This window comes from Sorex fumeus, unplaced genomic scaffold (assembly GCF_029834395.1).
Source record: "Sorex fumeus unplaced genomic scaffold, SorFum_2.1 ptg000019l, whole genome shotgun sequence".
NCBI classification, from domain to species: Eukaryota; Metazoa; Chordata; class Mammalia; order Eulipotyphla; family Soricidae; genus Sorex; species Sorex fumeus.
The window spans coordinates 36,338,513-36,410,601 of NW_026606076.1; the positions used below are offsets into that span (position 1 = coordinate 36,338,513).

Here is a 72,089-nt window from a genome sequence, read left to right on the forward strand (position 1 = left end):
AGGACTGTGGGAAGACCTTTACTTTGTACTCAGAACTTACTAAGCACAGGAAAATGCACACTGAAAAGAATCATTATATATATACATATATATATATATATATATATATATATATATAGACTGTTGGAAGGCATTCACTTACCTCTCACTCGTTATTACATATAAGAACATTCATACTGGAAAGAAACATTATGTATGTAAGCAAGCAGGAAGGCCTACATTATGTCCTCAAGCCTTATTGATCACAGAAAAATTCATATGGCAGACAGCTTACATATGGAAGGTCTGTGGGAAGACCTTCATTCAAAATTGATGTCTTACTAAACAGAAAATTTCATACCAGAGAGAAACCCCATACATGTTAAAAAGGCTTTTGCTCTACATTCAAGCCATAGTATGCATAGGAAAATTCATAGTGGAGAGAAGTCTGACATATGTCAGGAATGTGCGAAGGCCTTCACTCAACCCTCAACTCTTAAGATCCATAGGAAAAAACAAACTGGAGGGAAAGCTCATGTTTGTCAATGTAGAAAGGCCTATGTGTGCCTCTCTAGCCTTTGTAGTCTTTGTAAAATGCACATGGGATGAGTTGACCCCAAAGAACTGTCCCCAAGTTTAGAACAATCCCCCTAGGGAAGGCGAGTTTTATTTAGACCAGGAAGGTTAGGAGGGCGCTACAAAAGTGCAGCCCAGAAGCTAAGAATCCAGCATGACAAGCTTCCCGTGACATTATCCTATAAGAGAAAGGTACCCGGTGATTATCACCAGGGCTATAGTTATGCCAGTGTCCCGGCATTTAAACTTCACAGTGTGTTAACTTGTAAATAACAGTCTTGGTTATGGAATCCAGGAGGAATGTGACTAAATAAGTACCAAATATAAAAGGAAAAAGCTCTTGAAGCAACAAAAGCTTTTAAAAATTAATGAGACAATCCCTAAAACCAGATATAACAATGTTCACATGAATTTGTTTTCTCCACCTATTGATATTAATATTGCAAATTTGTTATCTCAAATTTTATTCTATTCTTTTTTTTTTTTTTTGGCCTTTTGGGTCACATCCGGCGATGCACAGAGGGTACTTCTGGCTATGCACTGAGGAATTATTCCTAGCGGTTCTTGGGGGACCATATGGGATGATGGAATTTGAACCTTCTTAGGCCGCACAGGATCCCCTGGGTGTCCCGAAAGGATCTCTCTGCACCTGGAGCTGGCCCTTTAAGGCTGCGGGTGGAAACGGAAGTGACATCACAGACAGGGCCTTCCAGGTGCCTGTGTTCTTGCTGACAGAGATGGTTCAGTCAGTCTCACTATTGTTACCTGGGTGAAGGATGGCCTGGAACTGTCTGGAAGCGGTTCTTGAAGGCAGATTTTGGGGCAGGAGAGGGGCAACTCTCCGTCTCTGCACTGTGAGCAATGTGTTAGCGTGGGGGACGCTTCTGCGCTGGTTTCTCACATGTTCCTCGACTTCTAGGGCTTCCTGAGGTGTGGCGGAGGCTTTAGGGGGGATGCGGAGCTTTGGGGGGCACGGTGGGGGCTGTACTGGGGCGCAGTGTTGCGGGTGTGAGTGTGTGGTCCCTGTAGGCCGATGAGGCCATAATGGCCTCCATCTCCATGATGGGGCAGCGGCGGGTGGGGGACGGAGCTGAGCTTTGGGGTGAGCACAGGGGTGCGGAACCTGCACAGGGCGGGGGTCTTGGCTGTCCCCACCCTCCTGGCAGTCCCATATTGTAACCTTTGGCCCTAATCTCGTAGCTGTAGAACCTCCAGATTTGAAGGGCAGAGCCGAAGCCCCCTTTGCCCCCCGATGGCAAGGGTCCCCTTGCTGTACATCACTTTCATTGCCGCCGTGTTGGTCTGTGACATTCGGGGGCAGTGGACCTGCAGGTGGCTGGGTTTGCCAGTGAACATGTTCTCTTGGGGCTCTTTTTGGTTTGGGGGTTGTTTTGTGGGGCGTTGGGGGGAGGGGGCATCCCCGGAGATGCTCAGGGCTTCCTCTGGCTCTGGGCTCAGGTATGATTCCTGCTGGTGTTGCTGCAGGACATAGGTACGGGGAGAATTTACGAACTCAAGGCAAGTGCCCTACAGACTTCATTGTCTGTCCAACCACAATATTTTTTTTTTCAGATCATGAGTGTCATCTCCCTCATGTCAAGTTGCAAAGCACCCTCCACTCTTCATCTCTTCCTGAGCGGGTGACCCGTGGCTATTGGGATAAATACTGAGAGTAAAGATTTTTGTTGTCATTTTTAAATTCCCCCCCCCCTTTTTTTGAAGGAAGATACTTGTTTATTTGTGTGGGGGGAGGGGGGACTTTGTACAGGACTCCTGGTACTTTTGGAAGAAATTTATGTAGGAAAGGTCAGAGCGAAAATACAGCAAATACTTGCCTTGCACACAGTAAACTCGGGTTCGGTCACCTGCATCCTAGTGATCCCCAAAGCTTCCAAGAGTGAAACCCTGAGTGCACTTAGGAATACCCCCTGAGCAATGGTTGTTCTGGATCAAAGAAAAACACACACACACACACACACACATACACACTTGCACACACTGGAAAACATGTGATTGCAAGAAAAAGAGAATAATAAGGATTCTGGGAAACTATGGAATTGCCAGAAAAAAGAGTTTTAAGAACCCACATTTTTACTATTTAAATGTTCCTCTCTAGTTTGACTTTGCACATGATTTTTGTTTGTTTGTTTTGCTTCCTTACAGTTTTCCTGTTGTTGCTGTAGTTTTGGCCACTCCCTGTAGTGCTCTGCCCTTACTTCTGACTCAGCTCAGGGATCACTGCAGCCAGGGCCCAGAGTGGCCAAGTATCGTACTTGGGTCAGCTGAGATTAAGACCACTCCGCCCCCAAAATAGAATATTTACAGTATAAGTAGTCTTGAGAAGTTCCAAATGACAGGCACAGTTCATATTATGGTCCTTAGTAAATAAATGTCTTGGATATTTGGATTTATTTTCTATAAACCTGGGTGATTGCATCGTTTTCAAATATATTCCTGCACAACAGGAACAAGCATAGGATGAGATTCATGCAGATGTGCTGATGCAGGATTAGAGTAAATCAGGACTCAGATGGGCCCAGGTCCAGCAGGACAGAGCATGGCTGTGCCTCAGGCTTATCTGGACCCAGAAGTGACCTTGTTCCCCTGGACAGAGTGCACAGGCGCATATCCTTGTCCACCCTGCAAGAGAGTGACTGAAAGTTTTTCTACCTTACGCCCCAGTGACTTTCCCCATGGCAGAGCCACATTCCAGGCAGTAGTTCCCAGGGGCAGCACTGCTACCTGCCTGCAGGGGGTGCTGGTACTCAGGAACTCTTGAGGCCCCTGGCTGGGTCTCTAGGGAATTTTTTTGTGCTCCATGGAGGAATCTGAGGATCATAGAAGGCTGCCGTTTCCACTGCTTTCACCCCTTCTTGATGACTTCCTCACGCAACTCAATGTCAGGTGCTTTGTACCAACCTGCCTGTTTGTCCTTGAATCAACCCACATGTGTTTTTCCTGATGGATTGTGTGTGAGAGCATTGTTTCAATGTTAAGACTGACCAGTGCAGGATCAGGGGTCTTCCCCTTATCCCCAGACCCCCACTGTATGAGCAAACACTTTAGCAGCTACCTCTCCACTCCTTTATCCAGTCCATCCCCCTTGCAGCACAGATTAACCTGTGTGGGCACAGAGGGTCTCTGCATCTGAACCATGGCCCTTTAAGGCTCCTGGCAGAAGCAGAAATGATGTCATAGACGGGCCCTTCAGAAATCCTTTCTGTTCTTGTCGTGGTTGCCTGGCTCTGGCCGCCATTGGTCTCCTGGGTAGAGGAGAAACTGGCGCCTGGCATGATGGGGAAACTGTGAGGCCAATTTTGTGGTAGAACGCAAGTGGCCTCAGGTGAGCACCCCGTGTCTTGGCACTGTGAGTGGTGGGGCTGCGCCAACTTGGGGGGTGCTTTCATGCTTGTTTTCCTCTGTTCAGGATGTCCAGGTAGTTCCTGAGGTGAGGTAAAGCGAAAGCTTTCAGGCGACTCAGAGGCCTTGGGCGGTGCAGTGGGGGCTGTGACAGGCGCAGGGGTCGCAGGTGTGAACAAGTGATCCTGGGGTTCCCCTTGGCCAAGATCTCCTCCAGCTCCTGGAAGGGTCAGAGTCCAGTGGGCCTGGGGCTGCGGGATTTGCAGAGGGCGGGGCTTAGCCCTCCCGAACCTCCAGCACAGGACTTTGCTTGGCCCTGTCTGGAGCCTTTGGCTCTGGCATCCTTAGTGTGGCACCTTCAGGTTCACTTAGAAGGGTGGGGCCCCCGCCCCACTGCAGCAGGGGACCCAGTCGTCCTCTGTCCTTTGTTTGACTGTCCTAATGCGGTGGGGCCACACAGTGTCTCAGTCCTTGCAGGTGGGTGGCCTTTGCAAATGAAACTTTTTCATTATTATCATTTTGGTTTGGCTCTTGTACCACATCTGGTGGTGGTCAGGGTTTACTTTCAGCTCTGCAGTCGGGAATTCCTGCTCGTGGTACAAGGGGACCATAAGGGATGCCAGGAATTGATTTAAGTTGGCTTCATGCAAGGCAAGTTCGTACCCACTTACTGTCTCTGGTCCCAGCTTTTGTATTTTTCCCTAGGTAAAGAATTTCTCCATCCTAAGGTCCAGTTGTAAAGCACCCCACACATGTAATTTCTCCCTGACCAGATGACCCCCAGCTATTGTGAGTACTGGGGGTAAAGTTTTGTTTTCCTTTTTTAAGAGAAATAGTTGATTGTCGGGGCGGGGGGTGTTGTTGGGGAAACTTTGTTCAGGGTCACTCTTGATGTGGTGGAAATAATTCACTTAGAAAGGGCCAGAGCAATAGTACAGCAAGTAGGGTACTTTCCTTGCAAGCAGCCAACCCAGGTCTCTCTATGTCTAGTAATCCATATAGTCCCTGAGCCCCACTAGGACTGAACCCTGATCCCAGAGCTGCAAATCCCTGAGCACTGCCAGTTGTGGTCTAAAATTGAAACGTGCATGCACACACACATACACACAGAGATAATATGAGAGCATTGAGAGAGAAGTGTAGTATTCACGAGAAAACATGAATTTCTGCAGAAAAGAAAAATACAGAAAAAGTGGCTTAAGCATCCACTTTAAATGTTTCACTCTAGAATTTGTCTTTACCCTACGTGTATTAGGTTTGATCAGTAAATTTCCACTTTTGCTCCCCCCAAAGATGGTTATAGTGCTCTTATGAGCACTCCTAATCTATCCTTAAATCATAAAGTCAAACCTTCTGGTGACTCTAGACTTTGTATCTGCAGTCACTTATTTGCATTTCTCTTTCCGCTGTAACCTGTATAATCTATAATCTATCACTATAGAGCAATGTTCTTTGCTTCAAAACAGAAAAACCTTTCATGATAAGCTCTTAATATTTATGAGTTAATTGACTCTAAAATATATATACTGCTGGCCATCAATCATAATTACTTTACTCAGGCTTCAGTTACTGTAGTCGCTAACCCCAGAAAGCTGGATCCCAGCCAGCTTTTAACCTTAGCTCCTGGACCCCAGAGAAGTAAGTTTTGGGATGTTTCTCTACTGTGTGTATTGATAATTTCAAATATTAATAAGAAGTAAACTTAATTATTTTAGTATGTATGAGCAGGGAAGGAGAAAAGCAACACAGATGCATATAGCCCATGAGCGAATTTCTCAGCAAAGTCTCCCGCAGAACGTCTCCTTGAGTTAATTCCCCCGCAAAGAATTATCTCCGTTGAAACGCTTGACCTCTGTAAATGGTAAATCACAATACGTGAAGTTCTGTACCTCAGAACTCCTCGGATGTTCTATAAGTATGCTATTCGGTTCTGAATTAAAGATTGACTATGCACTATCCATTGGCCATCAGTTGTTGTGGTCCCTGTGTCTGTATTTCTTTGCAGAGACAGAACATTGAACATGTTGCCATGTGACCTACCAACTCACTATTCTTCACATCTGGCGACCTGGTGTGTATGCCTCAGAATTGACACTTGCGTATTTTTTGTTGTTGTTCTCTTGTTTCATTATAGTTACCTTTTGAAGTTGCAGTATTTTTGGTAATCACCATTCATTGTCTGTGGCTTATTCCTGCCTCTGAAGTCAGGGATCATTTCCTACAAGGATCAGGGGCCCATATATATTCTAGTATATTGAACCTGGGTCAGCCAAGTGCAAGCTGAATGTCTTATCCACTGTATTACCACTCCAGGCCCCAAGATATAATATTCATGGTTTCAAAGTAGATTCACTCTAGAAATTCCTGTTGTTAGACACACATAACATCATGGGTCATAGTAAACACCCTAGTTATTTGGATAGTTTTGTGGTACAACACACTTTTTACATGGTTTTCAGAGAGATTCTTGCAAAATAGGAGCAAGTGCTGGATGAGGCTCATGTGCTGATTGGGGATTACAGTAAATCAAGACCAGGATGGGTCCAGGTCCAGAGGGTCAGAGCTGGGACTGCCTGGGGCCTACTCAAGCCCAGAAGTGACCTTGGTTCCTGAAAGAGAGCTCCCAGGCCCGTGTCCTATCCACTCTGCAAGAGGGTAGCTGAAGTTTTGTCCACCCCAAGTCCCTGTGACTGGCCCCACGGCAGAGCCAATAATGGCGCTGTGGTCACTGGGGCCTGCAGGGGCTGCAGCTACGTGAGAGCTCCTGGCCTCAGAGTTAGTCTCTGGCCTTTAGGACCTTCCTGTGTGTTTCCCTAGGTAGAATCCCTGGCTTGGGCAGCACCGGGGTTTCCTCCCCTGTAGGCCTCAACCACTCCTGTCCTGACAGCAGCTGGGTCACAAACCATTTCTCTCTCCCCCGAGAGACAGGAACATCTGTTAGTGTCTCGCCATGGATGTTTCTGTGAGCCAGTGTCCAAACATCCAGCTGGTCACTACCTTTCTGGCTCCAATGCAGGGACTTCTGGTCAGGTGGGGTCCGGGGCTGGTTGTGCTCCTCTCTGGTGCCCACGGCTCAGGTACTTGCATGGAGCCTCCTGTTGGTCCACAGGAAAAACAGGCAGGAAATGGTGAGATGGCCTCTGCCACACCATCTTCAGGCAGGAGAGTGAGAAGACAACGCAGTGCAGTGACATGTAGCACAAGCTTCCCAGGCTGATCGTCTCTGATTGTTTTAGGAAGGAGCCTGGGGATCCGGCTCCTGACCTGATTGATCAGCTCTGATTTAGGCCACTGTTTTATTTTTTGTTGATTTGAATAAAATAAAGGCCCTCCCGTTGATCATCGATTTGCTCGAGTGGGCCCAGTAACGTCTCTATTGGAGATTTTGTTGTTACTGTGTTTGGCATATCGAATACATAACGGGTGGCTTGCAAGGCTCTGCCGTGCGGGCGAGATACTCTCGGTAGCTTGCCGGGCTCTCCGAGAGGGGCGGAGGAATCAAACTCGAGTCGGCCATGTCGGCTGCGTGCAAGGCAAACGCCCTACCGCTGTGCTATTAGTGGTGCTCAAGGATCATTCCTTTCAAGACTTGGGTACCAACTGTATAGGGTGCCAGGGGTCCAACGCTGATTAGACTTATTTTTTTTGTTTGTTTTTGGAAGATGTTTAAGGGGAGGGGACATACCCAGTGATTCTAGGGTTATTTCTGATTCTGTATGAAGGATTTCCATCTCCCAGTTCTTGAGGAACTATAAGGGACGGCGTTATTACCAGCCCTTAATGCTGTCCCAGACCCACTGTTCTGTTACTCCATCCTGCTGCTTTGTTTTCTTTCATGTTTAGTTTTGTGCTTCACTCTAGATACTCAGGGCTTCCTCTTGGCTCTGTGCTCCAGATTCACCTCTGACAGGCATCAGGGGAATCCAGGTGTGCTACTTATGTATGTACCCTGATGGCTACAAATGTCTCAGACCCCAGGACATGTGTTTCTCCTATTTTGTCCTTCCTGCTCTGAGAGCCTCACCTGCTCAATCACACAGTCTCATGTTCAGATGATGCTGTGTGTGCAGTTCTGGGCATGCGCCTGTCCCAGGGATTTGGGGCAGAGAACCTTAGGATTGAATCACTTTTACCATCTTTGAGATGAATTCGGGGAATCCGTTATATTTGTTAGGACTGTGGGAACCCATTCAGTTACTCCTCCTTATTACACATAACTTACATGTGTAAATGATGCGGAAAGTCCTACATTATGCCCTCAAGCCTTATAATTATAGCAAAATTTGTCGTGGAGACAGGCTCTACATATATAAGAACTGTGGGAAGGCTTTCATTCAAGCTTGGTGTTTTACTAAACACAGAAAACAATCACACTGGAAAGAAACCATATAAATGTCTGACATGTGGGAACGTCTTCGCTCTACCCTGTAGCCTTACTATGCATTTTAAAAGTCATAGTAGAGGGCTATCGTGCAGCCAGCAGGTCAATCTGTACCTATGAGGTGAGTGCATCAGCAGCCTGATGGCACTGTCTTACTTTCAGATACCCCAAAATTGCTGCAGTGCCTTTGGCCAGACCCCAAAAACTTAGGGCAAAGTTTACCAAGAAAGTCACTTAATCACTTAACTTCCCGTTAGTCGTCGATTTGCTCGAGCGGGCGCCAGTAACGTCTCCATTTGTCCCTGTCGCGTGCTAGTGTAGGCCAATGGCATCTCTTCGCTCCGGGAACATGGAGGGCCTCAAACCGATCGTTCATGATCTTGACAAAGAAGTCTGACCATCTGGTAGGTGGGCGGCCACGTGGTCTCTTGACATCCCGTGGAATCCAATCAGTAACAGCTCTAGTCCAACGGTCTTCTTTAAATCTCATTACGTGACCAGCCCATCTGATTTTCGACACCTTGGCATATGAGACAGCGTCCCTGATCCTTGATCATCGACGGATGTCAGAACTCCGGATTCGTTCTCTCATTTGAGTGAAACGTGATATTCCAAGCATAGCTCTTTCTATTCTTCTTTGGGAGACCTGAATGGCGTTCTCATCTTGTTTGCGTAGGGCCCAGGTCTCTGAGGCATATGTTAATGCAGGAAGAACAGTGGGATCAAAGAGATGTGCCCGGAGCCGGAGGTTCTTCGTCCTCTTAGCTATTTCTTCGACGTTCTTGAAGGCGTTCCAAGCCGCTCTCTTCCTCCTGCGCAGCTCGGGTGCCAGGTCATTTCTCATGTTGACCTCTCGACCTAGGTACACATAGCTGTTGCATTCGGAGATGGTCGTTCCATTGAGAGCGAATGGGGCGTCAGGAACAAGGCTGTTTCTCATAAACATTGTCTTCGTAAGATTCAGCTGTAGTCCTACCTTTCCACACTCACGGTCAAAGTCGGCCAGCATTTGTGCCGCTTGGCTGATGTTTGGTGTTATTAAAACAATGTCATCAGCAAAGCGGAGGTGGTGTAGTTGCCGACCATCTATCTTCACTCCCATTCCTTCCCATTCCAGTCGTCGCATGATGTTCTCGAGGGTGGCACTGAAGAGTTTTGGTGAAATGGTATCACCCTGCCGCACCCCTCTCTTGACATCAACGATCACTTCTTTGTAGAATGGTGAGATCCTGGTAGTGAATCCGCAATAGAGCTCACGGAGGATCCTGATGTATTGGGCTTGAATGCCCTGATTGGCTAGGGCTTCAATGACCGCTTCCGACTCAACAGAATCAAAGGCCTTCTTTAAATCAATGAACGTTAAGCAGAGCGGCATCTTGAACTCCCGAGAAACCTCAATGAGCTTGGTTACCGTGTGGATATGGTTGATGGTGCTGAATCCTTTGCGGAACCCTGCTTGCTCGCATGGTTGTCCTTCATCTAGTGTTCTGCCAATCCTATTCAGGATGACTCGAGTGAACAGCTTGTAGATGACAGACAATAGGCAGATCGGGCGATAGTTGCCAATGTCATGGATGTCTCCCTTCTTGAACAGTAGTACGGTCCTGCTGGTTTTCCATTGGGACGGAACCTTGCATTCAGACAGGTAGCGAGTGAAGAGCCGAGCCAGTGTATTGATGAGTACTGACGGCAGGTTCTTCAGGTGTTCAGGTCTGACCTTGTCTGGGCCGGGTGCTGTTTGCTTCTTTACCAACGAAATGGCGTGTCGGATTTCGGAAGGGAGAACGTTGGGAACGACATACCCATCCTGTGGAATTTGGTATGTCGGCAAGTGGACATGGCTATCGAAGAGATTTGAGTAGAAGTCATAGATAAACTTCTCCATTGCCGTTCTGGAGGATGTGATGGATCCATCAGGACGTCGGAGGGCAGTCATCTTGGTCTTATAGTTGGCGAAGGACAGGCGGGCGTTACGAATACTTTTCCCGGCTTCTGCCGCATCTACCAGTACTTCTGCTCTTCTCTCTTTGAGGTCTTCCTTGATCGCATCTCTGCACTGCTTTGCAAGCTCGGACGTTAGCTTGTGGTTGCCTGAGGCATGCGCCAAACCACGCTGGTGAATTAGCTCAAGAGTTTTCGAAGATAGGCGACTTTTTGTGGCTATCTCTCTCTTGGCGTTCCTCGCACATTCATGGAGGTGCTGAACCAGTCGATCGTATTCCTCGTCAATGTTGTCAACAATGGCATCTTCCCATGTTGCCGCAATAGTACCAAAGAGTTCCCACTTGGTGGTCATTCTGGGAGTTCTCTTTTTGAACTTTGCAGCCCTTTCTCCCCGCTCTGTGAAGTAGAATTTTGCACGAAGGAGACGGTGGTCCGATCCCGTTCGAAATTTTGGGACAACAGCGACATCAGTCAGGCAAAACCGTCGATTGAATATGATGTGGTCTATTTCGTTGTGGAATCGTCCACCGGGAGACTCCCATGTCCATCGTTTAGATTCTGCCTTCTGGAACTGTGAGTTACCATGAATGGTCTTGGTCGACATGATGAACTCAGACAGTCTCTCACCCTGTTCGTTCCATTCTAGGCCATGGGTCCCGATGTGAAGTTCTTCAGCTGATCTTCTCGGTCCTATCTTGGCATTAAAATCACCCACAATGATCTTGTAGAAGGTGTGGTCTTCTTTATAGAACTTCTCTAGCTCCATGTAGAACTTCTCGATTTCTCTTTCATCATAATGAGATGTTGGTGCGTAGACAACGAAGATAGAAACTGCAGGCAGTGAGCTACATCTATTCAAATGTAAACGTCTGATTCGGGTTGTTAGGCATTCGAATGAATCAATGCTCTTGGCCAAGTTTGTGTTGACAAGGACACCGACGCCTCCAACACCTCTTTTATCGCATGTTCCGAGGAACAATTCTTCTCCAGTGTCGAAAACGGCATGGTGAGATTCGTGCCTTCTTGTCTCGGTCAGACCAATGATGTCGTACTTGATCATTCGCGCTTGTACCATCAGGTCCTCGATGGATGCATCTGATGCTAGCGTACGTGCATTGAAAGTACAGACGATCATTTTTGTCTTCCTTCGTTGTGGCAGCCTAGGTCGGCCTTGAGATTTTGTCGGCCTCTCCTTTCTCATCCTTCTCAGTGCTGCCATGTCGGTGAAGCCTTCAGGGTCAGGTGAATGAGACCAGTTGTAGTTACTGGTTTTGGCATATCGAATACACAGCGGATAGCTTGCCAGGCTCTTCCGTGCGGGCGGAATACTCTCGTTAGCTTGCCAGTCTTTCTGAGAGGTATAGAGGCTTTTGGGGTGACCTCTAATCACCCTTGTAGGTGTTACCATATTTGAACCCTATCAAATATGGTACGACAATTCCAGAAGATGGGTATTTAGTGTCTTATGATGTGTCGCGTGGCCGCTTGCGGCCGCATGGGTCCGGAAAGCGTCCTGGAGTGTGGCGACGGCTGGGTAGTGGAAGTAGTGTCCTTCTTTCATTGGAAGAACTGCCCTTACTTCCAATGAAAACAGGTGAGAGTTGTCTGACCGCTATTCACAACTCCAATGGGAGGGCGCGGGGGAGGGGGGTGAACCATCAAAAAAACATGATCCTTGCTCAGTTGAGAGTCCCTCTCAATGAGATCAAGGCGATGTACGTGGTATCAGGGACTGAACATGGGAACAGCTACTTGCAAGGCAAGCGCCTACCCACCTACCAAGAAAGTAAACGGCCAAAAGTTTGGTATGTGGGAGACACATGCACAAACCACCTCCAGCTCAGCTATATAATTGGAGACATGGCCTCTCTGATTCCTAATTGAACTACTTAATGGCCCTGATCCCAGAGCCTCAGAAACCAATCTCGGAACCCAAAGACTTTTGGCAGAAATGCATCCTGTTCCTGCAATTGGTTACTGGCGCTGGGCCACTCCAGGTGGGAATAGGTTTCATGCCTTGGCCTGTTCCCCTTGGCAGCCTGGTGACCACCATCCTCCAGAGGCCACTGGACAGTCAGGTTTGGGCCTGCAGTGATGAGACACACAGGGCTTCACCAGATGGGATTGGAACCGGCCCTTTCCTCCCCATCCAAGCGAGACCCCGAGTCGCCGCATACAAATGGCCTCTCCTGCTCCTGATCAAGCTTATTAACGGCCATGATCCCAGAGACTCAGAAACAAATCTCAAAACCTAGTGGCTTTTCGCAGAAATGCATCCGGATCCCATATAATGTGGCCACCGTCTCAGAGCTTATTGGAAAGCCAAGTATGTGCCGGTGGTGAAAGGGCAACTGTAGTCTCATGGGAAGGGGGTTGGTACCGGCTCATCCTTCACGCCCTACCGAGGTCACTAGTTGCCCCCCACGAGTGGCTCTCCTGCATAGCCATAACATCAGATGCACAGAAACCAATCTCGTAATCATCTGGCTCTTTGGAGAAATACATAATCGTGGCCCCATGGCATTATATGATACTCATAACCAGCTATAGAAAACAAAGTATTTCACAGTGCCTTTTCAACAATTCTGATTGTTGTGGGGGGAATTCTAAACAATAATGGTGCATCTTTTGTCGAAATAATGAATGTAATCAATGTGGAGAAGAGGTAAGTAGAACGAGGTCACTAGTTGCCCCCCACGAGTGGCTCTCCTGCATAGCCATAACATCAGATGCACAGAAACCAATCTCGTAATCATCTGGCTCTTTGGAGAAATACATAATCGTGGCCCCATGGCATTATATGATACTCATAACCAGCTATAGAATACAAAGTATTTCACAGTGTCTTTTCAACAATTCTGATTGTTGTGGGGGGGAATTCTAAACAATAATGGTGCATCTTTTGTCGAAATAATGAATGTAATCAATGTGGAGAAGAGGCAAGTAGAAATTCTTGCCTCACAGTCATTGGGAGGGTTGGGAGGGGGGTATATTGGGGTTCTTAGTGGTGAAAAATGAGTTCTGGTGAAGGGAAAGGTGTTTGATCATTGTATGACCGAGACAAACCTGAAAGCTTAGTAACTTTTCCCACAGTGATTCAATAAATAAATATAAGAAGAAAAATTATGAAAGAAAAAGTAAAAAAATAATAAAAGTCATAGTAGAGAGAAGTCTTAAATATGTAAGAAAAATGCAAGACCTTCACTCGACCCATGGTGCTTACTTGCCATATCAAAACATATACTGGAGAGAAATCTTATGTTTGTTAATGTGGGAAGGCCTTTGCATACGTCTCAAGCCTTGTAGACATCATAAAATGCACACTGGATGAGTGATCCCTAATAACTATTCCCACATTCAGAGGAGTGCCCCTAGAGAAGACAAGTTTTGTTTGGACCAGGAGTGTTAGGGGGCTGCAGGAGTGCAGCCAAGAAGGAAGTAATCCAGGTAGCAGGTTACAAGCTTCCAGTGACATCAGTACAATAAGGGAAAGGTTCTTGCTGATTATCACCCGGGCTTCGGCTTTAGCAGTGTCCCAGCATTTGGACTTCACGTGTATGTTAACTTGTAAATAATGGGTTTTGGTAATGAAAGTCAATAGGAAGCTGACTAAATAAAAATTAAAAATCAATATGTAAAAACCTATTGAAGCAACAAAAAGCTTCAAAGATTCTTCAAGTCTTAAAATCCTGCAATCAAATATAACAATGTTCACATAAATTTATTACTACATCGATTGATATTGCAAGTTTGTTTTCTTATCAATTTTAATCCTAAAACTTTATTAGCAGTTGGGGATTTTTCTCTTTAGTAAATTAAATACATACATATGTCACGACCCCTCACTTTGGACTACCAAGTTTCACCATTGTCTCAGTCTTTGCTCTGATTCTGGCTTGGCCCAGAGGCCCTGTTTTGAAGGGGTTTATGGCAGAGATCAACCATAATGTTGCCAAAAATTATTGTGAATCAAAAATCAGGCAATTCTTCATTCTTCCCACCTCGCTGTCTTATGCCTGAGGGAGCTGTGGTCAGGCCCTACACCATAGTATGGGGTGGAATGGCCTCATTCCTGTCCCCTTATGTCGGTCAGGACATGGTGATCTTCCCCTATGTGGCCATGAGCTTCACCCCAGAGGAATGGACGGGGACGAGAATGCTAAGTATGTGCAAGGAACAGGTGAACCCCAATTTTCTGGAGTATCTCCCCAGTTGTGGGCCTTATTTATTATGAGTCCAACTTATTTTTTTTTACCTTGTTTCATTTTGGGGTCCAGCTGGAAATGCACATGGTGACTTCAAGTTCTGCACTCAGGAATCACTACTAGTTTGATACTTGACATCCAATATGGAACCCAGGAATGGCTAGGAGTATTTCCTCAGCCCAGAGCCATGAATATACCCTATACATTGCTTTGTATGTGACTCAAAACAAACGAAAAAAATTTACTTCTCTTTCCACATTTAACTTGGGTGTTTTGCTTTTGCTCTTGGTATTGTTTCGGGGACACACTAGGAATTTTTATTTTCTTTCATATGTAACTTTTAAATTCCATTCATTTATTTTTTGGTTGTTGGGCCACACTCAGTGGTGTTCAGGGGTTACTCCTGGCTCTTCCCTCAGTATTTACTCGTGGCAGTACTCAGGGACCATATGGGATGCTGAGATTCGAACTCTGGTGGTTTGCATGCAAGCCGTGCCCGCTATTCTGTCATTACAGCCCCTAAGATCATTTATTTCTTAGAGTCTCACCCCCTCATCTTCTCTTTTTCTCAGTGCTTGGGGTGACTTCAAGTGATCTTCGGTGATCAGGTGTCGCCCAGCATCAAATCAGAGGTTCCTGCATGCAAAGCATGTTTCTGAATCCTTTGCATTGTCGCCCTGCCTTCATCGGAATCTTTTAGGTTTTTTAAAATTTGTTTTGGGCCAAACCAGCAGGACTCAGGGTTTGATCTTTGTCTCTGCACTCAGGGATCATGCCTGGCTGGTGGTGGACAGTATGGGGTTGTCGGGGATCATACCTGGTCTGACCATTGGCAAGACCATTGCCCCACCTCCTGTAATACCTGCTACCCTCCGTCTTTCCCTTTTTTTTTAGCTTAATATAAATTTGGGGGGATTTCCATCATTGTCCTTGTTGGATGCTTGGGTTTACTACTGACTCTACGCTCAGTGAGAGTGAACTCAGGACCCTCCAGTTGCTGGTGTCCTGGACACAGGGCCAAGCAGTCATTGTTCTTGTGGATAAAGGACACAGTAGAGTATCTTCTTGGAAAGCTGACTGTGAAGGCCAATTTTGTGGCAGGAGACAAGGCCTCCTGTGAGCACCCCACACTTCCCAGTCTCTGTACTATAAGAGGGTTACCTGCTCCAGCTTGGGGAGCGCTCTCACACATTTTTACACTTGTTCCCTGATATCCAGGTGGTTCCTGGGGAGCAGTGGAGGCTCTCGGGGGCACAGCTTTGAGGGGTATGATGGGGGCTGTACCAGGGTGCAGGGTGCGTGGGTGTGAGTGCATGACCTGGGGGGGGCCCTGCAGCCACAATCGCCTCCAGGTCAGCTATAGGCAGAGGCGTGTGGGAGCAGGGTTGAGCAGGGGGACTGCAGGTCTTGGGGTGAGGGACCTACATCAAAGCACTGAAAGCCCTTGTTTTCCACATTGCAGACTGAGGTTCCATCCTGCTAGCAACAACCTGGATTGATTTTTGAGTGCAGAGCCAGGAATTACCACTTAGCATCAGCTGTGTGGCCTCAAAAAAAATAAAATAGAAGATTTATTTTGATTGGGCTGGAGCGATTTATTTTGATTATTTTGATTGATTATTTTGATTGGGCACAGCAGGTAAGGCATTTGCCTTGCATGTGGCCTACCCGTGTTTGATTCCCAGCTTCCCATATGGTCCCCCGAGCAACTGCAAGATTAATTTCTGAGTGCAGAACCAGGAGGAGACCCTGAGCATCGCCAGGTGTGACCCAAAAAGAAAAAAAAAGAGTATGTAGGAATATGTTAAGGAGCAAAGCACCTTTCTCATTTCATCTCTCCCTTAGCAGGCTTCCCTCGCTGTTGTTTTGTGTAACACTGGTAAAGTAATATACTGGAAGGAAGATATTTGACTATTTGGTGAATAGGAGCTTTGCCTAGGGATCACTGCTGGTGTGCTTGAATTATTTAGAAAAGGCAGGGGACTGGAGCAATAGCACAACGGGTAGGGCGTTTGCCTTGCACGCGGGTGACCCGGGTTCGATTCCCAGCATCCCATATGGTCCCCTGAGCACTGCCACGAGCAATTCCTGAGTGCAGAACCAGGAGTAACCCCTATGCATCACCGGCTGTGACCCAAAAAGCAAAACAAAACAAAACAAATACACAATACTTTTAAAGTTACCTTTATAATACATTATTTACTCAATAATTCAAAACTCTCCCAAATAAAATTTTCTCAAGGACCTAACATTATATTTTGTATGCATCCAATTTTGTTTTCTTTAGTTTCATTTTTCAGCCACGCCATGATACTTCCGGGTGACTCTGGGTTCTGCACTCACTTATCAGTCTTGGTGTTTGCTTGGGGGATCATATGGGATCCGGGGATTGAATTGGACCAGATGCGTGCAAGGCAGCAAAAGTGAAGATTGTGTTGTTTGCGTACTTTCAGTAACTTGGCTGGTTATATCAGGGACACATGGGCTAGGACTCTCACCTTTTCATTGTCACTAATCTCTAAATTGATTCTATGGGGTTCAGGGTATTCTAGGGTGAAGCCAGCTGTAATCCCCTGGATGGTAGGAGGAGCCCTGAGGCCAGGGAGGAGAGGCGTGTATGCAGCTGAGTGTCTGAGGACCCTCCCAGGCTCGGCCCCGGGCATCGTGGGTGTGCCCTGAGTGTGTGTGAAACATGCTGCTGACCCCAGGGGGCCTCGGGCTCCTGGATGCAGGCATCTGTGCTCTACTCACACAACCCTTCGCTCCCCTGGGGTGATCCTGTGCTTTGCTTTCTTGGCTCATTCCAGTCTTATTCATTAGTCATGTGTTCATGAGATTCAGGGTCCTTTGTACCCCTTTCCCTTATCAGCCTGGCTGCACAGCCTGTATTGTTGGGGTGCCCTTTTCAGGAGCAGCAGAACCACCTTGCACCCCGCCCTCTCTGTCACTAAGCTTGTCTTTGACATCAGGTCATTTGCATGTTTTTTGAGTATACGAAGACATTTTGTTTTGTATCGGTTTGGGGTCTGATGTTGCCAAGGGGTTTATTCCTGGCGGTGCTCAGGGGTTGCTTTGGGCAGTGCTCAGAATCCTGCCCCTGTCAGCCTTATGCAAGGCAGGTGCCCTACCTGATATTCTCTGTCTGACCCACTATGAAATATTTTTTCGGTTTTATGTTAAAAAGTCATTGAGTGAGCCCATAATAAAGCTAGTTTGTGCTGAAGTCATAGTATAGTGGGGAGGGTGCTTGTCTTGCACAGGGTTTGAGTTGCAGTTCCCATAGGATCCTCAAATATCTCTGGTTCTACTAAAATAGAAAAGCCAAAAGGCTAGTGTGTGATTGCCAGGCTCCTCCCAGCAATAATCCCAAAGGATCATCCCTTTGCTCTGGGCCTGTTTGGACTGTGAGAACCACAGAGATGTCATCTACCTGCTCGGCCTGTTCACCCAAGAGTCATTTGACTAATTCTTACCTGACTTGCTGTGTTTTATTTAAGAACTCAAATCACAGCCTCAGGATTTGGCATAGCTGCAATCTGACTTGGGAATAGGGTCACTGAGTATGCGTGAGCTGGTAAGATTCACACATTCAAAAATGAATATCATTATACCCAGCGGGATATATCAGTGGAGCAAGCATGTGACTGGAAAGGTGGGGTTCCGGGCTCTCTCCCTGCCATTACATCTGTGGTCTCAGGACACTGCAAAGAGAAAATCCAGAGTCTTATTCTGGGAGTAAAAGTCACTTAGCCTTACTGGGTACTGAAACTGAAAAAAAAATTCTATTATTTTTCATATCAATAAAGTACTTTAATTTTTTCTTCTACTGAAAGCAAACACAAGTGGTAATTGTTTCAAAGAATTCGTTTGTCAGTTCATGCTGTGTTTACAAAAAATGAATATGAAGACCCCTCTCTCTCTCCTCTCTCTCTTCTCCCCTCCCCCCCCACCGCCGCCTGAATTTGATGGTCTCAGGCTGCTTTCCCCACCCTTGGCCAGCTGACGGCCATGGGTGGATGACGGAAGGAATGAGGGCCAGACGGGTTGGTATCAATTGCAGTTTCTTCCAATCTCCTCTCAGTTCTCCTCTGATTCTCCTCCCATGAATCTCCTTCATTTCTCTTGGATTTTCCCTCTCAGATTCTTTCTTGATTTTTTCCCTTGCCAACTCTTAAAGCATTAATTATCCCCCAAATCATGAGGGAGTTGGGGTAGCAATTACACATAGGCGAGGTCATACAATCAATGGATGTATGGTCCCTCTCTCAGAGGAAACTTCTTCTAGGACAAACTCTTTCAGTAAGAAGACCCACCTAAAGGTGAAATGCCATCTATGGGTGCGTTTTTCTTTCCCTTAGTTCAGGAACCATATAAACATTCATCTTAATTCTACTCCTTAATAAAATTAGTAGTCATTTTATATGGACACAGTAATAGATACATTAAGCTGGGGACATCTTACTATAGATCTCAGATTACAGTGCTCAGGCCAGATTAGTCTTTCTTAACCCTAGCATGGTACCAATCTAGTTGTTACTCTTTGGATCATGACAGAATTTGTCCATGATTATGCTCTTAACTCATATGGCATTTTGGTCTAGCCCATTTCGATGCCAGGGTACGTCACAGCTAGCCGTGAGTCCATCCAGTCCCTCATCATGACACTGCCTTTGGGGTGCTAGAGACTAAGGGCAACTGAGGCTTAGATTGAGAAAGCAGATGCCCAGGTATGAAGTATTATTTGGTGTCAATTAACTCCCAAGTTACAATGTCAGAGTATTTACTATCTTCCTATGTCTATACAACAAGGGTGTTGCTCTAAAATAATTATGCCAAGGACATAAGGAGAAGAGAAAAGCAGTTTTTCACTCAGATTTCTGAGGATTCAGACCTTACAACTTAACATAGTCTGATTAGGAGAAATATGTGACAGACCAGTTGGGAAAGCAAAGCACAGAGAGGGAGGTTACAGAGAAACATAGAAGAATGGGAGTGCCTCAGGAGCACTGTGGTAAGCCTAAGCTTCCTCTGGCAAGGGAGGAAGGACATACCAATGTTAAACCTAAAGTGTTTAGAGCTATATTCCAAGAAATAGAGGAATGGGAGTGCCTCAGGAGCATTGTATGGGTGTAATCCAATAAAACTTAAACTCCCTGTCACAAGGGAGAATGGACATACCAGTGTTAAACCTAAAATGTTTAGAGCTATATTTTCAACAGAACAGTGTAGTAGTTGGTCTGGAGCGATAGCACAGCGGGTAGGGCGTTTGCCTTGCACGTGGCCCTTGAGGCTGCTCCAAGTTCGATTCCTCCACCCCTCTCGGAGAGCCTGGCAAGCTACCGAGAGTATCTCACTCACACGGAAAAGCCTGGCAAGCTCCCCGTGGCATATTAGATATGCCAAAGACAGTAACAACAAGTATCACGATGGAAACACTATTGGGCCTGCTCGAGCAAATCGATGAACAATGGGAGGACAGTGTGGTAGTGGGAAGATAGGGGAAGTTGAAGATAGGGGAGGTTGTGCTGCGTCCAGCCTTCTACATCATCCCACAGCTGACTCTCGGGACCAGAGAGAAGATCGCCAGTACTAACAGGTCCTTTGAAGGCTTTCTGCGGACATCCCAGGGATTTGGGATGTTGGGCCCCCACCCCATCAAATCTCGAATGAACTCCAAAATTTGGAGTGTTTGTTCACACCAGGTTACAGGCTGTTCTGCCAGGCAAAGCAGCAGCCTCCCAACAGAAGCACAGTCTGTTGGTTAGAAAAAAGCACATTCTGACTCACCTGTCCATTTCATAAGCACCCACAAAATTAAATTCACCAGACCCACATCCTGGTACCCTGCAAATTTATCTAAGCATAGTGAGGCAAGCATGTTTACAGAAGCAAAGAAAAGCGAATACAGAAATAAATCAGCTATTGATGTTTACTACCTCACTTTGGGGGGACCCTAACCTATTTTTCCTATTTGTACTCTGTGACGATCTGGCACCCTAGTGGAATGGTTACAAGAAATTGAGAATGTTTTTGTAATAACTCCGCTAAAAAGTAAACTTGTAAACTAAATTAATTTCATATTCTTACGGTAACAAGCACCAAATCATCATAGCCAAACTGTTGGGATCGGGAGTTCCCTAGGCCTGGGAGCCGTGGAGAGACGAGATAGACACAATTCCTGCAGGAGTAAAAACGGGGTTTATTTAGACCAGCATGCTGGGGCTCCGCAGCATACCCCAAAAACGGGCAGTGGCTGAGAGCCCCGAACTTCTTCAAAGGGGATCTTATATAGGCCTTCACTGGCCATTACAGCAAAGCCCGCACATTTCATAGCCAATAGATTTGTAACAACATATACTTTCTTAACCAATCCATTTAAAAGTACCTCACTCCTTAGCCTATAGATTCAAAGATCAGCATTTACGTATATCGATTGTCAGCACAAGCAAGGTTATAGCTGGAATCATTAAGCCTTAGTCCCTTGACCATCCTCGTTTTGAGTTACCCAAGTCTGCAGGGTGCTTTAGTGAGACAATACATTCCAGGAAAGGGCAATTTCCCCCAACCACCAGCATCCTGAGTTATCCTTTACCCAAATCTGCAGGGTGCTTTACTGAGACAATACATTTCAGGGACAGTAAATCACTTTCCAAGTCCCCTCTCCCCCAGGTGCAAAGCAGCCAAGCAGTTTTACAGAAAGCAATGTTGCAAGTTAGCTAAAGTACACAAAAATTTGATGCCCTAATATGTATTCTTTCAAAACAACAGATCAATAGATCAACATGTCTGAAAAAGAGGCTTTCTCCTGTACTACTACTGTACAGATATTCTTTCCCACTGGTTCAAATTTTGAAGAATTATAGCTTAATAAATCATCAAGTACTAAAATATTAAAGATTATTTAGCTGCACAGGAGTTAAGGGACTTTCTATTCATTTGTCTGATCCATGTAGAATCACTGCTATGTAGACTTTGAGCACTGTTTGAAGAGTTGCTGCGCATAGCTCTCAAGGAATAACTGGAGAGCACCGTTTACTCTGAACACACACAACTACAGAAACAGGAATTTTTGCATACACAAATGTCTTCCCAGTCATCACCAATTCCTGAGTCCCCTTCTGGGCTACCCCTGACCACTTTCTAAGCCACGTGATTCACTTAGTTTCTGAATCTCTCCTATCATTGTGAAAATAAACAGTTGAAGCTACTCAAGACCTATACTTTCAGTGTGATATAAATAAACGTGGGGACTCAGAGAGGTCTGGGTGGCTGTTTGCAAAGAATGCGAATTTTATTTCCTTCGTCAAAACAAAGACTTCTGATTGATGTGCTATCTGTTCAGTCCGTCACTCTCCATCTATCCCAGACCTGGCAAATATCAGATGTCCCGATCACCTGATCCTATCCCAGAAACGGGGAAAAATGAACCTTTCTGACCAGGCAAGTATCTGGTCAGGAATATTTGAAGCCTGGCCCTTTAAGGCTCTGGGCGCTCTGCCTATGACGTCACAGAGTTGGGACCATCTTTCCCTGAGCGTCGTGGAAGTCTGCGGAAGTGCTGGCGGGCTGGCTTAGGTGCGGAGGGTGAGGAGCGGGTGAGGGGGTACCCAGGGGGCAGGGGGGTCCGGGAAGGTCGGTTTCCCGCTGGCCGCCCGAGTGGTCGCAATGAGCGCCTGAACTTCCGCGTTCTCCGCCTTGCGGGCGGCGGGTTCGCTCAGTGGCGGTGGCCCGGGGTGGCGGCCCCTCACCCGGGTCGCACAAAGAGCTGCTGCCGAAAGGTTTATCTTATTTATAAATTGATTTTTGGGGAAAAACGATCGTTTTTATTGAGTAGAAGTTACTTAGAAAGATGCGTAAGGGGGGAACGCGGCCGGCCGGGTTCGATCCTGGCACCTCACAGCGTCTGATCACGGCCTGGAGTGAGCCCAGTGCCGGGAGTAACCCCTGACCAAAGCCCCCCAGAGCTCCCCAAAAAGGTGGGTGCGTAGAGGAAGCACGTGTTCGAGGAGAAAAACGAATCTGAAGCGCTAAGGTCATTCTGAAACCTCCAGAAACAAGGACAATAACCGAACGAAGAAAAGTGGAAACAAAAGTTGTTTTAATTTTTTTTGTGCTTTAGCCCCTTACCCTGTGGCGCTCAGGACTCCCTCCCTGGGGATCCGAGGACCCTTTGGGGTGTCGGGATGTGGGGCCAGCGCCCTCCCTGCTGACCCGTTGCTCGGGCCCCTCACAAAGGAGAAAGAGTCAGAGCTAGAGGGAGATTTAGTCGCCCCCAGATATGATGGTGCGGGTCAGGGCACCTCAGCGTTATCTTAGTTTCGGGGTGACTCCCGGCACCTGGTCAGTCACAGGGGTGGGTGGATCATCCCAGCAGTGTCCCCAGGACATCCCGTTACTGGCCCCCTTTCATTCATTAGGCTGATTGTGGAGTAGTGCTAAAGCGTGGGATTCCCTCATCAAAGGGACCTGGGGGCGCATTCTTTTTTCTCGTGGGTTGGGTGTTGAGCCCCACCTGGCTGTGCTCAGGGGTCACTCCTGGGGTTGCTCAGAGTACCCCATATCTGGGTCAGCAGCATGAAGGAAAAAACACCCTACCCTCTGTCCTGTCGTTCTTGGGGGGTGTCAGGTCTGGATGGGGGGTGGGGCTGGGTACATTCTTCATATGCTTGGGGCTTAAAAGCATTTGGCAGAGTCTTTGATTTTCACTGGTCCTTGTGCATTCAGTGGGTTCTGGGAGTTCAGGGAGGTGGGGAGCTTCTCTTTCCTTTTTTTATTTATTTTGCATTTTGGGTCACACACAGCGAGGCATTATGGTTATTCCTGGTTCTAAATTCAGGAAGCACTCCTAGTGGTGCTAGGAACCAGAAGCGATGGCCAGAATTAAACCCACGTTGGCCACCTTCAAAAGAAATGCTCATTTGTCTATGCTGTCACTCAGGCCCCAAGGTGTGGAGCTTTAAGCCAACTCAGGTTGCAGTCTGGAGGGGTGCATCAGTGTGGTGCTACAGTGGGTCTTGCAACCAAATATGCAATCTTAGCAGGAAGTAGCTTGGGCACTTCCAGAGTGTGCCGTAACCCCTCTAATAATGCAATTTAGGATCACTATTGGCCACCACACCTTTATTCGTTTAAATGAAATAATTATTTAGTCAGTAGGAAATACAACTGCAAGACTCAGTTACTTCTCCTACCTTTGCACTCAGGGATCACTCCTGGCGGGGTTCAGGGCACCGTATGGGATGCCAGGATTCAAACTTGATGTGGCCGAGTGCAAGACAAGCACCTCACCTGCTATACTGTGTCTCCAAACTCTTTCCACAGAAATTTCTATTTTTTAGATTTTTAGGGTCACACTCAGCGATGCTCAGGGTTTACTCAGGCTTTACATTCAAGAATCACTCCTGGCAGTACTGGGAGACCATATGGGACTTTGGGAATCGAACCCAGGTTGGCCGCATGGAAGGCAAATTCCCTACCTGCTGTACCATCGTTCCGGCCCCAGAAATGTCTTCATTACTTATTTTATTGTACTTTTTTTGGCCACAGCAACAATGCTCAAGGGTTACTCTTGGTTCTGAGTTCATGCATCATTTTTAGCAGTGCTGGAGTGGGTGAGCCTATGTCCTGTTGCATATTGACCCCGGCTTAGCTGCTTGAAAGAAAAGCACCCTACCAACTTACTAGCTTTGCTAACCCTGTGTGATTATATTTCCTCAGAAAAAAAGAATTTCTGCCTCACCTGTCCAGATTCCAAGCACCTTCACTGTCCATCTCTCCAAGACCAGGAATGTGCCCTGCTGTTGAAGTGAGTACTTGCAGAAAGGGGTTTTCCAGGGACCAGCTGCAATAGGTTCTAAATGTCTCACTCTTAGGGGCTGGGGCAGTAGTACAGCCAGGAGGGCGTTTGTCTTTCTTGTGGTTACCAGAGTTATCCCTGCCACAACATCACTAAGTGATATTGTCTCCTGAGCATCACTATGTATGACTCCAACCCTCCCACTTCAAAATTTGTCTTGACACATGAGAAATTTTTATGCATCTTTTTGGAGTTGGAGTGTTTCTCCTGTCTTTCCCTCTCCCCCTCACCCGATCCATTTGCTACAAACTTGGAGATAGTCAGAGACTCTCCCCCTCTTGTGTCTGTGTGTCTGAGATGCAGGGGGAGCCATGCCTTGTCCCCCAAAGGTAAATCAGGTGCTCAGCCCTCTGAGCTCCTCTCCTTGGGTGTATCTCACTACTTGGGGAGCAGATGAGGTGAGATTTGGGGCCACACCTGGTAGTACTTGAGGTCTGTGTCCTGCTCTGTGCTCAGGGGACTAGTGGACACTGGATACAAGGGAAGGCCCTCTGGCCTTCCAGGTGGCTGGCATCTGCTTCAGTCTGGTGTGCTCTCTCCTGTTTATACCTTCATGGAAAGTTCTTACCTGTGAAATTTCTAGAGCCCTTTCAAAGGATGGCTGTTAGGGGAAAATGAAGGAGTTGGAGTTGGAGGCTCTTAGCGAAATTATGGACTTTAAAATCTCATTTGCGTTAAATTTAATTTTTCTTTTTTCTTTTTTCTTTTTGGGACACAGCGGTAATGCTCAGGTTTTATTTCTAGCTTGGCACTCAGGAATCACTCCTGGCAGTTCTTGGGGGACTGTATGTGATGCCAGGGATCGAACATATGCCCTGCCAACTGTACTATCACTCTGGATCCAAGTATAATATTTCATCTTCTTTTTCTTTTATTAAATCACATAACCATAGGAGTAAAATCATAGTCTGAAAACCTGGCCTGTAAGCTCTGAGCATTTCTGGATGTGGTCCCAAAACAAAAAAACCCAAAGGACTGAGCGTTCAGAATATATTACTAGATTTCACACTTCTTCTGTTGGCAGTTAACTCCTCATTGCCTTTATTTGGGCAGGAGGAGGATTGGCTATGCGGGATTTTGCCAAACACAGCAGTGCTCCGGGATCATTCCTTGGCAATTCAAGTTCTGAAGTTAAGTCTTTTGCTTTCATGCAAGTGCCCTGCCACTCACTCTCAGCTCTTCCAGACCGCTGCAAACCTTTGAAATTGTAGCCTGTACTTCTGGCTCAGGTTTGCACCAGGAGGCCCCAGGTACCAGCAACCCTGCCCTGCCCTCTATCTACCAGCAGGGCCTCATCCCTGCCACTTGCAATATCTTTCTCACAAAGTTCACATTAATTATATAGAATTTGAATTCCTGCAGTCAGAGATAGGCCAGGAATACAGGACCTGTCCTTGCAAGCAGTCTGCCATGGTAGTCTCCTGTAAAACGCAGGATTCCCCAAGCACCACTCAGGTAAGGTCAAAGTTCTGCCACCTGTAGCGCCCAAATCCAAACCTGCATTCTACAAAACTGGTAGGTGGAGGTTGACTTGTGAACAAATTAAGTATGCATATAGGTTTAGATATACACACATACACAAACACACACACACACACACACATATATATATATATATATATACATGTGTGTATATATATATACACAAACACACACACACATACATGAAAAGAAATTCTGTCATGAATCAAAAAGAGGGATAATCAGGCTCTTATAGATAAGCATATATAGTCTTTGGGTCTTGGCCATTGATGGGATTACACGGCACCGGGGACAGTTGGTGGGTGTAACGCCTATATACTGGAAGATGGGAGATCTGGGTGGAGGAGGCCCAGTCCCAATAGGAGCAGCTTGGAGATCTCAGCCCCAGGTCCAGCACACCTGGGTTCCTCTGCCGGTTCCTTCATGCATGAGGCTCGTCCAAAATTCTGGAGAGTGGTCTTAAACATGGCTGTGGCTCAAACCAGAGGTCTTGAGCTGCCGGGGCTCTGCTCGGGGTTGGGAGGGAAACTCAACACACCCTCCTACAAAAGGCACCAGTGAGAAAGCCAGACACAGAGGCAGGAGACTGCGTGTTTTCTTTCAGGAGCTGGGCTTTATAGTCTCTGGGTCTTGGCCATTGATGGGATTACACAGCACTGGGGGCAGTTGGTGGGTGTAACGCCTATATACTGGAAGATAGGGGATCAGGGTGGAGGAGGACCATCTCTTTTCTCAGCCTCCTTCATTCCCCCTGTCTCCCTGAATCTGCTCTTTTTCTTCTCTCACCATGACCACAATCCAGCCTCCCCATGGGAAGCGCAATGAAAAATGATTTTCTAGACTTCCCATTTACCTGCAGCCCATGAAGAAAAAGCAGCCCTAAAGGTGTGTTACTACTCTCCTCTGACCAGCAACTTAATTGACATATTTAGTCCTAATGATTACCATTCTGTATGAACATAGTAATAGACACTTTTAAACTTGTTGGTGAATCTCCTTGGGACTTCTCACCACAGATTCAGACTCAGGCCGGATCAATCACTCCCAATCCCAGCAGCGTCCAAGTCTAGTTATTACTTTTTGATTCGTGACAAAATTTGTCCATGACCAGGCTCTTATATATAAGCATTATGGTACTTTGACCAGGCCCATTTTGATCCCAGCGTAGCTAGCTCACCACTTGCCCTGGGTCCATCTAGTCCCTCATCGGACCCTTCTTTATGAGATTGATGAAGTAAGGGCAGCTGAGGCTTCAGTCAAGAGAGCAGATGTCCAGGAGGTAATATTATCTGGAGACCATCAACTGTAAAGCTCAGGCTTTTCTTTGTAACTGTCTTCCTGTATCCATACAAAAAGCAATTGCTCTGAAATAGCTAACCATGCAAAAGACATTAAGGAGAAGAGAAAGACAATATTTACAAGTCAAAGTCTGATCAGTTGACAAAGGTAATTGAAAGGTTATGGGCAATCAAGAAACATAAGATCTCACCTGCCAGGGAGCAAGGGCAGACCACTATTATACTACAATACCTGGTGATCCTCAATGGTTTCTCTTGGCTCTGCACTCAGGTATTATTTCTGATGGTGTTCCTGGAAACTACAGGATTCTGGGGATTGAACCTAGGTTGGACATGTGCAAACAACACCCTACCCAGATCTACAGTTGCTCTGGTCTCAGTTGGAGAGTTTAGATACATGTAACTGTGCACAGAATGTTGTATGAAAGGATAGAAGGGGCGCCTTGATGAAATCTTTTATAAGTGGGAATATGGGTCAGGTCCCAAGCTCTCCACATCCCATGAGACCATTCCGTTTACCTGTGATTTCTCACAAGGATGGTCACATTCCTGGATCCCACCCATGTTATTTTACTAATAATAGAGGTTAAAAATGAAACATTTATGATTGGATAAAGGAAAATTCCATCCATCTATTAGTCAGATCATGCTCAGGGGACCCTTTGGAATTCTGGACATTGTACCTAGATTGACTGCATGCAACACACTCTACTAGCCTGATACTCTCAGTTTGAAATCATGTTTCTGAAATTGCCTCCTGGGGTTTTCTTTGAAGCTGAGAGTCCACTGCTCGCGTGTTTTCAAGGGGTAGAGTGTTGGCCAGACCTTGCTCTCTGATGATCTTACCAGCCTTTGTTCCTCTTCCATGTCTCCAACTCTCTGGGTTTCTGCTAAGCCAGTTCCTCTCTGAATACCCAGGGTTGGCTTCGCCGTCACTGCTTTCATCCCCATCTGGATTTATTATTTACCCAAGAAACTCATTGTCCCGTACCCTACCAGCTACCTACCTACAGAGCTTAATTTCTTTTGACATGAAAACTCTCATGGCATAGACTAGGTAAAGGTAAAAGGTAAAGGCCCTCCCGTTGATCGTCGATTTGCTCGAGCAGGCCCAGTAACGTCTCCATTGGAGACTTTGTTGTTACTGTGTCTGGCATATCGAATACTCTCGGTAGCTTGCCGGGCTCTCCGAGAGGGGCGGAGGAATCAAACTTGGGTCGGCCATGTTGGCCGCTTGTAAGGCGAACGCCCTACCGCTGTGCTATCGCTCCAGACTAATCGACTAATGAGTGCAATCCTCTGTTCTTCTACATGGCAGTAGCCAGCCCTTTTGGAATGTCTCTTCCTGCACACTGTGATAAAGGCTCAAGTGAGCAATTTGGCCCTCATCCCCACAGGGATGCCGAGACAGGTGGTATGTGTTCTGAGGGTGATCAGAAGATCACTCTTCCCATGTCCTCAGCACCATCACTTTCCCATAGAAGCCCATATTGGACAGAATTCCCAGAAATGTAAGCACTGAGGACAAACTTTTGAGTCCAGCATGACCCCGGTGGGACTATGTGAACATCCACACAGGAGAGAAACTGTTTAAGGAATGTGGGAAGGCCTTTGATGGATCCTCATACCTTATACATAGGAGATTTCATACTGGAGAGTCCGTATGCATGTAAGGAATGTGCTGTGGCCTTTCTCTGTCTCATACATCTTAGTATGCACGGAAAAGGTCACACTGGAAAGAAACCATATGCATATACAGAGTGAAAGTCTTTGCTTATTCCACAAGCCTTAGTACACAGAAAAACTCACACTGGAACACTGGAGAGATAACTTATATTTGGGAGCAATGTAGGAAGGCCTTTGCTTCTTCCTGAAGTCTTAGTTTTCATAAATTCTGTTTTGTAGAAAACCCTTATATATGTGAGGTTGGTGGAAAGGCCTTTCATCTCAGGTCTTTCTGAGCATAGGAATGTTCATACAGGTGAATGAAACACTGTTCGTGTCACTACTGTCGTAGGGTCTTCACTTACTATTCAAACTTTTTTGTCCATAAGAAAACGCACATTGCAGTGAATCCATGTATATATGTAAGGAGTGTGGCAAGGCCTTTGCTTATTTCACAATCCTTTTGTGACACTGAAATTTTCATATAGGAGACAAACCTTATGTTTGTTATGACTTTTGCAAAGCCTTCACTTTCCCCTAACTCCTTATTAAACATAGGAAAATTCATTCTCGAAGAAGACATATGTAGGGGTGTGGGAAGCTTTTTACTCAATCCTCAAGCTTTTCTGTGTGAGAAAAATTTATCCTGGATTGAGGCCTTATATATGAAATGACTGCAGGAAGATTTTGATGCAATTGGCATAGCTTTCTGAACAGGAAAATTCACAGTGGAGAGAAATCTCATAAGTGTAAGGAATGTGGAAAGGTGTTCAGTTTTTCTCCAGCCCTTACTGCGCATGTGAAAAGTCATTTTGCAGTGAAAAATTACATCTGTCAGGAGTGTGGGAAGGACTTTCCTGGATCCTTGGGCCTTATGCATAGGAGAATTCACACTGGGGAGAAGCTATATATAAATATACATATTTATATATGTAAGAATATATATATTTATGTAAGAACGTGGAAAGTGAATTATTCTCACCTGCAACTTTAAAGACAATCCTGGAGGAAATCCTGTAGGTAAGGAATATAGGAAAACTTTCATGTTCCCTCAAGCTTTAGTAAATATAAAAGTTATGTTGGATCAATCACTTCCATGATAACAATGGCCGGCGTCAGAACAGGGCCCTTAGGTAAAACAATTTTAGTTTCAACAAGTAGGTGGGGGATAGATACAAAAGTACAGTAAGGAAGGAAATAATCCTGTTATTTGTGAAAGCTTCCTGTGATACTAGTACCGTAAGTGAAAGGTACTTGCTGATTATCCCCTGCACCGTGGTTATGACAATGTCCTGGCATGTGGACTTCCCAGTATGTTAACTGGTAAATAATGTTTCTTAGTGATAAAGCAAGGTGGAAGGAATTAAATAAGAAGTAAATAGGTACAAACATTGCATTTTGCTGGGTACTGTCACGACTCACCATGGTTTCATTCTTTGCTGTGACTCTGACTTGGCTCAGAGGCCCTGCTTTGCATAGATCATTGCATAGATCAACCAGGATGCTGTGGTTAGCCTTTTTTGACATTGTATAGAGGGCAGACCTCTATTCTTCAGGCGCTTCTGTGTTATGTTCTGGGAGTCACATCCCGCAGTGCTGTCCATAATTTGTGTCCAGGTAGAGCCACATGCAAGGAAGCACTTCACTCACTGTAGCATATCTGCACTCATTGTATTCAGTTTTCCATTTGATTTACACAAACATTGAGGGTAAACGTTTTGAGACTTACACTTTGGAAGCAGTAAAATCCTAACAATCTTTTATACACCAAAATGGGACCATATAGAATCCAGATGATTGAACCTGAGTCAGCTGCTTACAAGGCAAACACCCTATCCACTGTGCTTTCGCTCCAGCCAACCAGCCTTACACATTTACCTGCATTTTCCTAGTTGTTCTCTGCGCAGCTGGTGTCTGGCCCTTTAAGGCTGCTTGCAGAAGCGGAAGTGACGTCACAGCAGGGCATTTACATGTTTGCGTGCAAGATGCTGGATCAGGCCTCCATTTGTTAAGCACCTGCAGGGAGAAGAGGCTGTCTGTCCGTAGTGGAAGGGGTCTGTGAAGTCCGGTTTCGTGGCAGGACACTAGCGGCCTCCCTTGAGCACCCCGCACCTTGCCTCCCAGTTTCTGCACTGAGGGGCGGAGCCAACCCAGCTCTAAGAACACTTTTAAGCTTTTTCAACTGATATCCAGGCGGTTCCTGCGGCCTGGCCCGCCGGGGTTTTGTGGGGGACTCGGAGCTTTGGTCATTGCAGTGGGGGCTTTGCTGGGGTGCAGGGGTTGCGGGTGTGAGTGCGTGGTTCTGGGGATCCCCTGCAGTTAGGCCATGGGACGGCGGCAGGTGGGCGTGGGGCCGAGTGGGTGGGGGGGGCGCTGTGCCGTTCCTACCCTCCCAGTTCGGGACTGCGCTGGGCCCAACCTCACTGCTGTAGAAGCTGCAGGTTCACTTAGAGGACCTGAGAGATAGCACAGCGGTTAGGGCGTTTGCTTTGCATCTGGCCCACCCAAGATCGATCTCCAAGTTCGACCAGGACGGGTGCCTGAGCGCAGTTAGACATTTCTCGTCCATATCGCCGGTGGTGCCTCCAAAACTATAAAAGGACTGTTCATTTTTGAGGGGCAGCTCGTAATTGCAAATGACACTGTAGCCCTCAGTCACTGTTCATTAGTAGCCTTGAATTTCAGACCATCCCTTGGGTGGGGTTCTAGGGGTGGTTGCGGTTTGCAACTGAAAATTTACTTTGGGACTATTTTTGATTGTATTTTGGGCACACATATGTAATCTCGGGGCTTCCTTAAGGAGTAGCACTCTGGAATTCTTTTTTTTTTTTTAAGTTCTTTAGGTGTCATGTGAGATGCTGAATATCAATCAGGGTCAGCATGGGAAGCGCCCCTCCCAGCTTAATATCTCTGACTCCACATTTTTGTTTTTTCTAACGTAGAATTTCTTTATCCTAAAATCAATTTGAAAATTGCACCCCGACTCTTCATCTCTCCCTGATTAGGCAAAACCCGGCTATTACACTGAGAGTTGTGTTCAAATAATGTCTAGACATGCGCTGCATGCCTTTGGTGGCTGTGATTTGTCTCCCCACCCTGGCCGGTGAAGGGTAACAGAGGATCAAAGAAGGAAACAGGGGCCAGGCTGTTGGTGATCTGCTGGATATTAACCCAAAGTGTCTTAGGCTTCATCTGTGAATTGCCCCTTTTGCTCCTCCCAGAGAAGCTTATCATGTCCTTGCTAACATCCCTAATTTAGTTAAAGTTTATCTTTAACCTTTCCTTTGTATTTTTCTTCGTGTTGTCTCAGTTCCCCAGGCCAGTCTTGATTACTTATGTACCATAACTTTCTGGTTATTCTCAACTTTGTATTTGTACTGCTTTGTAGTTCAAGTGGCTGTGTATTTGTACCTGCTTCCTGTTTCCCCTATAGCATTTTTATGTCTTCACTCTACAGCACTGTTCTTTGGTTAAACACAGAAAGATCATCAATGCTTATACTCCTAGTATTTCGGAGTAGGTGGACTCAAGTATATCTACTCCTGGGCATAATTGCTTGGTCATAATTACTTGACTCGGGCTTCAGTTACTGTAGTCCCTAACACCCCAAAAGGGAGGTTCTGCCGTGGAACTTGTATGGACCAGGGGCAAGTGGGAAAACTACCCCAGCTTCGAAATGGAACATTCTAGAAAGCACGTGTGCATGGTCTTGATGCAAACAGTTACAGCATTAGAGACAGGATCCCCATGGGGAAGGAGAAGGTGAACTGGCCTGAAGACTTAGTCTGGGATTTACAGTAAAAGCCTTGCTTGCTCTCAGAGCCCAGAGAATTAAGTGTTAAAAGCCTTATTTGCTCTGGGGGCTGGAGAGATAGCACAGCGGGTAGGGTGTTTGGCTTGCACACAGCCAACCTGGGTTCGATTCCCAGCATCCCATATGGTCACTTCTGCAGTGCCAGGAGTAACTCCTGAGCGCAGAGCCAGGAGTATTCCCTTGTATCACCGGGTGTGACCCTAAAAAGCAAAAAGAAAAAAAGCCTTATTTGCTGTCAAAGCCCAGAGAACTAAGTGTTGGGATATTTGTCTCTTACTGTGTTTATCCAAACAACTACAAGTTTTGATAACTTATACAACTAGAGGAAAAGATAAAAGCAACATAGATATCCCTGGGAGACAGAGTGTCTCCTTGGGTAAATCTCCCCATGAGAATTTACTCTGCCAAATGTTTATCTGCGTAAATGATCAGTCACCCGTCTTACCTGTCCCTTTTCGATGCCTGGGTAGCTCACAGCTCTCCTGGGTCCATTCAGTCTCTTGCTTTTGGGGTGCTAAGAACAAAGGGCAGATGATGCTTAAGTCTCATAAACAAGACAATGCCCAGGAGTATATAGTATCTGCAGTTAATTAACTCTGAAGTTACAAAAGCATAATATTGCCTTCCTTTGTCTAGACAAAGCTGAGGGCTGGGGGCATGGCCATCCCTATCCTCCCAGCACAATCTTCCCAACTTGGGACTGCACTGGTCCTTGTTCAGGAAAAAAAAAGGATATTTTTATAAAGTAAACTGTAGAGGATATAAAGGAAAGAGAAAGTCAACATTTTATTTACAAATACAAAATCCAGAGATTTCTGGATAATCTGACTTTACAATTCAAGGTTGTAATTAGGGAGAATGGGTGAATAATGTATAGGGGAAGCAGAGCACAGGGAATTAAAAACGAATACTAAGGAAATGGGTGTGATTGGGATGGGTGTTACTCAGAAAGCCTCAGCTCCTTGTACCAGAGGAGAAATGATGAACCAATGTTAAACCTAAATTGTTTAGAACTAGAGTCCAACCAGGATAAAGGATTTTGTTTTTTTTTTTAAGCAAGAAAGTTTTGTTTTTCCAGGAGTAAGGACATTTGCTCAGGAATCCCTCTGGGTGTGCTAGGAGCACGTTTACTTAGACCCGGAGTCATAGTACAGTGGGTAAGGAACCATCCAAGCAATCGACCCAGGTTCTATGCCCTGCATCCCATATGGTCTGTTCCAGAGTGACTCCTGCGTGTAGAGCTAGGAGTAAGCCCTGAATCTGCCGGTTGTGGCCTCGAAACAAAAATCAAACAAAGTCACACTTATATATACACATATATATGCACAATATGTAAGAACAACAGGGCTTCAGGAGAAACTGTGACTTTCTGTAGCACGGATAGATCAAAAATATGGGATTATTTTTTCTTTTTTGGGTCACACTTGGCGATGCACAGGGTTTCCTCCTGGCTTTGCACTCAGGAGTTACTCCTGGCAATGCTCAGGAGATGATATGGGATGCGGGGAATCGAACCCAGGTTGGCCGTGTGCAAGTCATACACCCTATCCGCTGTGCTGTCTCTCCAGCCCCAAGTATAGGGGATTTTTAAGGACCAGAAATTTGACTCTTTTAATGTTTCATTCTCGAATTTGTCTCTGTACATCATTCCCCCCCCCCCCCCCGTTCGGTAGAATTTGCCTTTTTTCTTGTTATATTTTTCACCACAGACTACAGTGCTCAGTTTTTACTCTTGTCTCTGAGCGCAAAGATCATTTGAGAAGAGTCAGGCTAACACTCTGTGTTTAGATATCATTGATTCGATGTTAGGTGAAAATGCATGATCAGGCGACTTCTCCTTACCCCCAGTCCCCCAGTGTGTGACCGACCAGTCCAGCATTTGCCTCTCCACTCCTCTATTCGAGTCCATCCTCCGTGCAGCACAGATTCACCTGGGTGGCAAAAAGGTTCTCCGTGCCTAGACTCTGGCTCTTTACAGTACCTAATGGAAGCGGAAGTGATGTCATAAGTGATGTCATAAATGTCATGGTTCATTTTCCATCCCTCACTCAGACACTGGGGCTGTTGCTCACTTGGCAAAGGACAAGTAAATTTGCTCCCCATGGGCTGGAGCGATAGCACAGCAGTAGGGCGTTCGCCTTACAAGCGGCCAACATGGCCGACCCGAGTTCGATTCCTCCGCCCCTCTCGGAGAGCCCAGCAAGCTACCGAGAGTATTCGATATGCCAGACACAGTAACAACAAAGTCTCCAATGGAGACGTTACTGAGCCCGCTCGAGCAAATCGACGATCAACGGGAGGGCCTTTACCTTTACCTTACCTGGAAGGGGGACTCTGAAGAAGGATTTATTTGCAGGATTCGAACAACCTCCTGTGAGCACCCTGCACCTTCCCATTTCCACACTCTGAGCCGTGGGGCCGAGCCAAATTGGGGGGCACTTTTGCGCTGGTTTTTCACTTGTTCGCCAACATACAGGTGGATCGTGAGGTGTGATGGAGGCTTTAGGGCAACACAGAGCTTTGGGGGTGCAGTGGGGGCTGTCTCAGGGTTCAGGTGTGACAGTTGTGAGTTCGTGATTCTGGCATGCCCCTTTTGCCATGATCGTCTCCAGCTCCAGGATGGGGCAACAGTGGGTGAATGCGGGAATCATCCGAAGGCTTGGCTATTCCAATCGTCCCAGCAGTCCCATGTTAGAACCATCGGCCCTAAGCTCACTTCTGTAGAATCCTGAGATTTGAGGTGCAGAGCTTCAGCCCCTCCACCTAATGGCAGGAGACCTGTTGCTGGTTATCTTCATTTACTCCCGTGATAGACGCGATCATGCGGGGTATATGGGGGGGAAGGGGGCCTGCAGGTGGCAGAGGTTTGCCAATGAAAATGTATTTTGGGGGCTATTTTTGGTTCTTTATATTTTAGGGGGAGAGCACATACGCGGAGATGCTCATGAGTTACTCGAGTCTCTAAGCTCAGGTATTATCCCTGGCGCTGCTGGGGGCCATATCGGATACAGAGGATTAGTTGGTTCATCTAGTCAAGCACCCAGTTCACATTATTGCCTTCTAACCACAATACCAGTGTATCTTTTTCTGGTTCATGAATTTCAGGTCCCTCACATCAAGCTACAAAGCACCCCTGACTCTTCATCTCTCCCAGAGCAGACAACACCTGCCATTGTGGTAAATACTGAGGTCCCCAGAACGGAGTGCCCAGGTGCATGTCCTTGTCTACCCTGCAAGAGAGCGTCGAAGATTTGTTCACTCTAAGTCACATGGTGTAGACACATTCCAGGCTACGGTTCCCAAGGGACAGCACTGCTGCCAGCTGCAGGGGGGCGCTAGTATTCGGGAGCTCCTGGGCTGAGAGTCGGCCCCTGAAAGGGCCTACAGGGACTTTCCTGTGGGAGCCAGAGAGGAATCTGGGGATCAGAGAAGGCTGTCTTTTCTTCCCCTTTAGCCTGGGCCCAGGCTCCTCTCCTGAAGTACAACACAGATGCCAACAAAATTTGCATCCCCAGCGGAGACAGGAGCTTCTGCCATTGTCTCCCAGAGGTAGAATTGTGAGGCTGTGCCAGAGGGTGTGGCTGGTCTGAGCTCAGGAGTGGGAGGAGGTGCTCCTGTCTGGTGCTCAATGTTCCTACTTCTCCAGGTCTTTGCAGGAAGCCTCGTGCTGATCCTCAGAACATCAGTGACAGGAGAAGATGGTGACGCGGCTTCTCCTAAACCATCCCCAGGTAGGAGTAGAGGGATAGAATGACATGAGGTAGTACCAGGAGTGCCCAGGCTTCCTGGACCATCTGTTTGGAGTTTCTTTTGGACGGATTCCAAGATGAGACTTCCGATCGGACCGTCCCTTTCTGCTGTTTGAAGCTGCTTTTGTGTATGTTTGTTTTGTTTTATTTGGCCTTGGGGCCGACCCAGTGGTGCATGAGGAGTACTCAAAGCTCAGTGCTCAATGTTCATTCCTGAAAGGTCTAGGTGACGAATGGGATGCTGGAGGTCCAAAGGTTTCATCTTGGGTTTTCTGTTTTCTTTGGGGTGGCAGAGCAAGGATTCTTGCAATCATTTCTTGTGCTGCACTCTGGCATTGCCCCTGGCAGTGCTTGTGGACCATATGGGATGTTGGGGATCGCCAGTCCTACTTGCTGTCCCTGGAATAGCTGTCCTGTTACGCCAAACTGCTGCTTCGGCTTCTTTTGCATCGTTTTTGTCATCAGCTGTCCTCTTGACTCTGTGCTCTGGATTCACAACTGACTGGCGTCAGAGCACCCTGGGGTGTGTTGGCCCCGTTTGCGCCCTGGCAACTACAGTGACTTGGGCCTCCAGACTTGGTTTTCTCCTGTTTTGTCCTTCCTGCGTTGGAGAGACTACCTGCTCGGTCATATAGTCTTAAGTTCACATAATCTTGTGTGTGGATTTCTGGGCATGTGCTGATCCCAAGGAGAAAGCCAAGGATCTCTGCGGCCAGTAGAGATGTTGGGGTCAAGAAACTTCTAACTTCTTTGAGCGGGATGTGGGGTGGTCCAGTGCAGTGAGTTCCTACAGGCAGACATGCCATGCACTGTTCTGAGTAGTTGTCTATATGGACTCTCGAGTTCTCAATCCTAGTGGTCATGTGCTGTGGGGCTGCAGCGGTGAGCATGCAGTAGTTTTTGCTACACCCAGGGATAGCCTTTTGGATCGTACAAGTCTGTGTTCAGGTGATCCTCTCTACAGTGCTCACTGGAACAGTGGTGCTCGAATTGGCCGGGGGGTTACCAGGAAAGGCAGATACATCCAAGAACCTTCTGTATCACGTCGTCCCACTTTAGCAGATCCAGTTGCCTTATGTGATTTTTGGGGCCCATCAGTCATGCGTGAGCATGGAGGCTGGTTTATTCGGAGTGGAGAGGCCCCGCGACAATATAGGACCCTGGGACCTGGCCTCAGAGTAGTGTGAATGAGGCTAAGATAGACTCTGACTCCCACCCTCTTCGTGTGCTGACTCAGGACACAGTGACCTTCCACGACGTGGCTGTGAACTTCACCCCAGAGGAATGGTTATGCCTGGAGGCCTCTCAGCGGAAGCTCTACAGGGACGTGATGCTGGAGACCTACCAGAATCTGCAGGCTGTCGGTGAGAGCAGTGTGGAGCCAACCATGTCTGAACAGACCTGCGTTGGCTCCCTGGGGTTGGGCGGAAGCTGTGTGTCCAACAGTAGCTCTGTGATAGGCGTGCAGTAGCTCTTCCCTCCCTCGTGTTTTTTAGGGTTCACCTGTGGATACTCAGGGCTTACTCTCAGCTTTGTCTTCAGGAATTACTCTTGTGGGGTAGCTGGACCCTATGGGGTGATTCAGATCAACCGTTTTCGACTGTGTCCATGGGAAGATCCCTGTCTGCCCAGTTATCACTCAGGCCCTTTAAATAGTTCCATCCATTGGTGCAACAATTTACTTTGTGTACTACACGAAATTTTGTGTGTTTAATTGGTTTTGCTGTTGCCTTTGTTTGGGGGGCACAGTCCACAGTTCTCTTGGCTCTGTGCTAAAGGATGACGCCTACGAGTGTTCAGGGGCCATATGGAACCGTATATTTAAACCTCTTGGCAAGTTAAACTGTCGCTGCCTCACCCCCAGTACTTTTGCATCAGTCACTCAAGTCAGACGGTTTTTGCATTTTCTTTTTTCCTTAGGGATTAGGAATTATTCCTGCCTGTGTATTCAGGGTCCACACCTGGCCTTGCTCCAAGACCATATGGGCTGCCTGGGATCAAACCCACATGTGTGTGCAGCACTTCTGTCTTATCTGCTGTACTATCTCTTTCCCACCACAGGAGATTTGATATTTCATCTCTCAACTCATTAGACGCTGCCCTATTTCAGTGCTTTGATTTACTTCTAATGGTTCTTGTGAGACTTTAGCAGGACTTAGGGTTTGCTTCTGGACTCTGCACTCAGGGATCGCTCCTGGCTGGCTTGAGGGACCCTAGGAGATATCGGGTATCACAACTGGATTGTCCGTGAGAAACTCCTGCTGTGCTCTCTTTCTGGATACATTTTTAGCTTAAAAAATAAGGGTATCTTGTCACCCTTGGCCATTTCCAGATTTATTATGCACTTAGTTTTACTGAAATCCGTGAAAAGTTCATGAGGGGCTGAGGAAACTCCATGTGCTGCTGAACCTAGAGAGATAGTACAGGGATGAAAGTGATTTTCTTGCAAGCGGTGCATGTGGGTTAAATTCCCGGCAACCCATGTCATACCCGAGCACCAGCAGTAGTGATTTCTGAATACAGAGTCAGGAGTCTCCCCTGATCATTGCCAGGTGAGACCCAAAACAAGACAAAAAACAAAAACATACTGTGCTAATCAACCCCCTATCTGCCATACACAAGGCCAGGTCTAGAGTATTTGTGATATTTTCTTGGGTCTTACCTCTCGAATAACTAGAAATATGTGGAATTTTGGAAATGGACATTCTGTTCATGATTTTCAGATAAATGCCCACTTATATCAAGAAAACATGGGCATTTACCTGTCACCTTTTCCCTGTTACTTATCCATGCCTCTGTCTCTGTTGCGACAGGGCACACTGGAATGAAGCCTGCAGTGATCTCCTGGCTTCAAGGAGGAGTTTTGAGGTCGGGTAGGAGAGGCGTGTGTGCGGGTGAGTGTCTGAGGACCCTTCCTGGATCAGGCCCTGTGCAGTATATGGGTGCCCTGAGCATGTGTGAAACATGCTGCTGAGGCCGGGGCCTTGGTGTCCTGTATCCTTGGGTCTGTGCCGCACTCAAGCTGCTCTTCATTTCCTTGGACTGTCAATCACAGAATGATCCTGTAATTTGCTTCCATGGCTTTTGAATAAATAAGACCATAACATTGATAGTTTGGATCTAAACGATAGTACAGCAGGGAGCGCCTTGCAGTACCTGAATGTGACCTGTTCAATAATCTGTTCAATAACCTGGTTCCCCGAACATCACCAGGTCTGCTCAAAAACAAAAACATAACCTAGTGTAGAATTGCCAAGATCCTCACAGTTTTCCACTATCCGAATCTTTTGTTTAGTGTGGGACTCTTTGGACTTTGAGAACCACAGAGATGTACTCTTAACTACATGGCATCATTTTGCTACATATTGTGACATGTGTGACATGTGTGAATTGCATGTTCTCTTCAGTTTCAGAACTGAAACCGCGACTTCAGAATTTGGTATTACAGCACTTTGATTTGGGAATGGGGTCAGCAACTACGAGTGAGTTGGTAAGATTCACGAATACAGAATAAATATTATTATGCCAGCAGGAGTGGACCAAGTATGTGATTGTAAAGGTGGAGGGCTGGGATTGGCAGGGAGAAATTCCAAAACCTGATGCTTGGAGTAGAGGACTCTTAGCTTTGCTAGGTGCTGACATCAACCATGTATAAAAATACTGTGAGTTTTTGATTGGCTTGACAGTGGTAGTTGTTTAGAAAGCTAATTTGTGCGCCCTAGAGATGGTGCAGTGAGAAATATACTTGTTTTGCATAGGGATGGATGGTCCTTACCCAGCACGCCTTATAGACAGCATAGACCCACAGAACTGATCCGAGACACTGCATGGTGTGCTCCTCCACCCACCCAACCTCCAATGAATAGAAACTACAAAACAGAAAGAAAAAAAAAAACTTTATTGATCCTGAAAGGAATCACTTGTGGTGAGAGCATTGCAATGGCCACGTGATCTGTCTCAGCTGCATTACGATGCAGCGTAGTCTTCACCCCTGCATCACAGGTTCCACACAGAACTTTAACCAAATCCACATGTGAATCTATTTCATTTTCTCTTGAAATGGATGTGTCCGTTTTCTAAAGAAGGAATTATTTCTAGTTGTATTCCTTCATTAAATTAAAAAGGGGGAAAGTCCCAGAATTTACTCTCTATCCATCAATGTTGTGCATCCAACTTACGGTAACATGAAGTTATTCAATAGTAAGACAATTCATATGTCAGTAATTGCATTTTTGTGGTGCATATGTGTGGAACTACATCTGAAGGGCTCAGTTTTTTGACAGGAAGACTCAGTGAATAAGTCAATAATTAGAATCCTCTGGTGTTCTGCAGGAAAGCTGCCACCCCGAGTGGAATGTCTCTGATCCTGCACTGTATGATAATGTCTCGACCCTCAGCCCCATGAGGACGACGAGACAGGCGGGATTTCTTCTGAGGGTGATCAGAATGGTGAGAGCTACCTCACTCTGAAGAAGCCCTCTCCTGGAAAAAGTTCCTTGGAGTGTGTTATTCTCAGTTCACAGACACAAAATTCCCCAATGGGGTACCTGCTAGGGAGAGAAGCACTGTTTATAGTTAGTCCCTCACAGCAACATACCCTCAACCACAGTCACCGTGAGCAGAACCCATATAGGTGTAAGGAATGTGGAGGAGCCTCCCCATGTTCTCAGCACTGTGGTGTACCCTTAGAAAACCATAGTGGACAGAATCCCCAGAAATGTCAGCCCCAAGAACAAAGTGTGAGTCAAGGGTTACTCCATCATGACCATATGAATATAAATTCAGGAGCGAAACCTTTTGCATGTGAAACATGTGGGAAGGCCTTTGATCAATCATCACATCTTATGCATAGGAGAATTCATACAGGAGAGAAACCTCATGAATGTCAGACATGTAGGAAGGCCTTCATTCAGACCTCTAATTTTAATGGACCTATGAAAACTCATAGTGCAGAGAAGCCTTCTATATGTCAGGAGCGTGATAATGACTTTACTCGATCCTCAGGCCTCAGTATACATAGAAGTATTCACACTGGAGAGAAACCGTATATATGTAAGGAATGTGGGAAGGCCTTTGCGAAAGCCTCAAGTCTTAGTGTACATAGGAGAATTCACACTGGAGAGACAGCATATATATGTAAGGAATGTGGGAAAGCCTTTGCGAAAGCCTCAAATCTTAGTGTACATAGGAGAATTCACACAGGAGAGAAACCGTATAAATGTAAGGAATGTCTGAAGGCCTTTGCTCAATCCTCAAGCCTTGGTGTACATAGGAGAATTCACACTGGAGAGAAACCGTATATAAGTAAGGAATGTGGGAAGGCCTTTGCTGGAGCCTCAGGACTTATTGCACATAGGAGAATTCACACTGGAGTGAAACCATATATGTGTAAGGAATGTGGAAAGGCCTTTGCTTTGGCCTCAAGACTTAGTGAACATTGGAAAATTCACACTGGAGAGAGACAATATGTTTGTAAGGAATGTGGAAAGGCCTTTATTTTGGCCTCAAAACTTAGTGTACATAGGAGAATTCACACTGGAGAGAAACCGTATATATGTAAGGAATGTGGGAAGTCCTTTGCTGAATCCTCAAAGCTTAGTGTACATAGGAGAATTCACACTGGAGAAAAACCGTATATATGTAAGGAATGTGGGAAAGCCTTTGCTGGAGCCTCAAAACTTACTGTACATAGGAGAATTCACACTGGAGAGAAACCGTATATATGTAAGGAATGTGGAAAGGCCTTTGCTACAACCTCAAGCCTTAATGTACATAGGAGAATTCACACTGGAGAGAAACCGTATATATGTAATGAATGTGGAAAGGCCTTTGCTTTGGCCTCAAGACTTAGTGTACATAGGAGAATTCACACTGGAGAGAAACCGTATATATGTAAGGAATGTGGGAAGGCCTTTGCTAAATCCTCAAGCCTTACTATACATAGGAGAATTCACACTGGAGAGAAACCGTATATATGTAAGGAATGTGGGAAGTCCTTTGCTGATGCCTCAAGCCTTAGTGTACATAGGAGAATTCACACTGGAGAGAAACCGTATATATGTAAGGAATGTGGGAAGGCCTTTGCTAAATCCTCAAGCCTTACTATACATAGGAGAATTCACACTGGAGAGAAACCGTATATATGTAAGGAATGTGGGAAGTCCTTTGCTGATGCCTCAAGCCTTAGTGTACATAGGAGAATTCACACTGGAGAGAAACCGTATATATGTAAGGAATGTGGGAAGGCCTTTGCTAAATCCTCAAGCCTTACTATACATAGGAGAATTCACACTGGAGAGAATTATGGCAGAAATCAACCAAGATGCAGCATTGAATACTTTGAAAATGGAAAAATAGGTAATCCTTCATTCTTCAGTGTTTCCTGTGTTAGGATTTGGGATGCTTGAGCACCCTGATTTGGTCACTTGAGCGCCAGGTCAAGCCAGCTTGTATGGTGCATTCACGCTTGTTTGTTACTTGTTCTGGATATCCAGGCTTTAGTGGATGTGGAGCTTTTGAGGGGTGCATTGGGTGCTGTTCTGTCACTCAGGTGTCATGGGTGAGGGTGCGTTATCCTGAGGGCCCCCGCAGCCACCATCGATCCAGGTCCAAGACGGTACTGGAGGTTGGGCACATGGACTTCAGGCCTTGGTGTGAGGAGCTTGCAAAGAGTGGGGGTCTTGGTCATCTCGTTCCTCCCTACTGGAGACTGTGAAGGACCCTGTTTTGAGCCTTTGGACTGGACCTAACACTTATCGAAACTCCAGATATGTTCACAGGCAGCCCCCAAAGGAAAGGGACACTTTGGCCGGCAGTCATTTTCATTGGCTTCAGTGCTGGGTTTGGCACTTTGGGGTGTGTTTAGACAAATGAGAGGTATATGCCTTGAAAATTTACTCTTTGGATTATATATATATATATTTTTTGCTTTTTGTGTCACACTCAGCGTTTCACATGGGTTTCTCCTGACTTATGCACTCAGGAATTACTCCTGGTAAAGCTCAGGGGACCATATTGTTTCTGGGATTCGAACCCGGGTTGGTCACGTGCAAGTCAAACCTCTTACCCGCTCTGCTATCACTTCAGCCCCTCTTTGTGTTAATTTTAATAGCTGCTTTTATTCAAGGCAGTTGGAAGGGATTCTTTGATGCACAAGGTTTACTTCTGGTTGTGCATATCAGGAATTATTCTGTGGTGCTGCTGGGTACCTATCGGATGGGGAGGCTAGCATCCTAGTAGCTTCACAGTGATTCCAACCCCACTATTGGTGTTTTTTCCCATATATAGAATTTCTACAACCTGGGATTATGGTACCGCCAGCAGGTCAATATGTGCCTGTAAGGCGACTGCATCAGCAGCCTGATCGCACCATCAGACTTCCAGATACTCCAAAATTGATGCTGTGCCTTTGGCCAGACTCCAAAAACTTTGGGCAAAGTCTTCCAAGAAAGTAAACAGCCAATGTTAGGTATGTGCAAGACACACCAACAAACCATTTCCTGCTCAGCTATATAATTGGAGGCAAGGTCTCTCTGGTTCCTGATCAAACCTCTTAAAGGCTATGATCCCAGAGACTCAGAGATAAATCTCGGAACCCAGCGGCTTTTTGCAGAGATGTGCCCGATACCCACAATGAGCTACCGGCGACAGACCACCACAAGGGGGAAAGGGGGTGTGTCTCCGCCTGATCCCACTTGGTGGCTCAGGGGCCACCATCGTCCAGAGGCCATTGGACAGACAGGTTTGGGCCTTCAGTGACAAGACATGCAAGGCCTCATGGGATTGGGCTAGACTCTGCACTTTCCTCCCCACCTCAATGAGACCCCGAGTCACTGCCCATGTACGAACTCTCTGGCTGATCCCAGAGTCTCAGAAACTAATTTCGGAACCCAGTGGCTTTCAGAAGAAATGTGTTCTGTCCCCACAGTAGGTTACCTAAGCTGGGTATTTCAGGTGGGAATAGGTTTTGTGCCTGGCGGCTCAGTGGCCGCCGTATCTTAGGGTTCTGGACGGTTAGGTTTGGGACTGCAGTGAGGAGACATGCAGGGCCTAATGGGATGGTGGTGGAGCTGGCCCTTTTCCCCCTGCCCCAACGAGACCCTGAGTTGTCTGGCACCTACGATTGACCTCTATGGCTCGTGATCAAGGTGAGTAATGGACATGATCCCAGAGATTCAGAGACAAATCTCGAAACCCAGTGCCTTTTAGCAGAAAAGCATCTGTACCCTGCAGTAGGTTACTGTCCCAGGTCCACCCCAGGGGGAATTGGTGCTGTCCTGCCAACTGCTCCTCCTTGGCGGCTCGGTGGCCTCCATTCGCCAAAGGCCTTTGGAAAGTCAGGTTTGTGCCCACACTCAGGAAGATACGTGGGGCCTCGCAGGATGGGTGTGGAGCTGGCCAATTCCTCCCCACTCCAACAAGAGCCTAAGTCATTCCCACGAACCGCCTCTCTGGCTCGTGATTAAGCTGTTTAATGGCCATAATCCCAGAGACTCAGGAACAAATCTCGGAACCCAGCAGGTTTTTGCAGAAATTCCTCCAGATTTAGTTGTTAAAATTTCAGAATTCCAAAATCATATGTTATTTATAACCAGCAAATGAAAAAGAATTGTCTACTGTTGCGTTTTCACCAGATCTAACTGCCAGAGTAAAATGCCAAATAATAATGGTGGGTCTTTTGTCAAAATATTGAATGTAATCAAAGTAGAGAAAAGAATTGGAAATTATCTGCCCCACAGGTAGAGGAAGGCTGTGGAATGGCGTTATACTTGGGTTTTTAGTGATGGAAAATGGGCATGGTGAAGGGATGGGTGTTTCATTGTATGACTGAGACTTAAACCTGAAAGCTTTCTAAGTGCTCTCCCATTTTCCCCCGTTTTCTCTCATTTATTTAGAAATGGCCAGAGTAATAGTAGAGCAAGTAGGATGCTTACCTTGCATGTGGCCAACCCAGGAGTCTTCCAGTCCACAACGTCTTTTCATTGCTTATTGGACATTGAGCGTCCCCTTCTCATTCCTAGAACATGTAATGTGGGGGTGTGGCATGGGGTAGGGGTGTCTTCTCCCCGGAGCTGTTCATTACGGAGAGATCCAGTGCTTTGCTTTCTTGACTTTGTTGTGATTCTTCCCTATCTGTCAGGTATGTCAAGTAGTCCATGTGTTTCAAGGCTCTTGTTTTCCCAGTTGTATAACTGGCCAGACTGTACACCTAATGGGTCGGGTACCCTTTCTGGACCCTGCTCAGTCAATCTGACACCATGCATATATTTGCCTTTGGATCATTGTCATGTTTTTTTGAAAATGGGAAGAAATTGAGTTTTCTTTTATTATGAGGCCTGGGGATGCTCAACAGTTATTTCTGGTGGTTCTCATAAGTTGCTTTTAGCAGTGTATAAGGATCAAACCCTGTCAGCCTCATGCTAGGCAAATGCCTACCTACTGTACACTTGTACGCGCCAAAAAATGTTTTATTGTGTGTATGTTAAATTGTGACTGTGAGCCCATAGTGAAGTTAATTAGGACCAGAACAGCAGTGCATCACAGAGGGTGCTTGCCTTACAGATGCCGCCTACCTTCGATGTCCAGCATCCCCTTTGGTATCCCAAGCATCACTGGGTCTGATTAAAAACAAAACCCAAAAGGATTTTTTGGGGGATTGCCGAGCTCCTCCCAGCAACACTTCCCGCAGATTTTCCCTTTCTGTAGGCTTGCTTGGACTGTGAGAACTATGGAGATGTCCTCCACCTGTTTGGTCATTCAGCTGCATTCCATTCAACATTGGACTAATTCTCATTGTGCATTTTGTGTGATTTCAGAACTTAAATCACAAGTTTAGGATGTGACATTACAGCAGTTTCTTTAGGGAACAGGGGTATTGCATACAAGTGTGCTGTAAGAGTCTCTTGTTGAAACTATTATGCCATTGGAGTGCTCAGTGGACCGAGCATGCAACTTGAAAGGTGGGGTCCGGCTCCATCCCCACAACAACATCTATGGTCTCAGCATCACAGGAAAAATAACGGAGCCTAATGCTGGGACTAGAGGGTCTTTAACCTCAGTGGGTGCTGAAATCTGGAAATTTATTTTATTGTATTGTTTTTTAAAGTCTTCATTAAAATGCCAGTATTTTCAATGTTATTGATAGTTGTGTTTAGGCGTACCATCATTGAACACCAATTCCTGCATCAGCTTCCCTCCACCCGTGTTCCCGTATTCCCTCCCCACCCAGGTGCCCACTCTGCCCCCACCTGTCATCTGGACAAGCACTTGACTAGGTTTCAGTGGTTACAGCTTAGATCTCTTGTTTTCAGTTCTCTTGCATCTGTATTTTGGGTAAATGGCTACACCCCTCACTCATGTCACTGGCATAAGTGAATCCCTGATCCCTGTAAACTTCTGGGTCTCTTCCCCCCAAAATTTCATTCCTTCTTTGTCCGGCTTCTCTCTAAACTCTGGAAACAGGGATGATTTAAGCAGCCCCTTTACATTACATTTCCACATCCAGTGTTCGGTACTCCACAGATGAGTGAACAACATCCTGTTTTTGTTTCTTTTTCTGGCTAACTTCACTCAAGACAGTATCTTCCAGTTCCAACCATGTTGCTGCATAAAAGCAGTAATTCTAAAACCTAAAAAAATATATCAATTGATCAATTGATCTCCCTTTATTCATAGATGTATTCGAGTGGGTGTCAGTAACGTCTCCATGCATGCCTGTTGCGTGCTAGTGTAGCCCAATGGCATCTGTTTGTTCTAGGAACATGGAGAGCCTCAAACTGATTTTTCAGGGTCTTGAGTAAGAAGTCTGAACATCTTGTAGGTGGGCGTCCACGCAGTCTTTTGACGTCCCGTGGAATTCAGTCAGTAATGGGTCTAGGCCAGTGGTTGTCTGTAAACCTCATTTCGTGTCCAGCCCATCTGATTTTTGATGCCTTAGAAGATCAGACAGCATCCCTGATTCTTGACCGTCGATGGAGATCAGAACTCCGGATTCTATCTCTCATTTGAGTGATGCGTGATATTCCAAGCGTAGCTGTTTCGATTCCTCTTTGAAAGACCCAAGTAGCGTTCTCATCCTGTTTTCATAGGGCCCAGGTCTTTAAGGCATATGTTAATGCAGGAAGAACAGTGGAATTGAAGACATGTGCTCGAAGCTGGAGGTTCTTTGTCCTCTTAGTTATTTCTTAAACGCTCTTGAAGGCATTCCAAGACACTCTCATCCACCTGTGAAACTCAGGTGCCAGGTCATTCATCATGTTTCTTTCTCAAACTAGGTATATATAACTTGCATTCGGAGATGGTGGTTCCATTGAAAGCGAATGGAGGATCAGAAACGAGGCTGTTTGTAATAAACATTGTCTTCATAATTGTGATACTTTGTAATTCAGCTGTAGGCCGAACTTTCCACACTCACGATCGAAGTAGGTCATCATTTTTGCCTCTTGGCTGATGTTGGGTGTTATTAGAATGATGTCATCAGCAAAGCTGAGGTGGTATAGTTGCCGACCATCTATCTTCACTCCCATTCCTTCCCATTCCATTCGTCGCATGATGTTCTCAAGGGTGGCACTGAAGAGTTTTGGTGAAATGGTATCACCCTGCTGAACCCCTCTCTTGACATGGATAATTACTTCTTTGTAGAGTGGTCAGATCCTCATAGTGAATCCGTCATAGAGCTCACGGAGGATCCTGATTTATTGAGTTTGTACACCCTGATTGGCTAGGGCTTCTATGACCGCTTCCATCTCAACAGAAGAAAAAGGCCTTCTTTAAATCAATGAACGTTAGACAGAGCGGCATCTTGAACTCCTGAGAACCCTCAATGAGCTTAGTAATCATGTGGATATTGTAGATGGTACTGAATCCTTTTCGGAACCCACCTTGTTCACATGGTTGTTCTTCATCAGTATTCTGCTAATCCTATTCAGGATGACTCGAGTGAACAGATTGTAGATGAGAGACAATAGGCAGATTGGACAATAGTTGCCAATGTCGTGGATGCCTTCCTTCTTGTATAGTAGTACGGTCTTGCTGGTTTTCCATTGGGATGGAACCTTGCATTCAGACAGCATGTGAAGAGCCGAGCCAGTGTATTGATGAGTACTGATGGTAAGTTCTTCAAGTGTTCAGGTCTGATCTCGTCTGGGCCAGGTGTTGTTTCTTTACCGACGAGATGGCATGTTGAATTTTGAAGGGAGAACATTCGGAATGATATATCCATGGTGCAGAATGTGGTATGCGGGCAGGTGGACATGGCTATTAAAGAGATCTGAGAAGAAGTCATGAATAATCTTCTCCATTTCCCTTCTGGATGATGTGATAGATCCATCAGGATGTTGGAGGGGAGTGATCTTGGTCTTGTAGTTGGTGAAGGACAGGCGGGCATTATGAAACCTTTTCCCGGCTTCTGCCACATCTACCAGCATCGCTGTTCTCCTGTCTTTGAGGTCATCCTTGATGCTTCTCTGCATTGTTTTGCCAGCTTGGACGTTCGCTTGCGGTTGCCTGAGGCATGTGCCAAGCCACATTGGTGAATAAGTTCAAGAGTGTTCGAAGAAAGGCAGTTTTTTTCATGGTTATCTCTCTCGGCCCCGAGAGTCCCAGCAGCAGGAATCCCTGAGCAATGCTGGTGTGATCCTCTCCCCACGTATGTTAATTAAAATTCTCCTTAACACACCCTAGTTTCTCTGATTGCTGTTACCTTCACCCCAGACATCTGGAGATGCTGGAGTTGAATCTGGCTTCTGCCACCCTCCTCCACGGAGAACAGAAGAAATGGGACTTCTCCTGTGTATAAGAACCTCAAAACTCAGGACGGATGATGGCACCCTCAGCAATGCGGGGCACTGTGATATGTGGAAGTGGGGTCTGGAGACCTTTAGAACTGAGTTGGTTGGACACATCGTACTGCAGGAAAGCAAGCCTATCCTGTGTCACCCTGTTCACTCTTGGGTAGGTGGCTCTGGAGCACTGGTAACTGGGTATCCTTCCACACATAGAGTGAGTGGGGCAAGCCCCAGGCAGCAGGGACACCCGGACACAGATCCCCAGTTTACTCCCTGACCAAGGCCCAGTCAGACGCGGCCAGGGCCGGAAGATGCTGGACTCTCTCATCCCCTGTCTTGCTTTGCGGGTGTAAGAGAGTTGAATCCATCAGAGGTGACTCCTCTTGGCACACGGACCCCTCGAGAATGAAGCAGCACCATTGAGGTCTGGGGTCATCCCCCAACCCCCACCCCACCCCGCCTGGTCCACACCTTCTGATCTGACTATATTATTTGAGTGAGGGGGTCGGAAGCAGTGTTGGGGGACCCCACATCCTTCTGGAATTCGACTTTGGTTCCCACACTCGGGGAACCTCCAATTGCCCTGCTCCCGCAAATGTCTGGGAAAGCCAATGAGCGGTCTCCCTGGAACAGAAGGGAATCCAATCTAGGCTTTTACCTAGGTCAAAGTCCCGTTGCTAAGGAGGTTGCCTAGGCAGGTTGAGAGTGGTGATGATCTTTGAAATTCCTTTCCTGGCTTTTTGTTTCTTCAGGAGCTTCTCTGGGTCTGTTACTGGCCATAGGTTAGGGTGTGATCAGGCCTTAGTTTCTGTTTTCTTCAAGGTTGGCCTTCACAACTTCAGAGCTATTCCTGGGAAATTTACTGCCTTTACCTTGGGAGCTTTCCTGCATGCCTACATCAATTCCCTCCAAACCATTAGGATTTGGTGGACCTTAGGACGTTAGGAGCCCTCAACCCTGGCCCCAGAGGAGTGACTCCTGAGTGCAAAGGCAGGAATAAATAAGCCCTGAGCACTGTTGACTATGTCTCCCTCCCCAAAGATGCAAATTCTAAGTTTCCCGGTGCTTCCGAGGTAGCTGATTACTCCCTGTGGTACCAGGGGACCATGTGATACTGGAGGTGAGCCCAGAAAAACCATCTACAGGCAGAGAAAGCCTTGATCTCAGGGATCACTGAAATTGCTCACATCTGTAATTTATAAACCTGATCCCCCTGACTAGCGCTTTCTGTTCAATACACAAACAAGTACTTTTTTGTAGGGGTGGGGATAAGGCACAACCAGAAATGGAGTTGCTTCTGGCTCCCCAGGCAGGATAACTCCAGGTGGGCCTGGGAGGGAAAGGGATTATATCCTGTCATCCCCTGCAAGACAAACTCCCAGCAGTCCCTAAAATCTGAATTTCAATTTACCTTGAATGCATCATTCAATCTCCCCCAGCCCTTGGGTGGGATACACAATGCCTCCATTATCTCTGGGTTCCTCATGGCTTGCCCTTTGACCATTTTTTTTTCCATTTTTGTGTCCCACCTGGGTGATGCTCAGGGGTTTCTCCTGAATATGCACTCAGGAATTACTCTTGAAGTGTGTTGCTTGGGGGATCTTGTGGCAAACACTCTGTTTCAACCTTTTGATGTCTTAAATATACACTCCTAGTTCATTCTTTACGTTACACTTCTCAAGTTCAAATTAAACTGGTGTCTTCAGTACTATGAGGGAAAGGGAATTGCTGATGATTGCAATTCAGGGAAACGCAAAGATCTTCCCATTCTGTAAACTCTTAAGATTTCTTGCCACTGTATATTTTCATATGCCTACTAACGTCTGGGCTCCTGGTGAACCTGAATTAACCTCCTGAGTTTCCTTATATAGCAAACCATAATGATAATAGTAATGATTACTATTTCCTATGCCAGTGTCCCAGCATTTGGACTTGATTTGTATGTTAACCTGTAAAAAAATGGTCCTTTTTTTTGGTCACACCCAGAGATGCTCAGGGGATACTCCTGGCTTTGCACTCAGGAATCACTCCTGGCTGTGCTTGGGGGACCATATGGGATGCTGGGAATCGAACCTGGGTCAGCCACATGCAAGGAAAGCGCCCTACCCTCTGTGCTATTGCTCTAGTCGCTGTAAATAATGGGTCTTGATGATGGAATCCAGGGGAAATCTGATTAAATAGGAACTAAGTAAAAGGGTACAAAAACCACCCCTCAATCACAAATATCAGTGTCACTCCTGGGAGTGCTTGGGGGACTGTATGTGATGCGGGGACCGAACATATGCCCTGCCAACTGTACTATCACTCTGGCTCCAAGTACAATTTTTCATCCTCTAATTTTTCATCCTCTTTTTCTTTTATAAATTCACGTACCCATAGGTAAACCATAGCCTGAAAACCTGACCTGTAAGCTCTGAGCATTTCTGGATGTGGTCCCAAAACTGAAACAACAAACCCAGAGGACTGACCGTTCAGAACATATTACTAGATTTTGCACCTCTTCTGTTGACAGTTAACTCCTCATTGCCTTTATTTGGGCAGGAGGATTGTCTATGCGGGATTTTACCAAACTCAGCAGCTCTCCGGGATCACTCCTTGGCAATTCAGGTAGTGAAGCTAAGTCTTTTGCGTTCATGACAAATGCCCTGCCACTCACTGTCAGCTCTTTTGTGCCGCTGATAGCCTTTGAAATTGCAGCCTGTACTTCTGGCTCAAGTTTGCACCAGGAGCCAGCAACCCTGTCCTGACCTCTGTCTACCAGCTGTGCCTCAGCCCTGCCCCCTGCTGTAACTTTCTCACAAGGTTCACATTATTTATATAGAATTTGAATTCCTGCAGTCAGAGATAGGCCAGGAATGCAAGACCTGTCCTTGCAAGCAGTCTACCATGATACACTCTCCTGTACAAAGCAGGATTCCTCCAAGCACCTCTCAGGTAAGCTCAAAGTTCTGCCACCTTTAGCAAAATCCAAACCTGCATTCTACAAAACTGGTTGGTGAAGGTTGACTAGTGAACAAATTACATATATATATATATATATATATATATATGTAGATATAGATATACACACATACACAAACACACACATATATGTGTATATATACATATATATGTGTATATGTATATATGTGTGTGTATATATATATATATACACACATATATATGGTCATACCCTGTGGTTGCTGCCAAAAGTAACAAATGGTACTCAGTGTTGTGCCGGGGTATACAGGTCAGCCGTGTACAAGTCCAGTACCCTACCAGACTATAGCTGTGGCACCTAAATTTATTGATTTATTTTTGGTTGACTACACCCAATGGAGATTAGAGTTTATCTCGGCTCTGTTCTCATTGATAATGCTAGGTTTGGGAACCCTGTGAGGTGGTAGAGATTGAACCTCGGTCAGCTATGTGCCAGACAAGCAACTCGTGGTCTGTGCTTTCCCTGTAGCCATCATAAAAATGCTTCTTTACTAAGTCGAGATAGTTGTGTTCTTTTTTCTGATTAACTACACAATTCACTTTCATTTTTTTTTCTTTTTGGATCACCCGCAGTGATGCACAAGGGTCATTCTTGGCTCATGCATTCAGGAATTACTCCTGGCGGTTCTTGGGGGACCATTGGGGATGCTGGGAATCAAAGCTGGGTTGGTCGTGCCCAAGGTAAACACCCTCCCCTCTGTGCTATCGCTCCAGCTGCCCCCCACAGTTCACTTTTTTGTGTTTTTGTTTTCGGATCACAGCCAGAAGTGCTCTGGACTACTCCTGACTCTGCACTCAGGAGTCACTCCAGGGGGGCCTGGGGGAACTTATGAGAAGTGGGATTTTGAACAGGATTTACCCGTTAACAGACGTTCCCGGTCTGTCCTGGTAGCTCTCCCTCTCTGTCCACATTTGGTGCGCTTGGGCCACTTCTCCACCCTGGACAGTTGTTGCTTTGGACCGAGGAAAGTAAAATGAGGACCAGGCTGGTTGCTGATTACTTGCAGTTTATTCAGTCTCTTGTCTCCCAGCTCTATCCAACCCTCTCTCTAACTCGCTCCCCAATGCTCTCTGTGACTCCTCTCCAATCTCCCCAGCCACTCTTACTCTCAGCTCTCAGCCTTCTCTTTAAGTCGCAGCCGTGTCCTCTAACTCTGTGTCTCTTCTTCTCTCACTGTCTCGTTGTCATCCTGTTGTTCATCGATTGACTCAAGCATGCCCCAGTAATGTCTCCTTCTTCCTATCCCTGAGATTTTAAGAAGTACCACATTTGAGGCTCTTTCAGGGTCAGGAGAAAGAGAACCATGATTGTTACTGGTTTTTGGCATATTGAATACACCATGGGGAGTTTGCCAGACTCTGTGGTTTGGGCAGGATACTTCTGGTAGCCTGCCAGTTTTTCCAGATTAAGACTAGATAATAAAATTTTGTGTGGCCGTGCACTCCCCAGAGCACGGTTTTATAGTCTTTGGGTCTTGGCCATTGATGGGATTACACGGCACCGGGAACAGTTGGTGGGTGTCATGCCTACATACTGGAAGATGGGAGATCTGGGTGGAGGAGGCCCAGTTCCAATACGAGCAGCTTGGAGATCTCAGCCCCAGGTCCTGCACACTTGGGTTCCTCTGCCGGTACCTTCATGCGTGAGGCTCATCCGAACTTGTGGAGAGTGGTCTTAAACATGGCTGTGGCTCGAACCAGAGGTCTTGAGCTGCCAGGGCTCTGCTCGGGGTTGGGAGGGAAACTCAACACACCCTCCTCCAAAAGGCACCAGTGAGAAAGCCAGACACAGAGGCAGGAGACTACGTGTTTTCTTTCAGGAGCAGGGTTTTATAGTCTCTGGGTCTTGGCCATTGATGGGATTACACAGCACCGGGGGCAGTTGGTGGGTGTAACGCCTATATACTGGAAGATAGGGGATCTGGGTGGAGGAGGACTATCTCTTTTCTCAGTCTCCTTCATTCCCCTGTCTCCCTGAATCTGCTCTTTTTCTTCTCTCACCACGACCACAATCCAGCCTCCCCACGGGAAGCGCAATGAAAAATGATTTTCTAGACTTCCCAGTTACCTGCAGCCCCTGAAGAAAAAGCAGCCCTAAAGGTGTGTTACTCCTCTCCTTCGACCAGCAACTTAATTGACATATTTAGTTTTACTTCCTAATGATTACCATTCTGTATGGACATAGTAATAGACACTTTTAGACTTGTTGGTGACTCTCCTGGGGACTTCTCACCACAGATTCAGACTCAGGCCGGATCAATCATTCCCAATCCCAGCAGTGTCCAAGTCTAGTTATTACTTTTTGATTCGTGACAAAATTTGTCCATGACCAGGCTCTTATAGATAAGCATTATGGTACTTTGGCCAGGCCCATTTCGATGCCAGCGAAGCTAGCTCACCACTTGCCCTGGGTCCATCTAGTCCCTCATCGAACCCTTCTTTATGAGATTGAGGAATTAAGGGCAGCTGAGGCTTCAGTCAAGAGAGCAGATGTCCAGGAGGTAATATTATCTGGAGATGAACTCTCAAGCTCAGGCTCTTCTTTGTAACTGTCTTCCTGTATCCATACAAAAAGCAATTGCTCTGAAATAGCTAACCATGCAAAAGACATTAAGGAGAAGAGAAAGACAATATTTAAAAGTCAAAGTCTGATCAGGAGACAAAGGTAATTGAAAGGTTATGGGCAATCAAGAAACATAAGTTCTCCCAGGCCAGGGAGCAAGGGCAGTCTACTATTATCCTACAATACCTGGTGATCCTCAGTGGTTTCTCCTGGCTCTGCACTCAGGTATTATTTCTGATGGTGCTCCGGGAGACTCTACAGGATCCTGGGGATTGAACCTAGGTTGGCCATGTGCAAGCAACACCCTACCCAGATCAACAGTTGCTCTGGTCTCAGTTGGAGAGTTTAGATACATGTAACTGTGCACAGAATGTTGTTTGAAAGGATAGAAGGGGCGCCTTGATGAAATCTTTTATAAGTGGGAATATGGGTCAGGTCCCAAGATCTCCACATCCCAGGAAACCATTCCGTTTACCTGTGATTTCTCACAAGGATGGTCACATTCCTGGATCCCACCCATGTTACTTTACTAATAATAGAGGTATAAAAAGGAAACATTTACGATTGGATAAAGGAAAATTCATTCCATCTATTAGATGGTGCTCAGGGGACTCTTTGGAATTCTGGACATTGTACCTAGATTGACTACATGCAGCACACTGTACTAGCGTGATACTCTCAGTTTGAAATCATGTTTCTGAAACTGCCTCCTGGGGTTTTCTTTGAAGCTGAGAGTTCACTGCTCGCGTGTTGTCAAGTGGTAGAGCGTTGGCCAGACCTTGCTCTCTGATGATCTTACCAGCCTTTGTTTCTCTTCCATGCCTCCAGCTCTCTTGGTTTCTACTAAGCCAGTTCCTCTCTGAATCCCCAGGATTGGCTTCGGAGTCACTGTTTTCATCCCCATCTGGATTTATCATTTCCCCAAGAAACTCATTGTCCCGTACCATACCAGCTACCTACCTACAGAGCTTAATTTAATTTGACATGAAAACTCTCATGGCATAGACTAATGAGTGCAATCCTCTGTTCTTCTACATGGCAGTAGCCAGCCCTGGTGGAATGTCTCTTCCTGCACACTGTGATAAAGTGAGCAATTTGGCCCTCATCCCCACAGGGATGCCAAGACAGGTGGGATGTGTTCTGAGGGTGATCAGAAGATAACTCTTCCCATGTCCTTAGCACCATCACTTTCCCATAGAAGCCCATATTGGACAGAATTCCCAGAAATGTAAGCACTGAGGACAAACTTTTGAGTCCAGCATGACCCCGGTGGGACTATGTGAACATCCACACAGGAGAGAAACTGTTTAAGGAATGTGGGAAGGCCTTTGATGGATCCTCATACCTTATACATAGGAGATTTCATACTGGAGAGTCTGTATGCATGTAAGGAATGTGCTGTGGCCTTTCTCTGACTCATACATCTTAGTATGCACAGAAAAAGTCACACTGGAAAGAAACCATATGCATATACAGAGTGAAAATCTTTGCTTATTCCACAAGACTTAGTACACAGAAAATCTCACACTGGAACACTGGAGAGATAACTTATATTTGGGAGCAATGTAGGAAGGCCTTTGCTTCTTCCTGAAGTCTTAGTTTTCATAAATTCTGTTTTGTAGAAAACCCTTATATATGTGAGGTTGGTGGAAAGGCCTTTCATCTCAGGTCTTTCTGAGCATAGGAATGTTCATACAGGTGAATGAAACATTATTTGTGTCACTACTGTGGGAGGGTCTTCACTTACTTTTCAAAAATTTTTGTCTATAAGGAAACGCACATTGCAGAGAATCCATGTATATATGTAAGGAGTGTGGCAAGGCCTTTGCTTATTTCACAATCCTTTTGTGACACTGAAATTTTCATATAGGAGACAAATCTTATGTTTTTTATGACTTTTGCAAAGCCTTCACATTCCCCTAACTCCTTATTAAACATAGGAAAATTCATTCTCGAAGAAGACATATGTAGGGGTGTGCGAAGATTTTTACTCAATCCTCAAGCTTTTCTGTGTGAGAAAAATTTATCCTGGGTTTTGGCTTTATATATGAAATGACTGCAGGAAGATTTTGATGCAATTGGCATAGCTTTCTGAACAGGAATATTCACAGTGGAGAGAAATCTCATAAGTGTAAGGAATGTGGAAAGGTGTTCAGTTTGTCTCCAGCCCTTACTGCGCATGTGAAAAGTCATTTTGCAGTGAAAAATTACATCTGTCAGGAGTGTGGGAAGGAATTTTCCTGGATCCTTGGGCCTTATGCATAGGAGAATTCACACTGGAGAGAAGCTATATATAAATATACATATTTATATATGTAAGAATATATATATTTATGTAAGAACGTGGAAAGTGAATTATTCTCACCTGCAACTTTAAAGACAATCCTGGAGGAAATCCTGTAGGTAAGGAATATAGGAAAGCTTTCATGTTCCTTCAAGCTTTAGTAAATATAAAAGTTATGTTGGATCAATCACTTCCATGATAACAATGGCCGGCGTCAGAACAGGGCCCTTAGGTAAAACAATTTTAGTTTCAACAAGTAGGTGGGGGGTAGATACAAAAGTACAGTAAGGAAGGAAATAATCCTGTTATTTGTGAAAGCTTCCTGTGATACTGGTACCGTAAGTGAAAGGTACTTGCTGATTATCCCCTGCACCATGGTTATGACAATGTCCTGGCATGTGGACTTCCCAGTATGTTAACTGGTAAATAATGGTTCTTAGTGATAAGGCAAGGTGGAAGGAATTAAATAAGAAGTAAATAGGTACAGACATTGCATTTTGCTGGGTACTGTCACGACTCACCATGGTTTCATTCTTTGCTGTGACTCTGACTTGGCTCAGAGGACCTGCTTTGCATAGATCATGGTATAGATCAACCAGGATGCTGTGGTTACCCTGTTTTGACGTTGTATAGAGGGCAAACCTCTATTCTTCAGGCCCTTCTGTGTTATGTTCTGGGAGTAACATCCCGCAGTGCTGTCCATAATTTGTGTCCAGGTAGAGCCACATGCAAGGAAACACTTCATTCGCTGTAACATATCTGCACTCATTGTATTCAGTTTTCCATTTGATTTACACAAACATTGAGGGTAAACATTTTGAGACTTACACTTTGGAAGCAGTAAAATCCTAACAATCTCTTATACACCAAAATGGGACCATATAGAATCCAGATGATTGAACCTGAGTCAGTTGCGTACAAGGGAAACACACTTTCCACTGTGGTTTCGCTCCAGCCAACCAGCCTTACACATTTACCTGCATTTTCCTAGTTGTTCTCTGTGCAGCTGGTGTCTGGCCCTTTAAGGCTACTTGCAGAAGCGGAAGTGACGTCACAGCAGGGCATTTACATGTTTGCATGCAAGATGCTGGATCAGGCCTCCATTTGTTAAACAGGTGAAGTGAGAAGAGGCTGTCTGTCTGTCGTGGTAGGGTTCTGTGAAGGCCGGTTTTGTGGCAGGACACTAGCAGCCTCCCTTGAGCACCCCGCACCGCGCCTCCCAGTTTCTGCACTGAGGGGCGGAGCCAAGCCAGCTCTAAGGACACTTTTAAGCTTTTTCAACTGATATCCACGCGGTTCCTGGTTCCTGCCGCCCGCCGGGGTTTTGTGGGGGACTCGGAGCTTTGGTGAGTGCAGTGGGGGCTGTGCTGGGGCGCAGGGGTCGCGGTTGTGAGTGCGTGGTTCTGGGGATCCCCTGCAGCTCCGCCTGGGATGGTGGCAGGTGGGCGCGGGGCCGAGTGGGTGTGGGGGGCGCTGGGCCGTCCCTACGCTCCCAGCTTGGGACTGCGCTGGGCCCTGTCTTGGACGCTTTGGCCCCAACCTCACTGCTGTAGAAGCTGTAGGTTCACTCTAGAGGACCTGAGAGATAGCACAGCGGTTAGGGCGTTTGCTTTGCATCTGGCCACCCAAGGTCGATCTCCAAGCTCGACCAGGAAGGGTGCCTGAGCACAGTTAGACGTTTCTCGTCCATATCGCCGGTGGTGCCTCCAAAACTATAAAAGGACTGTTCAATGACACTGTACCCCTCAGTCACTACTCATTAGTAGCCTTGATTTCCAGACCAGCCATGGGTGGGGTTCTAGGGGTGGTTGCGGTTTGCAACTGAAAATTTACTTTAGGGCTATTTTTGGTTGTATTTTGGGCACAGATATATAATCTCGGGGCTTCTTTAAGGAGCAGCACTCTGGAATTCTTTTTTTTTAAGTTCTTTAGGTGTCGTGTGAGATGCTGAATATCAATCAGGGTCAGCATGGGAAGCGTCCCTCCCAGCTTAATATCTCTGACTCCACATTGTTGTTTTTTCTAACGTAGAATTTCTGTATCCTAAAATCAATTTGAAAATTGCACCCCGATTCTTCATCTCTCCCTGATTAGGCAAAACCCGGCTATTACACAGAGAGTTGTGTTCAAATAATGTCTGGACATGCGCTGCATGCCTTTGGTGGCTGTGATTGGTCTCCCCACCCTGGCCGGTGAAGGGTAACAGAGGATCAAAGAAGGAAACAGGGGCCAGGCTGTTGGTGATCTGCTGGATATTAACCCAAAGTGTCTTAGGCTTCATCTGTGAATTGCCCCTTTTGCTCCTCCCAGAGAAGCTTATCATGTCCTTGCTAACATCCCTAATTTAGTTAAAGTTTATCTTTAACATTTCCTTTGTATTTTTCTTCATGTTGTCTCAGTTCCCCAGGCCAGTCTTGATTACTTATGTACCATAACTTTCTGGTTATTCTCAACTTTGTATTTGTACTGCTTTGTAGTTCAAGTGGCTGTGTATTTGTACCTGCTTCCCTGTTTCCCCTATAGCATTTTTATGTCTTCACTCTACAGCACTGTTCTTTGGTTAAACACAGAAAGACCATCAATGCTTATACTCCTAGTATTTCGGAGTAGATGGACTCAAGTATATCTACTCCTGGGCATAATTGCTTGGTCATAATTACTTGACTCGGGCTTCAGTTACTGTAGTTCCTAACACCCCAAAAGGGAGGTTCTGCCGTGGAACTTGTATGGACCAGGGGCAAGTGGGAAAACTACCCCAGCTTCGAAATGGAACATTCTATAAAGCACGTGTGCATGGTCTTGATGCAAACAGTTACAGCATTAGAGACAGGATCCCCATGGGGAAGGAGAAGGTGAACTGGCCTGAAGACTTAGTCTGGGATTTACAGTAAAAGCCTTGCTTGCTCTCAGAGCCCAGAGAATTAAGTGTTAAAAGCCTTATTTGCTCTGGGGGGCTGGAGAGATAGCACAGTGTGTAGGGTGTTTGGCTTGCACACGGCCAACCTGGGTTCAATTCCCAGCATCACATATGGTCCCTTCTGCAATGCCAGGAGTAACTTCTGAGCGCAGAGCCAGGAGTATTCCCTTGTATCACCGGGTGTGACCCTAAAAAGCAAAAAGAAAAAAAAAAGCCTTATTTGCTGTCAAAGCCCAGAGAACTAAGTGTTGGGATATTTGTCTCTTACTGTGTTTATCCAAACAACTACAAGTGTTGATAACTTATACAACTAGAGGAAAAGATAAAAGCAACGTAGATGTCCCTGGAAGACAGAGTGTCTCCTTGGGTAAATCTCCCCATGAGAATTTACTCTGTCAAATGTTTATCTGCGTACATGATCAGTCACCCCTCTTACCTGTCCCTTTTCGATGCCAGGGTAGCTCACAGTTCTCCTGGGTACATTCAGTCTCTTGCTTTTGGGGTGCTAAGAACAAAGGGCAGATGATGCTTAAGTCTCATAAACATGACAATGCCTAGGAGTATATAGTATCTGCAGTTAATTAACTCTGAAGTTACAAAAGCATAATATTGACTTCCTTTGTCTAGACAAAGCTGAGGGCTGGGGGCATGGCCATCTCAATCCTCCCAGCACAATCTTCCCAACTTGGGACTGCACTGGTCCTTGTTCAGGAGAAAAAAAGAATATTTTTTCTAAAGTAAGCTGTAGAGGATATAAAGGAAAGAGAAAGTCAACATTTTATTTACAAATACAAAATCCAGAGATCTCTCGAGAATCTGACTTTACAATTCACAGGTTGTAATTAGGGAAAATGAGTGAATAATGTATAGGGGAAGCAGAGCACAGGGAATTAAAGACGAATACTAAGGAAATGGGTGTGATTGGGATGGGTGTTACTCAGTAAGCCTCAGCTCCTTGTAGCAGAGGAGAAATGATGAACCAATGTTAAACCTTAATTGTTTAGAACTAGAATCCAACCAGGGTAAAGGATTTTGTTTTTTTTTAAGCAAGAAAGTTTTGGTTTTCCAGGAGTAAGGACATTCGCTCAGGAATCCCACTGGGTGTGCTAGGAGCACATTTACTTAGACCCAGAGCTATAGTACAGCGGGTAAGGAACCATCCAAGCAATCGACGCAGGTTCTATGCCCTGCATCCCATATGGTCGGTACCAGAGTGATTCCTGCATGTAGAGCTAGGAGTAAGTCCTGAGTCTGCCGGTTGTGGTCTCGAAACAAAAATCACACAAAGTCACACTTATATATACACGTATATATGCACAATTGTGAAAGAACAACAGAGATTCATGAGAAACTGTGAGTTTCTGTAGCGCAGATAGATCAAAAATATGGGATTATTTTTTCTTTTTTGGGTCACACCTGGCGATGCACAGGGATTACTCCTGGCTTTGCACTCAGGAGTTACTCCTGGCAATGCTCAGGGGACCATATGGAATGCTGGGAATCGAACCCGGGTTGGCTGCGTGCAAGGCAAACACCCTATCCACTGTGCTATCTCTCCAGCCCCAAGAATAGGGGATTTTTAAGGACCAGAAATTTGACTCTTTTAATGTTTTACTCTCAAATTTGTCTTTGTACATCATTTTCCCCCCTTCAGTAGAATTTACCTTTTTTCTTGCTATATTTTTCACCATAGTCTACAGTGCTCAGTGTTTACTCTTGTCTCTGAGCTCAGGGATCATTTCACAAGAGTCAGGGTAACATTCTGTGTTTAGATATCATTGATTCGATGTTAGTTGACAACTGCAGGATCAGGGGACTTCTCCTTACCCCCAGGCCCCCATTGTGTGACCGACCAGTCCAGCATTTGCCTCTCCACTCCTTTATTTTAGTCCATCCCCCTTGCAGCACAGATTCACCTGGGTGGCAAAAAGGTTCTCAGGTCCTAGGCTCTTGCTCTTTAAGGTACCTAATGGAAACAGAAGTGATGTCATAAGTGATGTCATAAATGTCATGGTTCATTTTCCATCCCTGAATCAGACACTGGGCCTGTCGCTCACTTGGCAAGGGACAAGTAAATTTGCGCCCCATACTGGAAGGGGGACTCTGAAGAAGAATTTAGTTGCAGGACTCAAGCAACCTCCTATGAGCACCCGCGCCTTCCCGTTTCCACACTCTGAGCCGAGGGGCCGAGCCAACTTGGGGGATACTTTTGCACTTGTTTTTCACTTGTTCTCCAATATCCAGGTGGATCGTGAGGTGTGGTGGAGGTTTTAGGGGGACGCAGAGCTGTGGGGGTGCAGTGGGGGCTGTCTCAGGGTTCAGGAGTGACAGTTGTGAGTTCGTGATTCTGGCGTGCCTCTTTGGCCACGATCGTTTCCAGCTCCGGATGGGGCAACAGTGGGTGAAAGTGGGACTCAGCCAGGGGCTTGGCCGTCCCAAGCTTCCCAGCAGTCCCATGTTTAAACCATCAACCCTAAGCTCGCTTCTGTAGAATCTCCAGATTTGAGGGGCAGAGCTTCAGCCCCTCCACCTAATGGCAGGAGATCTGTTGCTGGTCATTTTCATTGTCTGCCGTGAGAGCCCCGGTCAGGCGGGGGTGGGGGAAGGGGACTTGCATGGTGGCTGATATTTGCCAATGAAAATGTATTTGGGGGGCTATTTTTGGTTCTTTAGATTTGGGGTGGGGAGAGGGCACATGCACAGAGATGCTCATGACTTACTCGAGTCTCTAAGCTCAGGTATTATCCCTGGCTCTGCTGGGGTCCATATGGGATGCAGAGGATTGATGGGTTCATCTAGTCAAGCACCCAACTCACATTATTGCCTTCTAACTACAATACTGGTGTATCTTTTTCTGATTCATGAATTTCAGCTCCCTCACATCAAGCTGCAAAGCACCCCTGACTCTTCATCTCTCCCTGAGCAGACGACACCTTCATTTGTGGATAATACTGAGTTCCCCAGGACAGAGTGCCCAGGTGCATATCCTTGTCCACCCTGCAAGAGAGTGCCGAAGGTTTTTTCACTCTAAGGCACATGGTGGAGCCACATTCCTGGCTCTGGTTCCCAGGGGGCAGCACTGCTGCCAGCCTATTTGGGAGCTCCTGGGCTGAGAGTCGGCCCCTGGCAGGGCCTATAGGGACTTTCCTGTGGGAGCCAGAGAGAAATCCAGGGATCGGAGAAGGCTGTTTTTTCCTTCCCTGTAGCCTGGGCCCAGGTTCCTCTCCTGAAGTGCAGCACAGATGCCAACAAAATTTGCATCCCCAGTGGAGACAGGAGCTTCTGCCATTGTCTCCCAGAGGTGGAATTGTGAGGCTGTGCGGGAGGGTGTGGCTGGTCTGAGCTCAGGAGTGGGAGGAGGTGCTCCTCTCTGGTGCTCACTGTTCTGACTTTCCAGGTCTTTGCACGGAGCCTCCTGCTGATCCTCAGAACAATAGTGACAGGAGAAGATGGTGACGCGGCTTCCGATAAAATGTCCCCAGGTAGGAGTAGACGGATAGTATGACATGAGGTAGTACCCGGAGTGCCCAGGCTTCCTGGTCCACCTGTTTTGAGTTTCTTTTGGACGGATTCCAAGATGAGACTTCTGATCGGACTGTCCCGTTCTGCTGTTTGAAGCTGCTTTTGTGTATGTTTGTTTTGTTTTATTTGGCTTTGGGGCCGACCCAGTGGTGCATGAGGAGTACTCAAAGCTCAGTGCTCAATGCTGATTCCTGACAGGTCTAGGTGACCAATGGGATGCTGGAGGTCCAAAGGTTTCATCTTGGGTTTTCTGTTTTATTTGGGGTGGCAGAGCAGGGATTCTCGCTATCACTCCTTGCCCTGCACTCTGGCATTGCCATTGGCAGTGCTTGAGGGACCATATGGGATGTTGGGGATCGCCAGTCCTACATGCTGTCCCTGGAACAGCTGTCCTGTTACGTCAACCTGCAGCTTCAGTTTCTTTTGCATTGTTTTTGTCATGAGCTGTCCTCTTGACTCTGGGCTCTAGATTGAAAACTTACTGGCCTCAGAGCACCCTGCGGTGTGCTGGCCCCGTTTTCTCCCTGGCAACTACTGTGACTTGGGCCCGAGACTTGCTTTTCTCCTGTTTTGTCCTTCCTGCGTTGGAGAGACTACCTGCTCAGTCATATAGTCTTATGTTCACATAATCTTGTGTGTGGATTTCTGGGCATGCGCCAATCAAATGAGAAATCCAAGGATCTCTGAGGCCAGTAGAGATGTTGGGGTCCAGAAAATTCTACCTTCTTTGAGCGGGATTTGGGGCAGTCCTGAGGAATGAGTTCCTACAGGCACACATGCCATGCACTGCTCTGAGTAGTTGTCTATATGGACTCTCGAGTTCTCAGTCCTAGTGGTCATGTGCTGTGGGGGTGCAGCGGTGAGCGTGCATTAGTTTTTGCTACACCCAGGGATAGCCTTTTGGATCATACAAGTCCAAAAGGGATCATACAGGTGATCCTCTCTACAGTGCTCACTAGAACAGTGGTGCTCGAATTGGCCGGGGGGTTACCAGGAAAGGCAGATACATCCAAGAACCTTCTGTAAAACTTCCTCCCACTTTAGCAGATCCAGTTGCCTTATGTGATTTTTGGGGCCCGTCAGTCATGTATGTGCATGGAGGCTGGTGCATTCGGAGTGGAGAGGCCCAGCGACAATATAGGACCCTGGAACCTGGCCTCAGAGTAGTGGGAATGAGGTTAAGATAGACTCTGACTCCCACCCTCTTTGTGTGCTGACTCAGGACGCAGTGACCTTCCATGACGTGGCTGTGAACTTCACCCCGGAGGAATGGTCATGCCTGGAGGCCTCTCAGAAGAAGCTCTACAGGGACGTTATGCTGGAGACCTACCAGAATCTGCAGGCTGTCGGTTAGAGCAGTGTGGAGCCAACCGTGTCTGAACAGACCCGTGTGGGCTCCCTGTGGTTGGGCGGCAGCTGTGTGTCCAATAGTAGCTCTGTGACGAGCTGGGATGTTGTACAGCCGTGCAATAGCTCTTCCCTCCCTCTTTTTTTTTAGGGTTCACCTGTGGATACTCAGCCCTTACTCTCAGCTTTATCCTCCGTAATTTCTCATTCGGGGTAGCCGGATCCTATTGTGTGATTCATATCAACCCGTTTGGACTGTGTCCATGGGAAGATCCCTATCTGTCCAGTTATCTCTCAGTTCCCTTTAAAAAGTTCTATCCATTGGGGCATCAATTTACTTTGTGTACTACACGAACTTTTGTGTGTTTAATTGGTTTTTCTGTTGCCTATGTTTGGAGGGGCACAGTCCACAGTTATCCTGGCTCTGTGCTAAAGGATGACTCCTAAGAGTGCTAAGGGGCCATGGGGTACCGTGGACTGAAACCTCTTGGCAACTTAAAATGTTGGTGCCTCACCCCCAGTACTTTTGCACCAGTCACTCAAGTCAGACGGTTTTTGCATTTTCTTTTTTCCTTAGGGATTAGGGATTATTCCTGCCTGTGTATTCAGGATCCACACCGGGCCTTGCTCCAAGACCATATGGACTGCCTGGGATCAAACCCACATGTGTGTCCTGTGCTTTTGTCCTATGTGCTGTACTACCTCTCTCCCAACACAGGGGATTTGATATCTCGTCTCTCAACTCATTAGACGCTGCCTATTTCAGTGCTTGGATTTACTTCTAATGGTTCTTTTGAGACTTCAGCAGGACTTAGGGTTTGCTCCTGGACTCTGCACTTAGGGATCACTCCTGGCTGGCATGAGGAACCCTCGGTGATATCAGGTTTCGCAACTGGATTGTCCGTGAGAAACTCCTGTGCTGCTATCTTTCTGGATACATTTTTTAGCTTAAAAAAATAAGAATCTCTTGCCACGCTTGGCCACTTCCAGATTTATTATGCACTTATTTTTACTGAAATCCGTGATGACTTCATGAGGGGCTCAGGAATCTCCATGTGGTTCTGGGCCTAGAGAGACAGTACATGGAGGAAAGTGATTTTCTTGCAAGCGGCAAACGTGGGTTAAATCCCCGGTATCCCATGTCATCCCCGAGCACCAGCAGCAGTGATTTCTGAATACAGAGTCAGGAGTCACCCCTGAGCATTGCCAGGTGAGACCCCAAAGAAGACAAAAACCAACAACATACTGTGCTGATCAACTCCCTATCAGCCATACACAAGGTCAGGTCTAGAGTATTTGTCGTATTTTCTTGGGTCTTACCTCTCGAATAACTAGTAATATGTGGCATTTTGGAAATGGACATTCTGTTCATGCTTTTCAGATATATGCCCACTTATATCAGGAAAACATGGGCATTTACCGGTCACCTTTTCCCTGTCACTTATCCATGCCTCTGTCTCTGTTGGGGCAGGGCACTCCAGGATGAAGTCTGCAGTGATCTCCTGGCTGGAAGCAGGAGCCCTGAGGTCAGTGAGGAGAGGCGTGTGTGCGGGTGAGTGTCTGAGGACCCTTCCTGACTCAGGCCCTGTGCAGTGAATGGGTGCGCTGAGCATGTAGGAAACACGCTGCTGAGAAGGGGGCCACGGGGCCTTGGTCTCCTGGATCCTTGGGTCTGTGCTGCACTCATGCTGCTCTTCATTTCCCTGGAATGTCAGTCACAGAATGATCCTGTAATTTGTTTCCATGGCTTTCGAATAAGTAAGACCATAGCAGAGCTAGTTTGGATCTAAATGATAGTACAGCAGGGAGTTCCTTGCAGTGCCTGAAGGTGACCTGTTCAATAATTTGTTCAGTAACCTGGTTTCCCGAACATTACCAGCTCTACTCAAAAACAAAAACAAAACCTAGTGTAGAATTGCCAAGATCCTCACAGTTTTCCACTATCCAAATCTTTTCTTTAGTGTTGGACTCTTTGGACTCAGAGAACCACAGAAATGTACTCTTAACTACATGGCATCATTTTATGACATGTGGATATATTGCATGTTTTGTTCAGTTTCATAACTGAAACCGCGACTTCAGGATTTGGCATTACAGCACTTTGATTTGTGAATGGGGTCAGCAAGTATGAGTGAGTTGGTAAGATTCGCTAATTCAGAATAAATATTATTATGCCAGCAGGAGTGGACCAAGTATGTGATTGTTAAGGTGGAAGGCTGGGAATGGCAGGGAGGAATTCCAAAGTCTGATGCTTGGAGTACAGGACCCTTAGCTTCACTACGTGCTGAAATAAACCACATATAAAAATACTGTGAATTTTGATTTGCTTAACAGTGATAGTCGTTTTGAATGCTAATTTGTGCGCTCTAGAGAGGGTGCAGTGAGAAATATACTTTCTTTGCACAAGGATAGATGGTCCTTACCCAGAACTCCTTATAGACAGCATAGACCCACAGAAATGATCCTAGACACTACATGGTGTGCCCCTCCACCCACCTAAACCCCAATAAATAGAAACTACAAAACAGAAAGAACAAAAAACTTCATTGATCCTGAAAGCCATCACTTGTGGTGAGAGCTTTGCAATGACCACGTGGTCTGTCTCAGCTGCGTGTCGTTGCAGGGTTGTCTTCACCCCTGCATCACAGGTTCCACACAGAACTTTAACCAAATCCACATGTGGATCTATTTCATTTTCTCTTGAAATAGATGCTTCCATTTTCTATAGAAGGAATTATGTCCAGTTGTATTCCTTCATTAAATTAAAGGGGAGAAAGCCACAGAATTTACTGACTCTGCATCCATCAATTTCGTGTGTCCAACTTACAGTAACATGAAATTATTCTATCGTAAGACAATTCATATGTCGGACATTGCATTTGTGTGGTGCATATGTGTGAAACCACAGCTGAAAGGCTCAGTTTTTTGTCAGGAAGACTCAGTGTATAAGTCAATAATTAGAATCCTCTGTTGTTCTACAGGAAAGCTGCCACCCCGAGTGGAATGCTCTGATCCTACACTGTGTGGCAATGTCTCTAGTGAGCAATCCTACCCTCAGCCCCATGAGGACGCCGAGACAGGCGGGATGTCTTCTGAGGGTGATCAGAATGGCGAGAGCTACCTCACTCTGAAGAAGCCCTCTCCTGGAAAAAGTTCCTTGGAGTGTGTTATTCTCAGTTCACAGGCAAAAAATTCCCCAATGGGGCACCTGCTAGGGAGAGGAGCACTGTTTATAGTGAATCCCTCACAGCAACACACCCTCAACAACAATCACCATGAGCAGAACCCATCTACGTGTAAGGAATGTGGCGGAGCCTCCCCATGTTCTCAGCACTGTGTTGTTCCCTTAAAAAACCACAGTGGACAGAATCCCCAGAAAAGTCAGCCCCGAGAACAAAGTGTGAGTCAAGGGTTACCCCATAATGACCATATGGATATAAATGCAAGAGTGAAACCTTATACATGTGAAGAATGTGGAAAGATCTTCAATAGATCAGCACATCTTATTTTGCATAGGAGAATTCATACAGGAGAGAAACCATATAAATGTCAGACTTGTGGGAAGGCCTTTATTCGGACCTCACATCTTAATAGACACATGAAAACTCATAGTGGAGAGAAGCCTTATATATGTCAGGAGTGTGGCAAGGCCTTTACTCAGTCGTCAAGCCTCAGGAGACATGCAATTATTCACACTGGAGAGAAACCGTATAGATGTAAAGAATGTGGAAAGGCCTTTGTTTGGGCCGGAAGACTTGGTTTACATAGGAGAATTCACATTGGAGAGAAACCGTATATATGTAGGGAATGTGGGAAGATCTTTGCTGTAGCCTCAAATCTTAGTGTACATAGGAGAATTCACACTGGAAAGAAACCGTATATATGTAAGGAATGTGGGATGGCCTTTGCTGTAGCCTCAAGTCTTAGTGAACATAGGAAAATTCACACTGGGGAGAAACCATATATATGTAAGGAATGTGGAAAGGCCTTTGCTTGGGCCTCAACATTTAGAGAACATAGGAGAATTCACACTGGAGAGAAACCGCATATATGTAAGGAATGTGGGAAGGCCTTTGTTGTAGCCTCAACACTTCGTGACCATAGGAAAATTCACACTGGAGAGAAACCATATATGTGTGAGGAATGTGGAAAGACATTCACACGGTTCTCTTCCCTTACTCTGCACATGAGAATTCATACTGGAGAGAAGTCTTACATATGTATGGAGTGTGAAAAGGCCTTTACTTCTTCCTCACAATTGACTGTACATAGGAGAATTCACACTGGAGAGAAGCCATATATATGTAAGGAATGGGGGAAGGCATTTGCTACAGCCTCAAATATTAGTGTACATAGGAAAATTCACACTGGAGAGAAACTTCATATGTAAGGAATGTGGGAAGGCCTCTGTATGTCCTCAATACTTAATGTACATAGGAGAATACCACAGGAGAGAAACCATATACATGTAAGAAATGTGGAAAGGCCTTTTGAGAAGTCTCATATTTAGTGTACAAAGTAGCATTCACACCAGAGAAAAACTTTATATATGCGAGAAATGTGGCAAGGCCTTCTGCCATTCTAAATCCTTGCTATGCACAGGAAAATTCATAGTGGAGGAAAACCTTATTAGTGTCCGACTTGTGGGAAGGCCTTCATTTGGTGCTATTCTCTTACTCAGTATGTGAGAATTCATACTGAAGACAAACTGCATATATGTCAGTAATGTGGGAAGGGCTTAATGTACCCCTCACACCATAATAAACATATAAAAATTCATACCGGATGATTTGATCCCTTAATAACAGTCTCTAAGGACAGAACAGGACAAGTCATTCAAGCAAGTTTCCTTTGGACACAATTGTCGAGGGTGTTAAAAAAGTGCAGTTAAGAGGGAAGTAAGCCTGCCTGCTCGGAACAGGCTTCTCATGTCACTGAAAGTTACCTGCTGATTTTCACCCGGGCTTCACCTATGCCAGTATTCTAGTGCTTAGAATTGCTTGTGTGTTAACTTGTAAATAATGGGACCTGGTGATGAAAATAAGGAGGAAGGTGACTGAATGAACAGGTATAGAAACACCCCCCTGCTCAGAGCTGTCACAGCTCACTACTCTCTTATTGTTTGCTATGCTTCTGGCTTGGCCCAGAGGGGCTGTTTGGTGGGTATTATGGCAGAAATAAACCAAGATGCAGCACTGAATTCTTTGAAAATGGAAAAACAGGTAAACCTTCATTCTTCAGTCTTTCCTGTGTTAGAATTTGGAATGCTTGAGCACCCTGAAAATCCCGGTTTGGGAATTTGAGCAGCAGGTAACGCCAGCTTGTAGGGTACTTTCATGCTTTTATTTACTTGTTCTGGATATCCAGGCTTTAGTGGATGTGGAGCTTTTGAGGGGTGCATTGGGGGCTGTTCTGTGGCTCAAGTGTCATGGGTGAAGGTGCGTTATCCTGAGGGCCTCTGCAGCCACGATCACAACCATGTCCAAGATGGCACTGGAGGGTGGGCACATGGACTTCAGGCCTTGGTGTGAGGAGTCTGCAGAGAGTGGGGGTCTTGGCCATCTCATTCCTCCCTACTCGAGACTACACAGGACCATGTTTGGAGCCTTTGGACTGTACATAACACTTATCGAACCTCCAGATATGTTCACGGCCAGCCCCCAGAGGAAAAGGACACTTTTGTGATTGGTCATTTTCACTGGCTTCCGTGCTGGGTTTGGGACTTTGGGACGTGTTTGGACAAGTGAGAGATATTTGACTCTGAAAATTTACTCTTTGGATTATTATTATTATTTATTATTATTGGTTTTTTTTGCTTTTTGTGTCATACCCAGCTTTTCACATGGGTTTCTCCTGGCTTATGCACTCAGGAATTACTCTTGGTAAAGCTCAGGGGACCATATTGTTGCTGGGATTCGAAACCGGGTTGGACATGTGCAAGTCAAACATCCTACCTGCTCTGCTATCACTTCAGCCCCACTTTGGATTAATTTTACTAGCTTTTTTTAATTCAGGGGAGTTGAAAGGGATTCTTTGATGCTCAAGGTATACTTCTGGTTCTGCAGCTCAGAAATTATTCTGCAGTGCTGCTGGGTTCCTATGGGATGGGGAGGTTTGATCTGGATCAGCAAGGCAAGCATCCTACTCGCTTTATAGTGAGTCCAACCCCAATATTGGTGGTTTTTTCCATATATAGAATTTCTACTTCCCAGGTGTATGGTACCACCAGCAGGTCAATCTGTGCCTCTTAGGCGAGTGCATCAGCAGAATGATGGCACTATCAGACTTCCAGATACTCCGAAATAGATGCTGTACCTTTGGCCAGACAACAAAAATGTTGGGCAAAGTCTTCCAAGAAAGTAAATGGCCAAAAGTTAGGTATGTGCAAGACACACCAACAAACCATTTCCGGCTCAGCTATATAATTGGAGGCAAGGTCTCTCTGGTTCCTGATCAAACTGCTTAAAGGCTATGATCCCAGAGACTCAGAGACAAATCTCGGAACCCAGCGGCTTTTTGCAGAGATGCCCCTGGTTCCCGCAATGAGCTACCAGTGACAGACCACCACAAGGGGAAAAGGGTGTGTATCTCCGCCTGATCCCACTTGGTGGCTCAGTGGCCACCATCTTCCAGAGGCCATTGGACAGACAGGTTTGGGCCTGCAGTGACAACACATGTGGGGCCTCATGAGATTGGGGCGGACTCTGCCCTTTCCTCCCCACCTCAATGAGACCCCGAGTTGCTACCCATGTACGGACTGTCTGGCTCTTGATCACTAGGCCATGATCCCAGAGTCTCAGTAACAAATCTTCGGAACCCAGCGGCTTTCAGCAGAAATATGTCTGGTCCCCACAGTAGGTTACCAAAGCTGAGTATTTCAGGTGGCAATAGGTTTCATGCCTGGCGACTCAGTGGCCGCCATCTCTAATGGCTTCTGGACGGTTCAGTTTGGGACTGCTGTGAGGAGACGTGCAGGGCCTAACTGGATGGTGGTGGAGCCGGCCCTTTTCTCCCCACCCCAACGAAACCCCGAGTTGTCTGGCACCTATGATTGACCTCTGTGGTTCGTGATCAAGGTGCGTAATGGCCATGATCCCAGAGATTCAGAGACAAATCTTGAAACCCAGTGCCTTTTAGCAGAAATGCATCTGGACCCTGCAGTAGGTTACTGTTCCCTGTCCACCCCAGGGGAAATTGGTGCTGTCCCCCCAACTGCTCCCACTTGGCGGCTCGGTGGCCTCCATCCTCCAAAGGCCTTTGTAAAGTCAGGTTTGGGCCCTCACTCAGGAAGATACGTGGGGCCTCTCAGGATGGGGTGGAGCCGGCCAATTCCTCCCCTCCCCAACAAGAGCCTATGTCATTCCCATGAACCGCCTCTGTGGC

The 72,089-nt window shown here is 46.3% G+C and overlaps 2 protein-coding genes across 2 annotated transcripts; both read left to right on the plus strand.

Moving 5' to 3' along the window:
• Positions 1-41,396: 41,396 nt before the first annotated feature.
• On the plus strand, positions 41,397-49,285 carry LOC130022207 (zinc finger protein 345-like; the record flags this gene model as incomplete). The annotated part of the gene is made up of 3 exons (XM_056112963.1): positions 41,397-41,577; positions 41,830-42,560; positions 49,265-49,285. Coding segments are annotated over 3 exons (933 nt in total), but the record flags the coding sequence as incomplete, so codon positions are not given.
• An 18,851-nt stretch (positions 49,286-68,136) lies between these two features.
• LOC130022208 (zinc finger protein 675-like) lies at positions 68,137-69,075 on the plus strand (the record flags this gene model as incomplete). Its single annotated transcript, XM_056112964.1, has 1 exon — positions 68,137-69,075. A coding segment is annotated over exon 1 (939 nt), but the record flags the coding sequence as incomplete, so codon positions are not given.
• Between the last annotated feature and the right edge of the window lie 3,014 nt (positions 69,076-72,089).